The sequence below is a fragment of the Petaurus breviceps genome, unplaced genomic scaffold, assembly GCF_028583685.1.
Source record: "Petaurus breviceps papuanus isolate PSGF00001 unplaced genomic scaffold, PetGlider_PUasm1.0 183, whole genome shotgun sequence".
NCBI lineage: Eukaryota > Metazoa > Chordata > Mammalia > Diprotodontia > Petauridae > Petaurus > Petaurus breviceps.
The window spans coordinates 16,930,514-17,002,303 of NW_027185791.1; the positions used below are offsets into that span (position 1 = coordinate 16,930,514).

General features: G+C 43.6%; 1 protein-coding gene and 1 long non-coding RNA gene across 2 annotated transcripts; one reads left to right on the forward strand and one right to left on the reverse strand.

Moving 5' to 3' along the window:
• Nucleotides 1-19,204: 19,204 nt before the first annotated feature.
• On the reverse strand, nt 19,205-42,302 carry NOL6 (nucleolar protein 6). The gene is made up of 26 exons (XM_069087949.1): nt 42,189-42,302; nt 39,507-39,716; nt 37,908-38,024; nt 37,193-37,372; nt 35,592-35,760; nt 35,301-35,435; nt 34,792-34,955; nt 34,392-34,512; nt 33,409-33,467; nt 33,142-33,243; nt 32,813-32,928; nt 32,510-32,687; nt 28,902-29,024; nt 28,535-28,683; nt 27,206-27,281; nt 26,657-26,797; nt 26,425-26,542; nt 26,143-26,297; nt 25,725-25,888; nt 25,223-25,375; nt 24,836-24,933; nt 23,169-23,293; nt 22,906-22,995; nt 21,261-21,455; nt 19,900-20,001; nt 19,205-19,625 (listed from the first exon to the last, which is right to left on the reverse strand). Exons 2-26 carry the CDS (start codon nt 39,699-39,701, stop codon nt 19,476-19,478), a joined length of 3,375 nt encoding a protein of 1,124 aa, XP_068944050.1. The 5' UTR covers nt 39,702-39,716; nt 42,189-42,302; the 3' UTR covers nt 19,205-19,475.
• Nucleotides 42,303-42,531: 229 nt separating this feature from the next.
• On the forward strand, nt 42,532-52,405 carry LOC138161126 (uncharacterized). Its single transcript, XR_011168279.1, has 2 exons — nt 42,532-45,779; nt 51,498-52,405. It is a non-coding gene; the product is annotated as an uncharacterized lncRNA (long non-coding RNA).
• The last annotated feature ends 19,385 nt before the right edge of the window (nt 52,406-71,790 follow it).

Below are 71,790 nucleotides of genomic sequence, written 5' to 3' on the forward strand. Positions count from 1 at the left end.
TGAAATGCACGCCGCGCTCCGAGCTGCATCCAATCAGAGCTGCAGCAGTGAGCGCGTCATCCTGTTCTTCCCTAGTGATTTGCTTGCTGGTACATTTTTTTGTTCACATTTACCTGTTTATTAAAATTGCTGTCAATGTTCATTAAAATAAGCCCTCCCCTGAAAATAAGCCCTCTGGTGTTTTTCTGTCCAAAAAAATAATAAGACAATGTCTTATTATCAGGGAAACATGGTATGTGTAGTGTTGTATGATACCAACAGTTTATCTTTTAATACCATAATAATTCCGACTTCTTCTTTGGTACAGAGGACTGACAAATTTTACACAGATTTTCCAGATCGAGGGGGCACTGCAGCCCTAACCCCTGTGATGTGGAAGGGATAACTGTAACTGGGAAATATTTAACAAAATCAATTAAAAATGCTATAAACGTAGATAACACAAAGTTTTAAAACTAAGTCAAAATGCAGTCTGTAGGGAGCCTTATGTATGGATTAGTGACTCCTGTTTCTATTTGAGTTTGACAACACTGCTCTGGGTGATTTGTGTGAAAACACGAATCAAGGATTGCACAAGGGTTCTGATTTCTATGGGGAGAAAGTCCCCGTGGATAAGATCATAGGTCTGTTTAAGCTCCCAAGCAAGTATGTTCCATGTGACTGTATCTAGGTGTGCTGAGCCATATGGTACACACTGTACATATCCACATGTACTCCCCACCCACCCCAGCTCCATCCAGGGGCCAGCATCCTAATTGGCAAGTACACCCTGAATTGGGCCTCTTTTCGGTGAGTTTTCACCCTGTTCCTTGGGAGCTGACTGGCTACTCCTTTAGAGCAGGTATTCTTAACTTGAGGTTAATTTTCTTTTTAAAAATATGCATTTTGTTGTTGTTGTTTTGGAGGGGGGAAGGAAAGGCAATTGGGGTTAAGTGACTTGCCCAAGGTCACACAACTAGTGTGTCTGGTGTTAGATTTGAGCTCAGGTCCTCCTGACTCCAGGGTCAGTGCTCCATTCACTGCGCCATCTAGCTGCCCCAAGAATATGTATTTTGATAACTGTATTTCAGTATAATTGGTTTCCTTTGTAAGCCTGTGTATTTTATTTGTTTACTTAAACACATCATTCTAAGAAGGGGTCCATGGGCTTCATCAGACCACCAAAGGAGTCCATGACATGTACAAAAAGTAAAAAACCCCAGTTTTAAAGGATTAGAGAACCTTTGCTTGGAATCAGGGTCATTGATCTTAGTCAGATTTAGAATTGTCAATTAAAAAAGGAAAGGGTAGCCCTGGGGCCTTTTAAGGAAAAAGGGCTCACCCAACCACCCACAGCAACTGACACACAATTTCACAAATGAGAAACTGAGCCACAGCATGGGTCCCAGATGAGTCACAGAACTCAGTCATAATGGTGATCCAGGAATACAGTTACCCCATATGCCCCTGGGATCAAAGGGCAAGAAAAGAAAAGCTTGTGTTCCCACCGCCCAAGAACCCTCATTAGAGACCCTGGCAGTGATTTGAAGGAACTTACAGGGTCAGATAGAGTTGTGTCCAAAGTCTAGGCTGAGGGAGGGAATGTCTGCTTCCAAGGGTGGCTAGGAAGCAGGACTGAAAGTTCATAGGTAAAGTTAACTGGGCGTGATGCCCGAGTGATCATTGGGAGGTCAGAGCCAATGGAAATACAAAAACATGCGGGCAAACACAATCATACATACAGATATGGAATGGCATAGACAAACTCAGACACATTCAAACTGACACCTAGTCATACAGGCTTACAGATGAACCCATCAAAAACAAACAAAAACAACCACCAAAAAGGAAAAAGAAAGCCCTTGCTCACACACATTACTTTTTCTTTAAGACCCAAATCCCTGGAGACAAACCAGTTCTCCCCCTCCCTCCACACTTCCTACCCATACCCCACCAAGGGTTGTCATCATGAATCACAGAGAAGTTACCAGCACCGCCCACATCTTATTGACGGTCTGAGCTGGTGACTCAAAATTAGGGAATGCCAGTTAGGACAGAATCTTCAACATAGAATTATAGACACACAGAGCTTAGCATCATAAAATGAAAAAAGTATGGAACCAAGAAACAAGGAAACAGTACTTTTAAATTGAATGGGACCCTAGAGGTCAAGTGGGTCAAGGACACCTACATTTTCTTGATCCTTTGCCTTTAGGTGGTCAGAAATCCATATGTGTGAATTTTATATACATTTTAGATAGTTATAATTATATACAGCTATAGTTATAATTACTAACTGATCCAAGTCTGCCAACAGATACAATATCTTATTTGTGTTTATTTCTGTTTCAGGTTTTTTTTAAGTGTTCTTAAAAATATCAGATCTTACATCCCAGTGTCAAATGGGCTATGTTTGTTATAGTGGCTGGGGGTTGGACACTCAGACTCTAGCTCAACACACTCCCCGCGAACCCCACTGATGATTTTACAAGTAAGGAAAATAAAGTGTCAAGAAGAGAAGTGACCCCCCCCCCAACTGATCTCTGGTAGACCTGGGGCTAAAATAAAAATAATAATATAAAACGAATTCCCCAGAATTCTCTACCACTGTGTTCTCCTAGCACCTGCCTGCTCCCAGAGCCAGGATTCTAGGAGCTCATAAAAGTAGAGGGAGAGAGAGGCAGCTGGGTGATGCAGTGGTCAGAAGGATCTGAGTTTAAATAGGACCTTGGACACTTACTAACTGTGTGACCCTGGCCAAGTCACTTAACCCCAATTGCCTCCAAAAAAAAAGGAAAAAAGATGAGAGAAAGGCTGGGGATCCTATGCTATGTGGAAGTAAATGACCTCTTATCCTAAGCCTGGGAGTCTGTTGCTCTTGAGGGGATTCAACAGTCTTTTCCTCTGCCAAAATTTCCTTCCCCTGATAGCTTATCCCTCACTCCTCACTCCCTCTCATCCATGTCTGCTCTTCCATGGCTGGTTGTTGTCCTTCATTCTCAAAGAGGCCCAAAGTGACATTACTACCCTAGAGTTCAATGTCAATGTGTCCGACTGTGGCTGATCAGACCAATACGAGCCCAGAATGTTTTACCACAGGTCGGGCACAAATAGTACAGGTGAACATTTGGGGTGGATTCTCCAAATTTGCACATGTCCCATTTCCTTTGAGCTACTTCAGCTCTGCTCACAGAGCACAGCACCTTCTCTGATGTGGGCATGCCAAGCTGAGCGGTCCTGTGCCAGTGTCTCCCATGTCACACAATCAATTCCAAAGTTCTTGAGAGAGACCTTGAGAGTGTCCTTGTACCACTTCTTCTGACCACCACGTGAATGCTTGCCCTGTGTGAGTTCTCCACAAAATTGGGCATTTCATATCTGAAAGATGCTTTATAGGTCACAGAATCTGACCCTCTTATTTTACAGATGAGGAAACTGAGACCCAGGGGGACACTGTGTTTTGTTCCATGTGACACAGTAGTTAAGGGGCAGAGCCAGGGCTGGGATGAAGCTAAGTCCTAGCCCAGTGTTTTTTCCATCATACCATGCTGCCTCGATTCCCAATGTTACTTCTCTCTCCTCTGCAATGATCTAGGGATGGGAAACTTGCAACCTTGAGATCACATGTGGCCTTCTAGGTCCTCAACTTTGACCTTTTGACGAAGTCCAAGTTTTACAGAACAAATCCTTTTATTAAGGGGATTTATTCTGTGCAGTTTGGATTCAATCAAAGGAGTACACTTGAGGACCTAGAGGGCTGCATGTGACCTTGAGGCCACAGGTTTCCTGTCCCTGGGTCAAATCCCATATCCCCTCAGAATGCCTTCATTGTTTGCACTTTCAAACAGACACAAACTCTCAGTAGGGAAACTCAGGAACTGGGCAGGACAGTGTTTAGAGATAGGTGCCACACTAGCTATGGCCAAAAGTAGGCTTGGAGAGGGTAGGAAAGGTCAAGGGTTGTCCCAACCTGGACAAAGAGGAAAACTGATTCTAGCCTCTCTTCCTCTTCCCCTTCCCCTGACAGAGATTTTGCCTGAATGTTGCACTATGTTAGAAGAGGGCAATGTTGAGAGGAATAGCTTTCTTCCCAGGATACATATGGTGTGATCACACACACCAAATGTCTTTATACTCATGTACACATACAAGTACACACGTATACATGCATATATGTATACATATATGTGCCAACACCAGACCCAAATGTACATGCTAAGCATACAAACATGTTCTGTACTCAATCCAACTGAATTCATTTCACCAAGCATCTCTTAAACTTGGACTATGAACTAGGCAGTGGAGGAAATACAGAGACAAAAATGAAACCATCCCTGCTCTCGAGCTCACATTTTACTGGGGGGATAAGCTGTGGGATTCACATGTACAGACATACACACATGTACACACAATCTAGGGCTCCCAAATGCCTGTAGGATAAAATATAAACTTTTCTTTGTAATTTAAAGCCCTTCACAAATTGGCTTATTCACTCATCCCCATATATGATATTTCCTCTCCCACTTTTGTCCTTTTTTGTACAGGCTGTCCCCAATACCTGGAATATATCCCTCCTCATTTCTACCTCTAGGCGTCTCTAGCTTCCTTCAAGGCTCAGCTCCAATGTCACCTCCTGTAAGAGACCTTTCCTAATCTCCTCATCCCTCCATGGACAATGCCCTCATATCCTGAAATTACTTTCTATCTACTTTGTATGTATTTTGTATTTTTTATCTATTTGTGTTCATATCATTAACCCCCTCCCCACGCAAAATGTAGCTTCTTGAGAGGAGCAATTCTTTCTTTTGTTCTTTCTTTTTCTTCCTTCCTTTTTCTCTTTTTCTTTCCATCCCCTCTTTCTTTCTCTTCCTTCATTTTTTCCTTCTTTCCTTTCTTTTTCTTCTTGTATTTCTTTCTTCATTTTTCTTCCTTCTTTTTTCTCTCTCTTCATTTTTTCTTCATTTTTTTCTTCCTTAACTTCTCTCTTTTTCTTTGTTTCCTTTTTTCTTCTTTCCCTTCCTTCCTCTTCCTTCATTTTCCCCTTCCTTTCTTCTTCTTTCTCTTTCTCTCTCTCTCCCTCCCTCCCTTTCTTTTTTTCCTCCTTTCTTTCTGGCTCAGCATCTCGAGCACCTAGCACGGTGCCTGTCACAGACTAGGAGTGAATAAATGTTTATTAAAAGTTGAAGAAGTGAATGGAAAGTTTTAGAGTTTCTACTCAACAACTAGGGGAGCCTAAAACCCAAACTGGAGGGAATGGGGTAGATCCAAGGTAAGGAGGAGTTGGAGAGAAAAATGCTGGAATAGGATTCGGAAGGAGGAAAAGAGGTTTTAAAGCAGGTTTTCATTGGATGGCCAGGGTTATGGGTTGTCTTCAAGAAGGGGGATGGTTGACATAAACATCTGTCAATTCTCGACAGAAAAGAGATGCTTTGATTCTTATATTTGCCATCTCATTTTTCAGTCAACTCTCTATTCTCCAAATTGCCCTCTCCTTTGACTCCCCTTGCCCCTAGAGATCAGCTTCTTCCCATGTTATCACCACCCAGGCACTGGAATCTCTCCTCCTTACAAACGCTCTTACAAACGCATGTGCCCAAAGTCAGAGATCAGCTTCTCCTTCCTTGATTTTCACTCAGACCAAGAAAACAGGTCTCTGCTGTCAGTCAAGGATTCTCTAGGGATGAAATATGACTAGGGTTGCCCCACAGGCACATGAACAAGAGTATAGCCCAGACATTTTCAAGATGGGTGTATTTGATCCCAGGATATGCTGATCTTGAAAGGGCACAGAGAAAAGATCAGAGATTTAATTCTGAAAAGTTAATCTAGATGATCTAGTCTAACTCCCTTATTTTACAGACAGAAAAACTGAAGAGGAGTAAGGTCTCTTGCCAGAAGTAACCCTGCTGTGAAGCGACAGCCAAGATGTGAACCTGGGCCCTTTTAACTTTTAAGTCCAGCATTCTCTCCATTATACCATACTGGGTCTCAGGTCCCGGTTCTTTAGGACAATCTCTGGTGTTCCCTTTGTCCCCTTGTCAAATATGAGGAAGCTGAGGTCAACTGTTCACCCAGAACTAGAATCTAAGTCTCTGTACTCCCATGTCAGGAGACAAAGGGGAGACGTTTTATAGCAGTTAGGGACCAGGTGGTTTCCTAGCTAGGAGCTGGGATCTCGGGGACAGCCAGAGCCTGGGGTGATCAGAGTCATAGAGGAAAGCAGTTTAGATGACAGGTCCCTTCTACCACCACCAGTCTCACCTCCAGGGTTGGGCAATAGACCTCTGCTGGGTGTGTGGTGTAAACTGAGGATAGAGGACCTGCCCCCCCCACACCCACTGTGGGTGGCTCTGACTGACGCAGGCATCATGGGGGGGGGGGTAGTCAGAAGGGTTCTTAGTGAAGGGAGTGGCTGAGCAAGTTCCAGCCTGCCTAGACAAAAGCAGGTCTTTTGGGGAAATAGAACTTAAAATGGTGGTGGCAGCAGGGAAGTGGGGATGTGGACCTAACTGGTCTAAGGGAAAAGGGGAAAATGGGACCTTAATCATTCAGGAAGTAATGAGTATTGGAGGAAGGGTTTTGTTTTTTGTTTTTCCAAGGAGGTGAGATTTTAACTTCAAAATAATTAACATTTCATTTGGAATTTGAGAAAACTCCCATTTTTTAAAATCCAGGAAATCATAAACCAAGATCATAAAAGGATTTATGGATCCCCATGTCAATAATAGACTAAGAGAAAAAAAAAAAGAAGCAGTATTCAACTGACCTGAATAGATTTTGCCAGGTCTTCCTTGTGCACGTAAGAGGGCCTTGAATATAGAGGGCCTAAATGTTCATTTAACATTCTTCTTAGCTTTAGTAATTTAGTTATAACTATACAGAGGACCACTTTATTCTTGCATCTTCTCAATGGTTTCTTCTTTAGAGTTGACCTTTCCTACAACAAGTCAAGATTTGGCTCTATGCTCAAGAATCTTTGTGTGATCTTTGCCCTGTTTTAGCATAATGACAACTATTTCCTCGGTTGGATCAATGCCCATGTGGACAATAGTGCCATTAGCTATTTCACTCTGCAGGTTGTCAATGGAGAGGATGTATTTCTTTCTGTAAACCTGGGCTGCTTTACCAATTTCCTCAACTTTATAGTTTTCCTAAACTATCCAGATCTCATCCTCCGGGATGGGCAGGTAGCAGACACGGTGTTTCTGCCTCACCTCTGTGAAAAATAGGGAAGATATGATCCTTCCACAAATTTTGGTCCTTGCTTAGATAGGAGCTCACAAGGGAGTTGAATTTCACTTTGACAAGAGGTCACCCAAGCCAGTTCTAGTGAGGGATTTGGGGTTGGGAGATAGGGGATTTGGGCAATGCTTGGTAAACAAAGAGCTCAGGCCCAGAGAATCTGGAGAAAGAAATTACAAGAGAGCTTAGATGATGCTGGTAGTGAATGACAGGAGTCCTGCGGGAACCACAGGGCAAACCAATATGTAGCATGGCAAGAATCTTGGCTAGTAAGCAAGGAGACCTGGATTCCAGTTCCAATTCCACTACTGACTAGGCAATCAGGGTAGATAACACTCTCCAGGCCTCAGTTTCTTCAGCTATAAAATGGACATGATAATATCTACTCCAGCTACTGCACCAGAATGTTTATGTTGTCGTTTTGTCCATGGTTGTGGTTTTTGCCATCATAAGGAACTGTCAGTGAAGAAACTCCCTGTACCAAAACAGACTTATGGTCTCAGAAAGTGGTGTGAGGCATTGGGAGATTAAAGGATTTTCCCAGGATCACGCTGTCAGTATGTGTCAGAAGTAGTATCAGCAGGTTATGAGAATCAAATAAGATCATGTCTGTGAAAACATTTTGGGAATAATAAAGCACAATTCTGAAAATCAGCAGTGTAAGGATTATTAGGCAGGGCATGGTAATAATAGCTAATATTTATATAGCCCTTACCATGTTCCAGGCACTGTGCTAAGTGCTCCACAATCATTATTCCATCTGATCCTCACAACCATGGGAGGTGGGTGCTTTCATTAGCCCCATTTTACAGATGAGGAAACTGAGGCAAACGGCAGTTACACAGCACACTCTATCCACTGTGCCACCCAGCTGCCTCTGAGGATGTGTTTGTGATGGGACCCTGAGGGGAAAATAATGCCTGGACAAAGGGGTGCGGAACCTTTGGCCTGAGGTCACTGTGGCCTGTGGGTCTTCCAGTACAGTCCTTTGACTTGAATCCAAACTTCACAGAACAAATCCTCTTTAAATTAAGGTCTTAGTCTGTCCTTTCCCATGCCCCATCTCTCTCAGTCTATGTTGGCTGAAAACCCCTCCTTCCCATTCACGTCTGGAATAACCAGAAGCAAAACCAAACCAAACCATCATAATCCAACATTAGTAAGAAACAACAATAACAGCTAAAAAGTATGTAACACTTTAAGGTTTGCAAAGCACTTTTTCACATACATTATTATCTCATTCGATCTTTAACATTTATGATTATGAAGGCCTCTCTTTGTATCTCTAGTGTAACACAGTGCCTGGCATATAGTAGGTGCTTAATAAATGTTTAATTGATTGAAATATTAGCCAATCCTTCCAGACGTGCTGTGGTGGAAGGGACTCCATTTTTGGAGCCAGAGAATTTATGTTTATGTGCTGGTTCTGCTACATAACCAATCACTTCCCCTTTCTAGGATCCAGTCTCCTCAGTAAAAGTGAAAATGTCACATTCATTGAGTGGGGAATGTTTAAGCAAGTTGTGGCACATGCACATAATGGAATATTACCAATTTGGGCTACTTGTCTGCTCTCACAGCTTATATAAGATGGGAGTCACCAACTCTCTTTTGGTGAAATGAAAGACCCATCAGGTTTTATGATTTACCCTGCCTCTGTGCTCTGAACTAGCCCATGAACTGTCACATGGTCTGCTTATACAACCTGAGGACCCCTGAATCCTGCCATCTGACCATTGCTGCACTCTTAGAACTTCCAGGCCCTTCTAACCATCTTGCAGCTAAACTTCTATTATGCATTGTCTTCCTTAATAAAAGAGACTGCGCTGCTTTAGATCAGACACTGCTTCACTTTTTTCTTTTTGAATCTCCATCACTTAGAACAATGCTTAGTGCAACTGGGAAATAAGATATACAGGCACTGGGGTATAGAAATCCATCTTGACCTACCAGAAAGTTAGAGGGGGGATGGGGGAGGATATAAGACGGAGCAGATTGGGGGAAGGAGTATGCAGTAGGCTCACTATTTTAGGGTGGGGGTGTAGGGGAAAGATGGGGAGAAAATTTGTAACTCAAAATCTTGTGGAAATGAATGTTGAAAACGAAAAATAAACAAGAGCAATGCTTAGCACTGTATTTATTTAGCTAAATAAATACTTTTTAATTCATTCAATAAATGCTCTAAGATACGGTGAATACAGAAAAGCATGGGAAGACAGGAACTGATGCAAAAGGAAGTAAGCAGAACCAAAAAAAATACATAACCACTACAACAATGTATATAAAAAAAAAACCCCACCACCACCAACAAGGAAACACACTAAACTGAACACTATGAAATTTATAATAAGCAAGCTTGGTTCCAAAGGGAAATCAGTTCTGTGGAGTTTGGACTCAGTCAAATCTTTCCTTTCTGTGCAGAATAGCGTGGAATGATGGACATGGAACATTGATTAGACTACTATATCAAGAATTGGTTTACTTATTGATTACTTGTTCAGTTTTGCCAAATTACTTCTTATCTGTTTACATATAGGTAAACATAAATGACAGAGAAAAGATTAATTAAAATCTTCAAAGAAAAGGAAAATCTAAAATAAAATAGTTTGACTAAATGATCTCTAAGTTCCCCTTAAATCTTATCATTTTATCTCTTCCTGTTATTGTTTGTCTGTTCTTCTTGGAAGAGGCCCATGGCATCAGGAAGATGATGCCATGACTTACAAGTGAGCTGGATTGGAGGGAAGGGAGGGCTGTGTAAACTAGCCAGCCTCACTTTGTCCTCTGGCAAGATACACATCAGGATGACAGGAGATGGCCCCCATCATTTTATCTAGTTAAACGCCGTTTGCCCTTTATTTTAGAAAAGGAGCAATGACATCATAGGGTGATGTCTTGACTCTTGTATGCCTTTGGATTTAAGTGAGACAAAAATACACAAAGTCCTCAGACTCATTCTTTCTTCCAGAGTTATTGAAGTCCAGGGGCAAGACAAAGGTCAGGACGACTGGCAATGGCCTGGGATATAGTGGATGACCTTGGAGTCTTCAGTGTCTGAATAAGCCCTCCACAACAGCTGCTTCAGCTGCCTTCATGACTGCTGGAACAAATTGTTCTCATCCACCCATTCCACTGGGAGGAAGTCTTCACATGCTTGGGGCAGACACCCCAACTCACCAATAGGTATGAGGCCCATAGGTTACCATTAACCCTGTTTTGTCCATCCGCTAATATGATTTTACAGGGGTGTGGCTGCCATAGTTTCTTGGGGCCACAGGTGAGAATTAGGTAAAGGTGGGCCCCAAAGGTGGCTGAGCAGCTCTGAAAAGACTCAACAAGCCCTTACACCAGAGGTGCTGGTCCTCCTGAAACATCCCCTACAGCCCATCTGGTCAAATACCTTCAGGTTCAAAGCCTGTTCTGTTGTTCCTGAATATACTTTCTGTTTAACCTGAATTCACAGAACTCCTCCATGCACCCAGATGCAGGAGAAAGAGGAAGAGAAGACAAGATGAGATTCCTGTCCTTGGGGACCAGCAGTCTCTGGCACACTGAGAAGACTCTCTGCCAAACCCACTGAGTCCTGCACTAGGTAGCTACATGGGAGGTTGGCAGCCTTTCTTTATGGAATTCTTTGTGGCCTGGGCTGGATGGAAAGGCCACCCACTACTACTACTACTACTACTACTACTACTACTACTACTACTACTACTACTACCTTTTTTTTTTAAGCAATCGGGGTTAAGTAACTTGCTCAAGGTTACACGGCCAGTTATTTCTGGGTGTGGTGCTGAGTGTCTGAGCCCGGGATTTGATCTCCGGGTCGTCCCAACACTGGAGCCGGTGCTCTTACTCGCTGAGCCACCTGGCCACCCCTAAGCAATTGGGGTTAAGTAACTTGCTCAAGGTTACACGGCCAGGTGTTTCTGGGTGGGTGCTAAGTGTCTGAGCCCGGGATTCGATCTCCAGGTCTTCTCAACACTGGAGCCGGTGCTCTTACTTGCTGTGCTACCTGGCCGCCCCTACTACTACTACTACTACTACCAGTACTGTACTGACATCAGGGTTGTCCAGGGCTATCAGATCAGCGATGATCAACAATGGTCAATGATGATCAACTCATCAAAAATAACAATGTGATCTATCTTAGGGTCACTTATGATCTAGCAAGGGCATTAACCCTCTGGGAGAGTTGTCTACCAGAGTGAAGCCATCAATGACTTTCTCATAATTAAAAGCTGTCTTATTGAGATCAAGGAGAGTGTTCTCAGGGGCAGCCAGGTGGTGCAGTGAATAGAGCACCAGCCCTGGAGTCAGGAAGACCTAAGTTCAAGTTCTGCCTCAGACAGTCAATACACTTACCTGCTGTGTGACCTTGGGCAAGTTGCTTAACCCCAATTGCCTTGCCTTCCTCCCTCCAAAAGAAAAAGGAGAGTGTTCTCAGTCTGTAAAAACCTCTGCCGTTACAAACAAAACGTTGCACTTTCGAGATGATTGACTTAAAGCTGACATGCTCTTTGATCCAATGATGCGGACCTCCTTGCTGTACCACAAACAAGATATTCCACCTCTTGGCTCTGGTCTCCAGCTATTCCCCATTCTTGGAACGCTCTTCTTCCTCATACCTGCTTCTTGGCTGCCTTGACTTCACAGCCTCAACTAAAATCCCATCGTTTACAGGAAACCTTTCTTAATTAATCAAGCCCTTAATTCCGATGCCTTCCCTCTGTTATTTCCTGTTCATCTTGCTTGACTGTAAGTATTCATTTGTTTGTCTCCCCGATTAGATTGCTAGCTCTTTGAGGGCAGGAACTGGCTTTTCCTCTCTTGTATCTCCGGTGCTCAGCACATAGTAGGTGCTTAACAAATATTTTTTGACTGGCAATTTATCAACACCGCTTCCTTGTTTGGCCACTGTAGCTTCCAGACTATGGAGAAGAAAGAAATTCATGGAACTATTCGAGAAGAACCAGGTTGCTAAAGAAGAGTCTGCTTAATATCCCTTAAACCATCTAGATTTGATGACTCTTAATAGAATTGAAATTATTTTGGGGGAAAAAAGACAAAGGTGTCCCTGTTTTCTAAGGACAAAGCTAGAAATCTTTATAGTCAAATGCTACTTCGGTCAAGGGGTGAGGACCATCCAACCTATGTGTAATATTGCCTAGACTCCATTATAGGTTCTCAAAGTGGGCATTACCTTTTTGGAGGGGGGATGGGAGTGGGAATGATGGGGTGGGGGTATGGTAGTAGCCTTGGGTGCAGTTATGGGGCATTGACTAAAAATAAGGGGGCAATGGAAGCATAAGGAAAGAAGAAAATTTCATCTATTGTGTAACAAAGTTAAAGTCATAGTGATTACATTATTTTCCAAATAAACATACAAAATTCAAGTTATAACTGATTAGTGGTCAAGTCTGCTGAAAGGTCTTAACAAGCAAGTGTTGGTAGGTAAGCTTGTCGAACACTGGGAAGTGCAGCATGCTTGGGCAGGCATGTGTGCATGTAATGACTTGTTTACAATACAAAACTATATGGTTATATGATGTAATATTGCATCATCAAAATTTCAATGCAGGAAATACCCACAAATTTACAATAAATTATTAAATTTAAGATGCATCATTTAAAAATATATATATATTTTATATTTTTTGGAAACGACACAAATTTAAAAAAAAAAATTGTTAAAGAGTTGAAGAAAGTAGATTTCCAGTGAGGCACTGAGTAACTATTTTTTTAAGGGAGCGGCAGGCCAAATAAGTTTGGGAACCTTTAGGAGAGAGGGCAGCCTGTTCCTCAGAAATCCTGGGCCTAGTGGCACATCTAATGGTCTCCAACTCCCTAATCCTTCAGGGAGGAGGAAGATGCACCAAAGTAACAAGGACCTGGGAAATTGCAGCCTAGAGCCAGGTAAGGGAGTGGGGACAGTCAGCCAGCAGGGACCTGTGGAGAATGGTGAGGCACGGACTCAGTGGCCCACAGGATTGTCATTGCTCCCTTGTTCTGCTCATGGCCCTGCTATATCATCCTCTCACTTTTAAAATAAGGCCTGTCCCCTTTTTCCATTTATGCCTCTCTTCCATAATCTTGTCCATAATTCTTCATTGGTTATAATAAGCCACAGACTCTTTACACTATTTACACTTTCCATTGCCCTTTGGGTAGCCTGGGCTTTTGATTCTTCAAAGATCATGGTATAACCCATATAGCAAAACTCTCAGAAAATCTCAAAAGAACAATGCGCTTATTTCAGAAATGGCAGGCGGAGGTAGAATTTATCCATTTCCAAAGAGGGCTGATGTTCCAGGTACTTGGATTCATGGGAGAGAAGATGTGGAGTGACAGGAAAACAAGCTTGATGCTAAGAAATGTCCTTGGGGATATACACCAGCTGGATACCAACAGCTTGGGATGGAGAAGCGGTCGTGGGTCTCCGATCTCACAGAAAACAGTCTGGCTAGGGAAGCTAGACTCCCATAAAATAGAATTTGAGAGCATGTTCTAGATGGTGTGGTTCTGATTCTAGGTGTCACAGAGCTCAGATCACCTGGTCCTGGGAGGCCAGGTAGAGGATGGGTAGTGAGAGAGGGAGTTCTGCATGGAAGGAGTGATGTGAGTAAAGCCGCAGAAGGATCGATGGGCAGTGTGGAGACCGGCCTGGCTAGACTGGACAATGTTGTTCAGTCGTATCAGACTCTTCTTGGCCCTGTGGATGACAGCACGCCAACACTGGCCGGCAAAGATACTGAACTGGTTTGCCATTCCCTTCTCCAACTCATTTGACAGATGAGGAAACTGAGGCAAGTAGGCTAAGTAACTCTCTCAGGATCACACAGTAAGTGTCTGAGGCTGGATTTGAACTCAGGTTTTCCTGGCTTCAGGCCGAACTCTCTATCCACTGAACCACTTAGCTGCTCCCGCCCGGAGGGGACCATTTGGGGAATAGTGGGGGATAAGGCTGGCAAAGTAGGTTTAAGCCAGATCATTGAAGGCCTTGAATGTCATCCTGAGGAGTCTAGGCTTTATCATAGCAATGGAAAACTACTGAAAGCTTGTTATTGCTGAACAGGGAAACATGATCATAGCTGTACTTTAGAAAGATGGATCTGACAGTAGTGTGCAGGAAAGACTGAAGAGACAGAGACTGGCATAATGAAGACTCTGTAGAAGGAAGTTGCAATAGTCCAGTGAAAGATCATCAGAGCTTGAGATGAGGTGATGACAGTAGGAATGGAAAGATAATAAGTGAATACAGTAATTGTTGAGTCAATATTAAGAAATCATGCAGCCCACTTAAAGTAAATACCTATAGATTGGGAAATGACTAAATGAATGTAATGGAACAATACTGTGTCGTTAAAAAAAAAAAGAAATAATGAATATGCTGAATACAGAAAAGCATGGGAAGACTTATATAAACTGATGAAAAATGAAGCAGAACCAAGAAAACAAAAGGAGAGAGAGAGAGAGAGAGAGAGAGAGAGAGAGAGAGAGAGAGAGAGAGAGAGAGAGAAATGATCCTTCCAGAAAAGGATTAGTCACTTGGTTCCTGCTCAAACAATGGGAGAGGCCAGACTGAAGGGAGCCCTTGTTCAGAAAGGGTTTCCTATGGCCCTGGGGATGGTCAAATTGAGGATCAGAGTAACTGCTTATACCAAGAAGGGAAGGGACTGTAGGGTAGACTGGAGAAGGAAAACCCAGAAGTCAAGGAAGAGACCTCTGGAAAAAAGTGGTTTCTGAGGCAAGGTAATTCTTTTGAGTAGGGCGCAATTAAGAATTTGTCTCGCTAGTTCTACGAAGCCCCTAAAATCGAGTCTGGTCTTGAGCTTTCCTTATGCCAGAAGGAAAGGAGTTTTTTTACTTCAGAATGTCTGGCCTGAGAGGGTGTGTCTCTGAGGGAAGGATGGGGGAAAAGGGGTCTTCCCTGATGCTCAAGCTCAAAGCTCTGCATATCAGAAAATGGGGGTACGGTGGCAGCAAGCACTGGAAAAGCAGTGGTGGCACACAAGGTCACCCCAAATCTGGGTCTTCATTTCCCCCCCATACACACACACACACACACACACACACTCATGGATGGCTGAGGGTGTGGTCTCTGCATTCAAACAAGGCCAGATTTCCAAAATGGTCCCTGGAAAAGGCCAAGATAATGAACAGTCACGCTCTTCTAGGAATGAGTCTCCCCTGCTCAGGCTAGCTGCTAATTACAGGGCAGGTGGCAGAGGCTCTCTGCTGCCCTCGGGCTTCTTGGGCAGAGGACAGGATGTAGCAGGAGTGACTGCAAGAAGTTGGAAGAACTGTCTCCATGAGAGCCACGAAACTCAAGACCGGGGCAATGACTGAGGCTGGGGAATCTGTTCCCTGGGGAGACCCCATGAGTCTGAGGCAGTTAGGGAGAATGGAAAGGGACAAGATTTCTGTCAGCCTCTCCTGCTTCTGTATCTCAATCTGTACTGAACTCTGAGTCCTTGGCCTGTAGGTGCGTAGTCTGGAGACTGGACTGGACTCACCCAATTGCAAAGATAACTTAAACACATAAAGCCTTAAGGTTCAACCCTTTTCTCGCTTAATGCAATGAGTCAGGTAGTGAACATATTATTACCTCTTTTATAGATTATAGGACACGAGGCTCAGAAAAACTAAGTGACTTGTCCACGGTCACACACAGAGCTGGGTCTGAACCCAGACCTTCTGATTCTGCAGCCAGCGCTTTCCACTCTCCCTCCAGCACCGTGGAAGGCAGGTTTCAGGGGTTTTTTTGCCTGTTCTGATTTCGTCTGTATGGGGAGTGCCCAGTCAGGAAACTCCCTCCCCCTGATGCACCTTGCTCTGCCACTTCTCTCAGCGATCTGTCAAGGGTCAGTTATGTGTCACCCAGCTCTCTAACCACTACCCTGTGGGCTGGGTGATCCAGGAAAGCTTCACAGAGGAAGTGAAGTGTGAGCTGAATTCCCACCAGCTGCACAAAGCGGCAAGTCATGCGATCATAAGTCAGTCTGCAGCTCTAAGGGCCTCCAGAGGCTGTGTGGTTCAAACCCCACATCTTACAGATGAGGAAACTTAGTTCCAGAGCAAGGGAAGGGCCCCCTCTATGCCAGGTGCTTTAGAAACAGCATCTAATGTGACCCTCACAACCTGGGAGGTGGGTACTGTTACAATTCCTATTTTATAGTTAAGGAACCCGAGGTTAAGTGATGTGCCCAGGGTCACACAGTTAGTGTCTGCAGACTGATTTGAACTCAAATCTTCCTGACCTGAAGCCCAGAGCTCTATCCATACACCTACCCAAAGAGGTTTGGTGATCTGCAGAAAGACACACAGGTAGCAGGTAAGCTTCTGAGCTAGGACTTGGAGCCAACTGCTGTGTCAGCAAGCTTTCCACTGCACAAGTTTGGGGAGGGGGGTGCTCCCAACCAGTAACATGGCCTAGAAACAGGCCTTGACTCAAACCGTCCTGTGCCTCCTCGACCGGCCTCAGCCACAAGACAGCTGGGGGCCTGGGAGGTCCTCGGGCCTCCTCTTTCTACCCCCAGCCTCAGCCTGGGTCCGGATAACAATACTGCCACCCTCACCCGGTCTGTCCCAAACACACAGACAAGAGGTGCAGGGGGCGATCTTCTCCAAATGTGGGGCTCCAGTGCCTGCTAACAAGAAGGGTTCTTAGGGGCGGCTAGGTGGCGCAGTGGACAGAGCCCTGAAGTCGGGAAGATCCTTAACACTCACTAGCCATGTGACCTTGGGCAAGTCACAGAGCCCCAATTGCCCTGCTTTCCTCCCTGCAAAAAATAATTTTTTTTTTTAAAGAAGGGTTCTTGCTTGGGTCAGGAAACTTGGGTAGGTTCTAGTCACAATTCTGCCCCCCCCCCCCCCGCAATAGCTAGGGAACTCTTGCTTTTTCCAAGCCTTGGTGAAGTAGGAAGAATCACCCACTGTTATCTCAGACCCTCCCATCCTCAAGGGCTAAGGGGAGAAAATGTGGTAGGCACAGAAATGTCTCAGTTCTGATGAGGCCTGCCCACTTCTGGTTCTGCCTCTCGTACCTCAGTTGCTTTGGGAGATGGGAGGGGCTCCCTGGCCACTTGGACTCCTCTTGGAAGTGGCCCTATCCCTCAGATGCTAAGTCTCCCCATCTCTTAGGCTGCTCCGGACCTAGATTAAGCCCTGACTCACAGAACAGGTATGGACCACTGGGGTGGGGAGGGGGCCCTGAGAAGCAAGGGTCTTGCTCAATGCCCCAGGCTAAGGCCCAAAAAGTTTTAAACAGCAGCCCCATGAAAAAGGAAGTTCTCAAGTATAACTAATCCCACCCATTCCGACAAGCCTCTCCTCCTTCCCTCTTGCCTCTCCCAAACACAGGCAGAGACAGACCTGAAGAACAGAAGCCTGATGAAACTTTCCTAAGAGCTTGAGGCCAGACCCAGGAACGACTTCTGCCAATAGACCATTTGCTAGTGAAGTGGGAGAGGCCTTAAGCACTGGGGGGATCTGCCATCCATGGGGTGGGGGAGGGCCAATCGCCTCAGAGGCAGGGGAATGACCATGGATGTTTCTTCTTAGTGACTCGGGAGCTCCAAAACTGTGCTCACCCCTCTGATGCAGGGCCCAAGAGGCCTGTGAAAATTACTGTGGTTTTGAGACAAGCAGACTGCCACATTGGTCCTCCACTCCTAGATCTGATGGTCCACACCCTCCTCCAGGTCAGATGTCTACCTCAAAAATACAGCCCTCACCACCCCGTGGAATGGAGTCTTCTCCTAAGAGGTATAGACGATCCTAAAGAAGCCAGAAGAGTTCCTGTGCCCCCAAATATTGAAAACAGCACTTTGTGTAATGGTCAAGAATTGGGAGACAAAGGTAGGCGCCAACTGACTGGGGAATGACTAAAACAACACAGGTTACACCAATGTAAATGGAAAGAAAGAAAAGATAAAAGTGAAAGCCTCAGAATTGTGTCAAGCGTGACCAAGCTTGGCCTTGTCAAAAATGATAAGGAAATGCCCCTCCTTTCTTTGGGGGTGGGGAGGGAATATGGTCTGCACAGTGTATATACACTGTCAAGACTTGCCCATGTGCTGGCCGTTTTTCCTTTTCTAATCTTTGTTACAAGGCACGGTCCCCAGAGCTGGGGGAGGGGAGGGAAGCTCGAGCTATCAAGTCTCAATCCCCCAAAGTGTCGGTGGGTTCCCCAAGGGTGAGGTCCCGTGTCTCACTCTACCCTCCCTCAGCCCATTAGCTCTGGAGCATCCCATCCTCACACCAGTTGGCAAACGACGTGGCCTCGGAGACATCAGGCCTCTGTCCTCTGCATCTCAGGGCTGGACAGGACCACCGGCAGTTAGCTAGGTCATATGCGCATCCCAAGGTTCAAAACCCGAAGGGACTGGAAACGTGTCTGACTCCCAGCCCTAAGGAGGTATCCAAAGACTGGGGAAAGATCCAGGGCTCTCTAATGAACGTTAAGGCTGGGGCAGTCAATGAGGCTAGACCCAAAAGAGTAAGATCTCTGGTCTGTGACAACCCAGAAAGACAGAAGACATTGGCCTCACTGCTCAAACTCTAAGCCACGGGACTCTGGTCTCCTGAGCCATGTTCCTCTGGTGGAAATAACTTCAGGAGGGGGGGCTCAAGCCCTGAAAAGAAATTCAGGGTGGGAACAAAAATCAAGATGAGAGATTTCGTGCTGGAAGGGACCTTGGACCTTAGCCCAACAGCATCACTTTACAGTCAAAGGAAACCAAGGCCCTGCGAAGTTACAAAGTTACGGCGCTTGCCCAAGGTAACACAGGTAGTGTCAGAAGCAGAATTTGAACCCGGATCTTCTGACTCCAATACCATAGCACCTCCTATGGTCCATCTGTAACAGCTGGAACAGAAGCTTAGGTTTCATCTTTTTTATGTCATGGACCCCATGGGCAGTCTGGTCAAGCCTATGGACTCTTCTTCTTAGACGGTTTTAAAATGCATTACACAGAACACAGAATTTTAAAGGAAATGAGTAATACTGAAATAATTATGAAAATGTTTTTTTAAAAAAGGAACAAACAATTCATTTCATGGTCCCCAGATTAAGAACTGCTACTCTTGCCCCTTCCCCAGATCCTTGGGTTTCAGGAGGGCAAACGCAGAAGCAGGCTGTCAGGAAACAGCCGCAGCTTGTAATGGGGAGAGAGTGCTGGCCGGTCATGGTTCCAGAGACGTCTGCCTCCACCTTCCCCCATCCTCTGGGGCTACAGTCCAGCTGGAATCTGAGGTCACACTGTCCACTTCTCACTCCGGGCTTCCACAGTTTGTACAAGACCTTTGCCCAGGATGGCAAAATCCTCCAAAATGGCCTCCACGTTGGGCACTGTCATGAGATCTCCACCCTGTGACACCACCATCCTCCCTTGCACACTGGTGGCCTATAGGGTAGAGAAGAGGGAAAGGGACAGAACAAAGGCAAACCCAGGATTAAAGGGTGAACGTAGGAACCAAGCCTGGAGAAGGGGATGGGCAGAAGGGGGAGCCATCACTGCAGAAAGCTGGGAAATTATCCATGGTGAAAGATGATCCCAGGACAGAAGGCAACATTCTATTCTCCCTTTATCTTTCAGGGGCCACTCCTCCCAGCAGTACAAGCGCCTACAGACTCATGCATACCCAGATACTGAGGTACACCTTTCCCCATCCCCTCACCTTGAAGGGTTGTGGCTGGAAGCCATCAGGCCTCCATAAGACACCAATCACTTCTCCACCATGCTGATCATAAAAAAACAGTGCCAAGTCTCCAAAGGCCTTCTGGGGAAAGAGGGCAACACGTCAGACTGCATCAGAAGCCGGGCCCCAATCACCTCCCTAGACTTGCATCCACAGCCCTCAGGCTGGGACGAACACTCACTTGAATGCCTTCTTCCCAAACTTTTCACACTAAAGCTCTTTTAACTTCCTTGTATGATTTCAACAACATTGGAACCCTCTTCAAATGCAGCTCAAAATCCATTGGAAACACGGGATACTTAAAAAAGATCTGTCATTTTGGCAGCACAGGGAGCTACTGGCATAAGAAGTAACTCTCCACAGAGACTGACAGCTGTCAGTGAAGGAAGAGATAAGTCCTAGAGTTGCCTGAAGGAGAGAAGACGGGCGATGACGGCAGAGACGTTCTCCTGACTCCAAGCCCAGCACCCTTCTATACCATGACACTGCTGATTCTTTTCACCACCTCTACTGCTTATTTCTAGGAGCGCCTAACTGATGCAGTGGATAGATTGTCAGGTCTGGAGTCAGGAAGATGAGAGTTCTAATCTGGCCTCAGACTCTTACTAGCTGTGTTTCACAGGTAATAAGTAGACATCTGAATAGGATCAGTCTCTTCATTTGAGAAGGGAAACTGAAGTCTAAAGAAGGAAAGTAACAGGGAGTTGTTGGTAAAGCCAGGATTCAAACCCGGGTTTCCTGACTGTCAATCTAGGGTCCTTTCTTGCACAGTCCTTCTGCTGAAAAGGGTGAGGCTGGAAGAAGGGGACAAAGCCACAGCCCAAGTGGGGATGACTGGCGACTCCTTCAATTAGAGCCTCAGAAATGCCTGACCCAGTCACAGGGAAAGGGCTGGAGTAGATGGTGCCTGAGCTTCCTCCCAACCCTCTGACCCTGTGAAGGAGAAGGCAAAGTCTTCCCTACTGCCCTCACCCCTGAACCCACAAGCCTCACCCTCTCCCACTTTTCTCTTCTCCCTTCAATACCTCAAATTCTTCTCTCAAAACTTCCTGTGAGCATGCCAAGAGCATCTGTTGGCCCTGCCTTTCCCCATGGGATAGAGAAATCTGCTCTTAGGGGAATGACAAAGGGAGGGGACAAAGAAAAAGGAGTAAAGGGATGTAGAGAGAGAAGCAGAAAAGAGGAGAGATGAGGGAGAGAAGGAATGAGGGGAAATCAGGAATGATGAAGACCTCAGCACAAAGAGGGAGGTCTTGGAGTCAGCTGCTACCCTGGGATTGCGGAGGCCAGAGCAGAGGTCAAGTCCAACCTAGGAGAGGAGTGAGGGGTGAGGAACTTACTCTGAGCTGACTGAGGTAGAGGCTCGGGGGGTCATAGGAGAGTACGGGCAGCTGGGAGGAGGGGCCAGCCTTCTGAAGGAGGCCTCTGCTGAAGGAGGCGGCCGGTAGGTCCACGGCCTCTCGGTGCCGGGGGATATGCCGGGGATTCAGGTGGATCAGCACATCACAGACATCCAGGGCTGGCCGGAATACCATCTGGAAGGCAGTTGTGGGCAAGGGTAAGTAGAGATGCCCCTCCCCGCTAATCCCATTCCAGGACAGTGCCATCACACACCTAGACAACACAGGAGACCCTAGGAAACAGGCAAGGCGAGTATGATCCCCATTTGGCCAAGGGGGAAACCGAGGCCCCAAGCCGTGAACTGATTCTTCTGAGGTCCCCTAACAGCTGGCTGAGTCAGGAATGACAGCATCTTAGATCACAGAATCGGATGGTCAGGACTGGCTGGATCTAGCCTAGTCCTTTTCATTTTACTTATTGGTGAAGAAAACAGACAGCAACAGAGCCAGAATGAGAACCCAGGCTCCTTTGAAAAACAACAAACATTTCTGTGTAGAGGGCCAAGGGCAGGGTCAGGATACTAGGACTCCAGGTTCATCACAACTATCTGGGTCGAAGTTTCCTCCACTATAAAATAAGGGTTTGGGGGTGGCCAGGTGGCTCAGCGAGTAAGAGCACCGGCTCCAGTGTCGGGATGACCCAGAGATCGAATCCCGGGCTCAGACACTCAGCACCACACCCAGAAATAACTGGCTGTGTGACCTTGGGCAAGTTACTTAACCCCAATTGCTTTAAAAAAAAGAAGGAGGGTTTGGCCTGACCCCTAAGTTTCCAGGTCCCCCCCCACCTCATCTTTTCATCCCTCACACCGTTCTACAGAACCACCCATCAGACTGGCCACGATAACAGAAGGGACAAGACAACAAATGTCAGTGGGCTCTGTGCAGAAACAGGCACACGAGGGCACAGCCGGTGCATCTGGGAACTGGTCCAGTCATTCTGGAGGGCACTCTGGAAGGACATTTGCCAAACTGTGCATGCCCTCTGACCCAGTTCTACGACTACTAGGCCTATCCCTACCCCAAAGAAGGCGAAGACAGAGGGAAAGGATATGCACGTACAAATGTACTTATAGTGCCTCTTTTCACAGTAGCCAGAAATTGGAAACTAAGAAAGCCTTCTCCTGGGGAACAGCTAAACAAACTATGGCATGTGGATATAATGGAATACATCACGCTCTAAGAAGCAGTGAAATGGACAGTTTCAGACAAAACTGGTTTATGAATGTGCAGAGGCGTGAGCAGAGCCACAACAAATCAGGCAGAGATAACGTCATAGAGAAAAACAACTGGAAAACTCTGGAATGCCGATCAACATGATGATAAACAAAGAGTCCAGAAGAATGAAGATGAAAATGCCACCTACTGCCTGACAGGTAATGAACTTAAAGTGCAGAGACATACGCTGCTGGATGTGGCTAAAGGGGGGATCTGTTTTCTTAGACTAAATAGATGTATATTAAAAGACTTGGTTTTTTAGCTCAATTGGGGGGCGGGGGAAGGTAGTGAGAGAGACAGACTGGTTTTTTAAATGCTTTAAATAAAAAGGAACCTCACACCAATCTCTTCACCACAGCTATCTCACCCTGATATCTCCAGACTCAGAAGGATCCATCAAGTGCTTCTCTAGGATTGGCAAGGCTTTAGCTGCCAGGTTCACAAGGTGATGCAGGATCTGGAGGAAAAGATATGTCAGGCCCAGAGATGCCCCACTCCACCTCCTACCACCAAACAGCCAATAACTGGCAGATATCCACCTCCCCCTTTCCCTTCCTTGACAGTAGAGAGTAGCAAATTTGGCCAAAAGTACAGGTCTGCCTGGAGACTGTGGGATTGAGGGCTATTTACCTGAGCTGAGGGTTTGTCCTTCGTCCACAAGGAGTGGTTTCGGTCTTGGGGTGTGGCAATGACCATGACAGGAAGGCGGATTCGAGATTCTAGGAAGTGGCTATGAATCTCTGCTTGGTCCTCAGCTGGGGATAGAGGACTTGGCTGTCAGAATCTCTACTACCCAACCCAACCCGGCTCCAGATGCCTTGCTGCCCTCACCATAATTTTATAAATGTACATATGTATTTATGTATGTGTGTATGTACATGTGTGTATATATACACGTGTATATATGTAAACACACACGCATACAAGTCTAAACTTAGCAACCATATAAAACAAGCATTTCCATACACACTGCAGAAAAGAATATACTTGAAATTGCGAGTCCCTTATGTAAAGCTTGCTTTTAAGTATCTAATAAAACGAAAATGTAACTTTCAAAGCTGTATGGACTATCTGTTATTCTCTAATACAATGTTCATCTCATCAAAACTAGACTTATCAGAAGCCTAGCTGTGTGGGGGGCAGGTATATGGAGAGATAACCAGGGAAGAGCTATTTCCCTTTTCAGACACAGACACAGACATTTCCGTCTTCCCCACTACCCCTAAAAGAATGGCACTCGGGTGGGAAGTTCAGCAGAGTCCTCACGGCAGACCCAGAGTCCTGCCTCTAGGTCTAGGACTTCAACAGTCTCAGTCACTCAGGCTGATTTTCCTCCCTCTGTCCCAGACTATGTAAGGAAAAGGCCCTAAAGGTCCCCTGGAGCTAACCAATCTCCTCCTCCTCCCATTCCAGGTGATATCTGCCAGTACAGGTAGAGGCAACCCTATGCTCCCACATGTGCACACACACCTGGGGAATTAGGAAGCTGACACTAAGCCTGCCTCCCCCCTACCCTGCCCAACAATGGGGATTAGAAGCCCCTCCCCAATCCAGGGAGTTCTGGTTACTGCACAGCACACATCTCACCTCGCAGGTCTGGGCAAGCTGCCCAGCCAAGGTCATCTCACCCCTATCTTCCCACAACAGAGAGGGGCTGCCCTTTCCCCAGCACTCCCTTAGATCCAGCTTCTAGCCTAGTCATCCATCCTGCTCTAGGGCTTTCGGTGACCACCGCCCCCTCCATGACTACAGGATAAAATACAAACTTCTTAAGTTAAAATTCAAGGAGCCCCCACAATCTCACCCCAACCTATTTTTATCACCCACTCATGCTTTTCTTCCTGCCAAAAATCCGCTCTCCCTCTCTGCCTATGGAAACTGTCTTCCCTTACTTCAAGTAGAAACTCGAACTTGACTTCCCCCACAAAGCTTATCTTCACCACTCCAGCCCACAGCGAAGGCCTCCTTCCTTCAACAGCCCCAGAATTAAAGAAGCTGAGCCACCTGGTTTATCCTTGGGCCGTGCAGTCTTATTATTTTATTATTATTTCAGGCATCTTTTCATTCCTACTTGGACCATAACCTTCTGAAGAGCAGGAGAAGGGAGGAGGGAGAGTAAGCAGGACAAGCAAAAGCTTATTGATGCACGGATTGGAAGAGATTCCTTCTCAACTGCTTCCTACGGTCACTAGTAGAGAGAGCTTCACCTTCCAGGGCAATCCATCCAGCCAAAGCCAAAGCCCTTCTCCTCCACGAGCTTCTCACAAATAAGCCTGGAACAGCTCCCCTTTACTCACCTGTGAGTTTGCCATTGAGGTTGACAATAAGGGGATTATTTTTCCAATCAAAAGTGGACAGCAGGGATAAGAACCGGAGAAAGCCAACCTGGGGGGAGCTGAGGAAAAAGGAACTCTGAGAAAGAGCAGAGAACTGGGACAAGGTTTCCTCTAGCTCTGGCTGATACTTACAGCAGCCCCCAACCCCGGACAAACACCCACACAAATCAAAGGGGCCCAGACTCCTTAGGGAAGGATCCCCTGGTCTTGTCCTTCCTTACCTGACTTCCACCTCTATAGAGAATATGCTGACGTAGAAGAATGGGCTCAGGTTACACCCAATGAAGATGTTCCCAGTCCAAGGGATAGGGATACAGAAAAGGCTGGGATGGAAGGAAGGGAGCTCACCTGGGGGGAGTGAAAGGGGCAGGATGCAGGAAGAGAGAGGCAGCCAGCAGGTCCAAGCTCTCCTCCGTCAGTCCATCACTGAGAAGCTGGGCCCGAACCCAGCGCTTCGCCAGACGGGCCACACCAGAGAAAGCTGAGTGCTGCTGTTGGAGCCTAGGAAGAAGGGGGGGGGCTGGGGGGGGGGGGGTTGGGGCCTAGGGGGGGGGGGGGGGGGGGGAGTAGGGAAAGTAGGACTAAGTCCCTGGCAACTGGGTACTCAGCCTGGAAAAGGGAAATAGGAATAGGAACCAGTTGCCCAAACCAGGGGGAGGAGAGTGTAGATGACAGCCATAAGTCCAGGGATCCAGCCAAAGGCAGGGATGAGGGTGAAACAGCTATCAGGAAAGGGTTTGGGACTCAAGCATCCAGATTCCATTCCAGAGGGAAAGATGAGATTAGGTAGTTAAAGAAGGAAGATGACTCAAATTTGCAAACCCTCCCCTTACCCCTCCAAGTCCCTCACCCATGCAAGGCACTAGTGAGCTGGGGCCGCTGCCGGGTGTCCCGATCTAGGAGAAGTGAGGCAGGTGTATCCCTCAGCGTGATCATTCCTCCTGGGGTACAGGATTCCTTCAGGATTTGGGGTTCCCGATGGTATGCCACCCGGACTCGGAAAACATAACCGTCCTGAGGAATTGGGGAGAGAGATGCGGTGATGAGAGTCTTCCAACTTGGGCCCCAGTGCCCTCTGACATAGAATGTTAAAGCTGGGCCAACCCTCGTGTTAGAGGCTATCTGGTCTAGAGATGAAGAGTCAATGACTTATCCTAAGTTCACACAACCAAGGGCAGAGTCAGGACTAGAAACCACACCTCCAGCTCAGTGACCTTTCCCCTTCCAACCCCCCAAGACTCACACACTTGCTCTGACCACATCACTACCTTGTAGACATCAGTGTGGGAGGCCTTAGCTGAACACCGGAGGCCATGCTCCTGACTCAGCAGCTCTGCCAGGCGCAACTGGAAGGCAGCTCTAACTCGCTGTATGGCATCCGCATCCTGGGGCCACTGTCCACTGCCCTCGAGGTGACACACCACTTCAGAGAAGACCGAGAGGAGGGGCTGACAATCTGGTTGGAGCCTGAGAGTCCTCATTTCACCACCTGGCCCACCCCCAGACTACCTCACTTGGGGTACTCTGTGTCCCTACACCCCCAGGAGTACCATTGATGGGATCCACAAAGGCTGGGCACGGCTTGCTGGGCCGAGGCACCAGTGCCTCCCGCTTTTCCAGGTGATCGTGGAATGTGGAATCAAGCCATACAGGAACAGGGGAGAACACCTAGACAGAGAATGTATTGATCTGAGGGGATTTTTGTGTCAGGGCTGGCAGCCAGCAGGGCCAGGGATAAAGGAGAGTGGAAAAGGGGCCAGCCCCAGGCCCCAGGATACTCACTTCAGTATAGCGCAGGGCAGCATGAGCTCCCTGAACAGAGGTGACAGTCAGGGGCAGCCCTTTGAGGCCCCACAGCTGGCGGCTCAGCTGGTCATAGGCACGCACCACCATTGCCAGAGCCTCCTCACCCGTGCTGTGAGCCTGCCAGGGGAAACTACCATTAAACCAACCAGGCACCTGACACTTGTGCCACTGACCCGAGCAGCAGCATTGTGTCTCACTCTCTGACCATGTGCTCCCCAAGAGCACCAGCAGGCCTGCCTGGAGGCCCGAGCAGGGCCACTGCCGCCTGCCTCCCTCCGGGTCCCCAGCAGCTTGTCTGCAACTGTCCCAGTATCTTAGGGCCCCAGTGGAAGCTTTGGTGGTGTCACTGCACCATCTACAGGGCACCTTAGAAACTACACCTCTCCCAGGTGCCCATGGGCATCAGACATTCCCTTCTACAATGGAAAGCCACTTTTTTTTTAAAAAAGCAGGTCACATACTAACCAGACTGAGTACCATCCCCCAGGGCAGTGTTACACCCCCCCCACAATCCTAGGAGCTCACCTCTTTGGGGGCTCTGATCAGAGGGTCCAGGGAGCCCCCCACATAAGAGATGTAGGACTCGGGTATACCTGCATGGCTGGGAAGGAAAAAGAGACAGAAGATTGCCAGCAGCCCTATGCAGCTACCAAGCAAAGCAAATTCACTCTTGGGAGGCATTATTCTTCCTGTTACATCATTGTAGCACAGACCCATCATGTTGTTACCATACAAAACTCCCCAGGAGGTGGCCCCCCATCCATGCAGTTCCCCCAATATCTGCATCCCAAGAGTCTTCGAGAAGAGCTGAGGCCCTGAGATGTTACCTTGCCCCACGGTCACCCAGCCAGGATGCCAGCTGCAGAACTTGAACCCAGGTTTTCCATCTCTTAGAACAGAGACCTCTAACCACTCTATGCTTCATGTCTTACTAGAGTCCCCAAACTTTTAGTGAAATTTTTAGTTATTAGAGCTACTGAATTATTAATAGCTTAAATTATTTAAAGCTTAAAACCACACTAAGATTTTGGGGACACCCTGTATTACCATTTTTAGTTCACATTTCATGGATGGTACTTTTACAAGATGCCAAGAACTCTCCTGGTAATAAATCCACAGAGATGGGGACTGCAGATATTAATAGCCCCATTTTACAGATAAAGAAACTGCAGCTCTGTTCAGTGTCTCTGTAACAATACATCCAGAGGAGAGGGAGAGATGCCTCAGAGCCCAGTCACATAAAGATTACAGAATTCTAGAGGGAGAGAAGACTGAGGAGAGACTTGGCATACACAAGACGCTTAAAAATTCATCAAACTAAAGCCTAAGGCAGAGCGAGAGCTGCAGCCTCCTGTCTGCAGGGACATGGGGGAGAGTGGGCTTTGGGAGTGCCCCTCCACTAAGCTGAGCTCCTTGAGGACAGAACTAGAGAAGAGAAGGTGGATGTCTGTTAAGGACATGACAGAGGGGATTCCCAAATTAGAAGGAAGATGACAGATAAACCCTAAGGTCAGTTCTCTCCAACTCCTAAGTTTTACTGGTCAGAAAGACTATGGCTGGGGAAATGGATCGAAAGGAGGAAAAAAGGAGAGCTGACCCCACCCCCCAAGGCAGAGCAAGTCTCCTGGAGCGTGGGACCCACTCACCCTCACCCCCACCACAACCTGGGATTGAGGGGAGACAGGAGGAGCAGCTGGAGGTAAATGGCATTCTAGTCTTCCAAGCACTGGACTGAGTCGGGAGACCTGGTCTCTAGTTCTGGTAGCTGTATGAGTTTAAGCTAATCAACTAAAGACGCTGGATTAATTGATCTAAGACCCGTTCAAGCAGCAGCAGTCTTCAAAGGACACTCACAGTTTTAAGAGGTGAGTGATCACCTGATGGGGTAGGAGGCGTTTCTCAGCCATGGATTCAGCCTTCCAAAGAACAGCCTCCCGGATCGATCCATCCTGGAAACGCCTTAGCTCTGATCGTGAACCCCAGAACTGGCGGAAGTCAGCAGCCTGGAGCAGGGAAGGGGAAGAACAGAGAGAGAAGAGATCAGGGGAAATATCACCAAGTAGCGCTTTCTTTTCTTTGAAATGGGCTAAAAGAGTAAATCTCTATAAGCCTTAACTGGACAGGCTCCCTAATAAGATCAGAGTTCCCAAGGGCAGGATCCCCATCTCCCCCTTCCTCCTGCCCTTGTCCTCAGATTTCCCCAGGGCTCTGGGCTTCTCACCTCTGGAAGATCAGCTTCAGGTCCCATCTCTAGAACACTGACTAGTCCCTCAGGTCGGAGTAGTAATCCCAATGACAAGGCACCCCGGTCCTTGTGCTTTGGGGGCTTCTGGTTGATGTCCCACTGTAGTGAGGGGTATATAAAGAAGAGGAGAGAAGAAACACATGACTGGGCAGCTAGGTGGGGCAGTGAACAGAGCACTGGCCCTGGAATCAGGAGGACCTGAGTTCAAGTCGGGCCTCAGACACTTAACACAAAACTAGCCATGTGACCTTGGGCAAGTCACAACCCCAACTGCTCTTACCTTCCCTTCTTTTTGTCTTTACTAATTTGTTTACTTTTAGTTTACAAGATTCATTACCAGAATTCCTTCAGTTTCACATTTTCTCTCCCTCCCCCCTCGCCCCCCCATGGCGGCATACAATCAAGTATAGTATCTGCAAATACTTTCACATCAGGCATTAGTCAGGTTATAAAGAAGGATTGTATCAGATGGAATGAGGAATGGGAAAGAGGGGGGCGGCCAGGTAGCACAGCAAGTAAGAGCACCGGCCCCAGTGTCGGGATGATCTGGGATCGAATCTGGGCTCAGACACTTAGCACCCTCCCAGAAACACTTGGCCGTGTAACCTTGAGCAAGTTACTTAATCCCAATTGCTTTAAAAAAAAAAATTTTCTTTTTAATGGGAAAGAAGAAACAAAACCAAACAAGAAAACAAAAAAGGGCAGGTAGTTTGCTTCAATGTGGGTTCAATCTCAGTTCTTTCTCTGGATGTAAATATCTCTCTCCATCATGAGTCTTTTAGGTTTGACTTGTATCACTGCATTGCTGAGAAGAGTCCAGTCTATCAAAGTTGTTGGTCACACATATGTTGTGTCTGTAATTGTGTACAAATTTCCCCTGGCTCTACTCTTCTCACTCAGCATCAGTTTGTATAAGCCTATCCAGGTAAATATGAAGTCCATTTGCTCCTCGTTTCTTATAGCACAATAGTATTTCATAACATGCGTATACCACAACTTGTTCAGCCATTCTCCAATTGATGGGCACCCCCTTAATTTCCAATTCTTTGCTACCACAAAAAGAGCTGCTATAAATATTTTTGTACATATGGGGTCTTTTTCCCACTCCTCTGCTCTCTTTTGGATACAACCCTATAAGTGGTATTGCTGCGTCAAAGGGTATGAAATTACTGATAGCCCTTTGCTCTCCAGAAAGCCTGGATCAGTTCACAACTCCACCAGCAATGCATTAGTGTTCCAGTTTGCCCACATCCTCTACAGCATTTGTCATTTTCCTGTTCCCACCTCCCTCTTAATCTTGGTTACATTGGCTTTGTTTGTACAGAAGCCTAATCTATTCCATTGATCCACTGCTCTACTACTCAGCCAGTACCAAGTAGTTTTGAGGACTGCTGTTTTATAATACAATTAAAATCTGGTATGGCTAGTCCACCTTCCCTAGCATTTCTTTTCATTAATTCCCTTGATATTCTGGACCTTTTGTTTTTCCAAATGAATTTTATTACTGTTTTTTCTAGCTCTATAAGGTAGTTTTTTGGTAAACTGATTGGTATGGCACTAAATATGTAATTTAATTTAGGTAAAATTGTCATTTTTATTATATTAGCTCGACCCAGCCATGAGCAATTGATGTCTTTCCAATTAGTTAGATCTGACTTTATTCGTGTGAAAAGCATTTTGTAGTTGTGGTCATATAGGTCTTGGGTTTGTTTTGGCAGGTAGATTCCCAAATATTTTATATCTACAGTAACTTTAAATGGGATTTATCTTTCTCTTGCTGTTGAATTTCATTAGAAATATACAGGAATGCCAAGGATTTATGTGGGTTTATTTTATATCCTGCAACTTTGCCAAATTTATTTATTGTCTCCAGTAGTTTTTAACTTGATTCTCTAGGATTCTCTACATATATCATCATATCATCTGCAAAGAGTGATAGCTTGGTCTCTTCTTTGCCTAATTTGATTCTTTTGATTTCTTTTTCTTCTGTAATTGCTACTGCTAACAGTTCTAGTACCAGATTGAAAAAGAGGGGTGATAGTGGACATCCTTGTTTCACCCCTGATCTTCCTGGAAATGCTTCTAGCTTATCCCCTTTACATATAATACTTGCTGATGGCTTTAAATAGATGCTACCTATTATTTTAAGGAAGGCTCCATTTATTCCTATTCTTTCTAGTGTTTTTAATAGGAATGGATGTTGCATTTTGTCAAAAGCCTTTTCTGCATCTGTTGAGATAATCATGTGGTTTTTGCTAGTTTTCTTGTTGATATGATCAATTATACTGATGGTGTTCCTAATATTAAACCATCCTTGCATTCCTGAAATAAATCCTACCTGATCAAAGTGTATTATTCTTATGATAAGTTGCTGTAGTCTTTTTGCTAATATTTTATTTAAAATTTTTGCATCTATATTCATGAGGGAGATTGGTCTATAATTTTCTTTCTTTATCTCTTCCTGATTTAGGTATCAGTACCATATTTGTGTCATAAAAAGAATTTGGTAGGACTCCATCTTCACTAATTTTCCCAAATAGTTTGTAGAGTATTTGGAATCAATTGTTCTTTAAATGTTTGATAGAATTCACTAGTAAATCCATCTGGCCCTGGAGATTTTTTCCTAGGGAGTTCACTGATAACTTGTTCAATTTCTTTTTCTGAGATGGGGTTTTTTAAGTAATTTACTTCCTCTTCAGTTAATCTCGGCAACCTATATTTTTGTAAATATTCATTCATTTCACTAAGATTGTCAAATTTATGTGCATACAACTGGGCAAAATAATTCCTAATTATTGTTTTAATTTCTTCTTCATTGGTGGTAGGTTCACCCTTTTTCATTTTTGATACTCATAATTTGGTTTTCTTCTTTCTTTTTTTTTTATCATATTGACTAAGGGTCTATCAATTTTATTGGTTTTTTTCATAAAACCAGCTCTTAGTTTTATTTATTAGTTTAATGGTTTTCTTAATTTCAATTTTATTAATCTCTCCTTTGGTTTTCAGTATTTCTAATTTAGTATTTAATTGGGGATTTTCAATTTGTTTTTTTTCTAGCTTTTTCAATTGCATGCCCAATTCAATGACCCTTCTTTTCTCTAATTTATTCATGTATGTGCTCAGGGATATAAAACTTCCTCTAACAACTGCCTTTGCTGCATCCCACAAGTTTTGGTATGTTGTCTCATTATTGTCATTCTCTTGAATGAAGTTACTGATTGTTTCTATGATTTCTTGTTTGACCCACTCATTCTTTAGGATTAAATTATTTAGTTTCCAATTAGTTTTTAGTTTGTCTTTCCATGGTCCTTTATGGCATATGATTTTTATTGAATCATGATCTGAGAGGGATGCATTTATTATTTCTGCCTTTCTGCACTGAATTGTGAGGTTTTTATGTCCTAGTACATGGTTAATTTTTGCGTACCTTCCCTTCTCAAAACAAAACAAAACAAAAAAACACCATGACTTGGATCTCTATGGGTCAGACCCAGGCCACTGTTTTTCCAATGCTTTATCCAATATCATCCCATTCCTTCTCCAAGGGCCCTTGGGAAGCCTCTATAGGTCATTACACTGCTCACCTGGGGCACAGGGGCCCGAGAATGGGTCAACAAGGCCAGACGGGAGCCCAGGCCCCGTTCCAGGAGGGCAGTCAAGGTGGGAAGTATGGCAGCCACGTAGTCTCCTCCATGGTCCTGCAGTTCTGACCATAGCTTCAGCCTTTGGCAGGCAGAATGCAGACAGATCAGGGGATGTATACTGGGGAAGAGGAAGGGATCAAGAAAAAGAAGAGAAAGGACAAAGAAAAATCAGACTCGAAGGTGAACATGATCAGGTACATGACCCTGCTGGTCCCCCCCCCCCCCCCCCCCACGCTGTCTCACTGGACAACATGGTCGAAGGTTCGGATCATTGGTTTGGGTGTCATGAGTGTCATCTGGAACCCATCGACAGTCTTATCATCCAGCACAGCCATAGACAGCTGGGCTTCATGCTGCACCTGAGGGAAAAGAACAGAAGGGGAAGCTTGGGAGGACGGGCAAAGGGGCCGAAGCCAGCACTGCTTCGACGTCTATGTGCTTCCCCAGATCTGAAGCACCTGGAAGGGCACTGCAGACACAGAACTCGGCCCTGGGGAAAGTCTGGCATTTCCACCCTGTGACTGTGCATCCTCTAGTGTCCTCAACACAGAGTAGAAAAGAGATGCAGATACCTGCTGGTATGTAGGAACTGTGACATCAGCACAGAGATTAAGGTGACCTGAAGGATCCAAGAAGACCACGGAGAAAGCCTGATGGAAGTCAGCCACGGCTGGCTGGGGTAGAAGAAAGCAAAGAGATCAAGGAGAGAAAAGGGGGCCGAGCCAGGGGCCCTCAGTTCCACCACGCCTCCCCCAGACCCTTCTCCCTATACTCCAGCCGATCCCTCTTGTTCCAATCCCCAACATCACCCCACCCTTCCCATCAGGGCTCCCACTAACCAGAGATGGATCCGCACTACGACACAAGCTGATGCCATTGACCGTCAGGTCCGTGGTAGCTGGAGTTGGGAGTGACAGAGGAAGATGTGTAAAAGGTCACCCCTTCAGCAGTGAGGAGGAAGGCCATCTGTCCACTCCCTACCTCCTCCCAGCCCTGCCCTCCCCCTCTACCTCACTGAGCTACTAGAGACCTCAGTCACTACCCAGTCCAACCCTTCCCCCAAAGGAATCCCAACTCTGATACAGCAGACGGGTGGTCACCCAACCTTGCTTGTAGACCTCCAGCTAGAGGAAAACCATTACCTCTAGAGGCAGCCTGTTCTGTTTTTAGATAATTCTAATTAGTAAATTTTTCCTCACACAAAGCCTAGATTTGTCTATTGCAAAGTCTACTTCGTTGCTCCCTGATCTGTCCTCTGGAAGCAAACAGAAGTAGCCCAGTCCCCCTCCCACATGGCAGAAGGCCTTTCCAGTTCTTGACGACAGCATTGACATCTTCCTTGTCTTCCCAGCTAAACATCTGCTGTCCCTCCAATCACCCCTCACGCAGCACTGACTCAAGGCCCTTTGCTGCTCTTGCTGTTGTCCTCTGGACCCTGTCCATGCCTTCTAAGATGTGGTGCCTAGAGTACACAAATCTGCCAGGCAAGACCACAGGGGGCCTCTCACCTCCTCATTCCTGGAAGCTTTGCCTTCCAAACGCAGCCTGAGATTGAATTAACTTTTGTTGGCTGCCATATCACACTGTTGGCTCATGCTGAGCTTGTCACCAATTGGAAACCCCCAGATTTTCTTTCAGACAGATGCCAAATCTTTCCCCTTCTTGGACCTGTGAAGTCAATTCCTCTCTAGACCTCAGTCTACTTGCTTACAGAACAGGACTGATAATTAATACTCCAATGTAACACCCCATAGAATAGGTGGGGGAAATCTGCCCCAAGGCCCAGTTTCTTCATCCACTCTCATCTATCTCTCCATCTCACCTAGGAACTGTAGAACATTCCTCAGCACTTGGTAGCCACTCATAGACTTGCTGACTTTTCGAGCAGACACTAAGAAGGCCACCAGCATGGAAACAATGAAGCCACTGAAGCCTCCGGCGCCCTAGGGAAAAGTTTAAAGATGGAAAGATTGGCCTTGGACAAAAGAGCCCTTCAGTCCAGCCCAAATGACCCTAGGCAAGAGAAGGGCATACGAATGGCACCCCCTGGTACCACCACCCAGGACAATCCAGATTCAACACCCTCTACTCTGGGACCAAACCCTGGCACTGTCTACGTATCCAGGGCTATGGTGGCAGCGAATGGTTCCCAGGGAAAGACCTCGAGAGTAATGTTTCAGATGGACTAGAGAAAAATGGGGCACCCCATTCCCAGGCCAAACCTTGTCCAGATCCCGCTGCCGCAGCCAGACTTTAAGCAAAATAATGCCATCCCGAAGGCCAGGGGAGGAGGCAAGCAGGGCTGACAAAAGGTGAAGGTGAGATTCCATAACTTCATCACAGAGGAGCAAGGTGTTGTAATGAGGGGTGGGAGGATCCAGGATACCTGAGGTGGAGGTCAAGTCAGGGAGAGAACAGTAAATTAGAACCAGACTCCCTCATTCCCCTTTTCCCTTCAAAATCCTCTACCCCAGCAGGTGGCTAGATGGCGCAGTTAATAGAGCACTGGCCTGGAGTCAGGAGAACCTGAGTTCAAATCTAGCCTCATACACTTAACACAAAACTAGCTGTGTGACCTTGGGCAAGTCACTTAACTCCAATTGCCCTCAAAAAAGGCAAAAAAAAAAAAATCCTCCACCCCATCACACCCCCAGGCATCACACCTACTTCCAATCTTCCTCCCCCAGACGTGCCTTTTTTCTCCTAATGTCTCCCTTGCTCATGCCCTTACCCTCCTTTGGGGCAGTCTTGTCCCAGAACCAGGCGGTACGGACATTGTTCTTGGAGGGCAGTAGGCGGCACAGACGGAAGAAGCCTGGTGGTGGGCAGGGGTACAGACGCACAGTGACCAGCCGCTCGTCCTTTCCTGAGGAGAGGTAGGGGACACTGAGATCCTGGATCTCCTCTTGGCCGGGAGGCTGCCCAGGCATGGGGGCCACCCTCCTAGGAGAGTCCTGGACAGGGAGCCTAGGGACCCACCCTTCCAGGTGCACAGTCTCATCCCACTGCTCACAGCACAAACCTGCAGGACGGAGCAGCAGCAGGGGCTTCAGGTGACAACCGTTTACGTAAGAGAAACGAACCCTGCCAAAGAGGGGGTCCTGGGACAAGCGGTGGCCGAGATAGGCTGTGTAGAGGGCACGCTTTCTCAGGTAGCGCTGATTCAGCCCATCCTTGTCCTGCAGGATCTCCTGTAGATGACGGGGAGAGAGCAGTGTGTGACAGGCCAGGGCCTGAAGGGCCAGGCCCCAGTCACTCACTGGTTGTGTTACTTAGGTTTCTGCTTAAACCAAGTATGGGATGTAATGCCACACCCACTCAATCACACTAGAGGAAGACTGAAGCTCAGAGAGAATCAGTGATTTGCCCAAGGTCACAAAACGAATTTGTGGTAGAATCTAGACTGGAACTTGGGTCTCCTCATTCATAGCCCACCCTCATCTATTAGAATGAAGTGAATAACTTTTAATAGGTGAATATTTCTTTTTTTTTTTTTTTTTTTTTTGGCTTTTTTGGAGGGGGGAAGGCAGGGCAATTGGGGTTAAGTGACTTGTCCAAGGTCACACAGCCAGTAATTAGGTGAATCTTTCTAATAGTGGTTTCAATGTTCTGAATGTAGGCTTTAAGAGGGAGTCAAGATCTTTACAGAAATTATTACCTTTCCCAGATCTCTTTAATCTTAATGGCTCCCCTCCATTTTATCCTGTATCTATCTTAAGAATAATTCTTTAAAAAGCTCACATTTATAGTACAGCACTGATAATATGACAAGTACTCTGATAAGGTTGTACAAATATCATCTCATTTGACGCTCATGACAACTTCGTGAGGTAGATAATGGTATTATGCTCATTTTACAACTGAGGAAGCTAAGGCAAAAACAGGTGAAGTGACTTGTCCAAGATCACACAGCTAATTGTGTCTGAGGCCTGACTAGGCCCAAAGGCCCATGTTGTTTCCCCCATTAAACTGTAACCTCCTTAAGAGCAGAGCTTGTTTTTCAGATTTCTTTGCATTCCCAGAGCTTGGCACAGTGCCTGGCACAATGGAGGTGTTTAATAAATGCTGGGTGACTGACCACATCACATGCTGTTCTCTAATCCTTTTCACACACACTGACTGCCTCAGTTTAACCCTCACAAAAGCTGTGTGGTAGATAAAGGCATCTAGAAGTATATCCATTTCAGAAATGAGAAAATAAAGGGCTAGAAGTGAAATGATTCACTCAAAGTCCTGCATTAAGCATCTGGCAAAAGCTGGGACTGGACAGAATTCAGATAATTCTAAATTATTCTTAAGATAGATACAGGATAAAATGGAGGGAAGCCATTAAGATTAAAGAGATCTGGGAAAGGTAATAGTTTCTGTTAAGATCTTGACTCCCCCTTAAAGCCTACATTCAAAACACTGAAACCGCTGAGAAATATTCACCTACTTACAGACACACATTAGCTGCTCCCAATGTGGGGCACTTTCCACAAGGCTGATCTGGCTCTTCCTCCCCCAGGTCATTCCCACACGGGCTGGGCCAAGCTCAGGACTACCATTCTGCAGGTGGCACCTGGCTAAAAAGGAAATCAGGAGCATTCTAGGGCCCAGCCTGGGATTCTTCCCAAGCCTTACCTTTGGCATAGTCAACACCACATCCACATTGACCTCTGGTCGGACACACGTTCCGAGCAGGTAGCTGCCCACCACAGTGACCTGAGTGGGAGGCAGGAACTGGAAGCGACCTTTCACAGCATAAGGCTTCTGGATGAAGGGCACTCTTACACCTTTGGGCAGCCACGACTGGTCTGTCATCTGAGAAAGGAGAAAGGTTGGGAAGGAAGATCAGGGGAGAAAGAAAAAGAGAAGAGGGAGAGAAAGATGGAAAGAAAAAGAAAAAGTTCAAAACTGTGAGTGGGCACACACAAGAGACAGACAAAGGCAGAAGACTCTGAATATGGAAGGGAGCATTATACAAGATGGATTATACTTAGCCCCCAGGTTTCGAAAACCCTGATGCTACCATCCCATCTTCTCTAGCCCCTGGGGACCCTGTAGCTGAAACCCTGGCTACCAGCTCAAGAATACTACTATCTCCAGGCCTTTGACACTCTATTTCCTGAGCTGAGCTCCTAGGGAGGGAGAGGGCTCCTGGACACCACCCTCCCTGTCCCCACCAGTAGTGACTATATCTTTGTGACTCTGGGGACCCAGAAATTTAGACGTTCTAGTCATAATTTCAGTTCTTAAAGGGTTCTCTTCCTGTCCCCTTATTTGGAATCCTCCAATCCCCAAGTCCTACCCTAGATAATCCCATTCAACCGCTGTCTTCACACTGGTCCAAACTCACCTCAGTCACCTTGGTTGAAGGGATAGTAAGAAGTCGTTGCTTAATCTCATGCAGGAAGGTATCAATTCGCTGCTGCTTCTTCTCCTTCAGCTTCACCTCCTTCAAAAGCTCCTCCATCTAGAAGAAGTGGAATAACTAGGGAGGCCTTCAAAGCTCTCCTTATACATCAAAACCATAGCTTAAGTGGTCACAATGAGGCCACTGGCAATGAGACCTACTGGGTCCTCCCCCTCCCACGTTCTTCCAGCCTCAGGTCCCAGATCTTGGAGGGAAAGGGAATCCCAATTTTGACTCCCCCTCACACTTGTTCAGTTTCCTCTTACGTATGTCCCAACAAAGAGCTTCCTATTTCAGAATTTCAGTTTATCCACTGGGAACAACAAACACCCTTTATAAGTCTGGGAGTGAGGAGGGGATTTCTCTGAAACCTTGTTTTTTTGAACAGGAAAGCACTAAGGGTCTCAGCTCATCTAAGCATCCCAAAGGGGCCTGCAGACAACAGGATTACTGTGGTGGGTGAAAAAACTGAGATTATTACCCAAGGGAAAGAGAAGTATTCCCACTCCAGTGCCAACTATCTGGCACTCTGCCAAGTATGTCACGTGATAAAATACGCCTCCACTAATTTAGTGGCAAGAAGACAGGCCTAGGAGAAAGGACACTTGGGCTCATCTCTCATTCCTGCCACTAACTAGCAGGTCTCTTCACCTCTCTGAGCCCTAGATTCTTCTGTTAAGGGCAGGAGGTAATGGTCACTAAGATCTTTGTCAGCTCTAACATTCTATAATGAATATCAAGGCAGGGGAAGGAATTAAGTATTAACATGTCACTTACTACGTGACAGGCACTGCACTGATCGCTTCACAAATATTATTTCATTTGATCATAACAACAACCCTGCAAGGTAGGTGCTGTTATCACCGCCATCTTACAGCTGAGAAAGCTGATGTGCCCAGGGTCACAGAAAATGTCTCCCTGCCTCCGACCCCGGGGCTCCATCCACTGCTACCAAGCTGCCAAAAGTGTTTACAGCCTTTTACAATTTTCAAAGTACTTTAAAAGATCTCAGTAGAACATACACTCCTTGAAGGCAGCAACTGTTTCCTCCTCTTTTCTTTTTCTTTTTGGGTGTGAGGGGGCAGGAGGGTATTTGTTGTATCCCAAGCACCCAACAAAATGCCTGTGGATGCTAATCTGCAGGTGCTTTTGCAATGAGAAGATTTCATCACCACATTCCTGTGAAGTGGGCAGGGCAAGGGTTAATTTCATTTTGCAGCTGAAAAAACCAAGGTTTAGAAGTTGGGTGATGGTTTCAAAGGCAAACAGTGACTTAGTGGTGGGGCCAGGACTGGAACCCAAGTCTCAAGACTCCCAATAGGCTCTTACACCATACTGCTCTCTGCATCACAACTGAGAAAATGAAGCACTAAGAGATCATAAGAGATCACACTGGACTTTAGAGGGGGCTGGGGAATCTTCAATTCAGGAAGCCTCAGAGCCTGCAGAACCCAACTACTCAGCCTCACCCACCCATTTCCATCACTGCCTCCATTCCTACTGCCCCAGGCAGGGATCCCCCCCCCTCCCCAGGGTCCTGACCTGCATCCGGAGGAGGTTGGAGTGGAAGAGGTTTTCTGCCTCTTTCATCTGACTCAGCTCTTCATTTGTGGGCTCCTTGTACAGCTGGGCTTGGCTCAGCTCCACAGGCAGCAGGAGTCCCCCATCCTGAGCCCCTATCCGGCGCTTCTTGGAGGGAGGGGTATCCTTGTTTTCCTCTGACTCCATGTCTTCCATGATGGGTTCTATCACCTGTGTTCAGAGAAACAGGTGATCTCATACTCAGATCTGACCCTTGTATATGACCCTGCTCCCTCCTTTTAGATCTTCTGAGGCCCTGCTGTTTTACTGTATCATGTAGGTATGGACAAATTCATGTAGCATCAGCCCAACCTGAAAGAAGAATCAGCAACTGACACGGTATGATTTGCTTCTCCCCCTGCCCAAAGCTGTCTATCCTGGTGCCTGAAATTCCAAAAATGGCACTTCCTTCTTCCTACTGCTCTCTCCAGAGCCCTCTGAGAAAGTACACTTATTCAGATCTTGAGTTAATTGTTTTTCTCCTGAACAGGGAAGGACAGGGGGTAGAAGAGCTTTATACTTCTGAGGAAGAGACAAGTATGTACCAGAGGCAAGTTCCATAAAAACTGGCCTGTCCTGAATATATATTGCACAGGCAGGCCACTTTTCCATCCAATGGCTGGACAAAGTGCTCTTCTGTACCAGAATGTTTTTATTTGATGACTGACGTTACAAGAACCTTTGTATCTTAATCTTTACATCTCCTTCAGTTTCAACAAATCAGATTCTCACCCATAGCAGGGCGTAGCTATGTAACAGTTACTACATGTGACACATACACAGTGTCGTACACAAGTGGAACATTCACTGAATGACAGCATTTTACACAGAAGAATACAGAGATCCTGAGAAGTAGAATGACTTATTCAAGGTCAACAAACACCTTGCTGCAGAAATAGGATTTAAAGCTCAGGTCTTCTGTCTTCATATCTAATGCTCTTTCCCTGCTAGATGTGTATGTTGGAAGCGAGACGTCAGATTTCCCCTAGTATTTCAGGAGTACAAAACCCCTGGTATTTATATTTTCTGTCAGTCATGTCAGGAAAGATAGAGAGTGCTAAGAACCAATCTGCCCAAACACATTTTTCTCTCCTTTCCACCTGTTCAAAACTCTATCTCCTTTAAGACATATGCCACCATAACCACCAAACCAAAAGTGATTTGACTTACTACCTATAACCTATCAATCAATATTTACCAAACCCCACTATAAGCTCAATTATGCACTCAAAGCGTCAGGAAGATAGAGAAGGAAGGACAACTCATAGTCTGGGTAAGGAAAACAAAATGCAGCCGGAAAGATGATAATACCAGACAGGACATGGCATGAATCAAAGAGTAGTACAGACAGCAAGAACCCAGTTCATCGCAGATGACTGGGAGTCAAGAGACCCAGGCTCTGCTGATAATTAACTGTGTTTCATGATTACTTTGGCAAGTCATTTCATCTTTCTAAGTATGTTTCCTCGTCTGTAAAATAAAAGCATCGGGCGACATTATAAAGGAATCTTGGAATCAGAATGGACTTCAGAGGTCATAACCTAAACATGAACCTTCACTTCAACACATCAGATGGCTGGGCACCCAGCCTTTGCTCCATGGAAGAACGCGCCACTTCTTGAGACACTTTGGAATAGTATAATTGGGAAGTTTTTCCTCGTTCCTGGAGTACAATTCTGTTTCTGTGATAATGCCCACGGCTCCTAGCTGTAGAACAAGTCCTAGCTTATACGTGAAATGATTTTAAATACTTGAAGACGGCGATTAATATTCCCCAAAGTCTTTTCTTCTCCATGCTGAACACTCCCGCTCGCTCCAACATACTCTCCTACCGCACGATCTCAGGGCCCTTGGATGTGACCCCTGCCGAGAGGGACGATCTCTCCTCAGGAGGCGGTATCCGTGCCTTCCGCCTTCCCAACCATGCGCACCTCTTAACCTGGCCCAGGCCCGCCCGTGAACCTCAGATCTTTTTTCAAGTGAACCAGCCCCTAGAATTGTCCTGATGAATCTGACCTTCCACTCCCACGGCCCGACGCCAGCATCCAGGCCCCCCCGTCCTCGATCCCGGGCTGACCACACAGCCCACTTATTCCGGGCCCCGTCCCCAGCCCACACCTCGCCATCTGCACAACAGGGAAAAGCCCCAAGAACCTGGTCAGAAATCCTCAGACTTTCTCCCTTCAGCTCAGGCCTCGTCCCCGCACAGCAGCGTGGGGGGGCCGGGGTGAAGACGCGGACTCCTTCAGACGTCAGAGGCGACCACTGAGGGCCCCGGACGCCGGGGCAGTTGGAGCCTCCCTCCAGTTTTGGGGGGGAGGAAGGAGGGGCAATTGGAGTTAACTGACTCGCCCCAGGTCACCCGGCCAAGTTTTCGGGAGTGTGTTAAGTGTCTGAGGCGCGTCACCTAGCCGCCCCTCCCCCTTCCCCGACCCGGCAGCCCCTCCCCCGGGGCTTTCGCACCAAAGGCCCGGGGCTCGGCAAACACCAGCCGATCGGCCCGCGGAGGTCCCGCCTCCAGGCTTCAGAGGGCGAGGGCAGGGCCCGGGCTGTCTCCCCGAAATCCCTCCCTCTGCAGGGTTAACGCATATCGCTTCCTCCCCAACCCGGGGCCTCTCCGGGCGGGAGGCCTGCCTTCCTCACCTCGGGCTCCTCGGGAGCCCCGCTGCCCGGCGCTCCTTCGGGTGCCGGCCCCGTAACTCCAGGCTCTAAGCCCAGCAGCGCGGCCGCTCCCCACGTGGGCGGAAGTTCCGAACGAGTGCCTTCCCACCCCGACGAGCGCCCGCCCCGCGCCCACCTCCATTGGTTGATCGCTAGAGCGTTCCTCTGCCATTGGTCCCGACACTCCCTGCGCACCTCCCCTCTTCCTGGAAGGTCAAAGGGCCCGGGGCGGGGCTTCGTGCTGCGGCGTTTCACGACAGTGAACCGGAAGTCCGTCAAAGGAAGCGCTTGAGGGCGATTCCTCTCGCCGAGGTGGTTTAAGCTGTGCGGGAGAAGAGCCCGAGGCTGACCTTTTGCAACTAAGGACTTGTTCCAGCCGTGCCTGCGTCCGCCCGGGTCTAGGCCGTCGGTCTTCTGGTTACAGCCCGTGGAAGGAGCTTCATCCGGCTTCTCTCGCCCTGTCGCCTTTTTGCCTCCTCACCGTTCGCCTAGACCTCGGGGGTGGGGGTGGGGAGAAGACCCTCCGACCCGGAGCCGCAGGGAGCCTGCGGGCCCGAGGCATCCTGCAGAAGCATGTTCTCTTCGGGCCGAGAGCCAGCCCCGGCGTATGTCGGCATGTGGAGGCGGACTGACCCCGGACCACTTGGGCCGGAAGGGGAGAAGCGTGGGGCGGGGCTGCCTCCTTGGGAAGCGCCTTTGTTGCTGGCCTTGAACCCCCATCCGAGTCCAGGAAGAACCCTAAAGACCGAGTTCGCTTCCCAGCCTCGAGGCCACGGGCCCAGTCTGCCCCGCGCCGGTTCCTCTGCGGTCTGTCTTCCCACTCCATCAACCAGTCACCAAAATTCCAATCAGTTGTGTTTTATTATTTTTTAGCCTCTTAAAAATGTTTTTGAATTGCGAATTTTCTTCCGCCCATGGAAAAGGCAAGAAATGGGGTGTCAGTTACACGTGTGCAGTCAGCACATTTCCATATTAGCGATGTCGCAAAAATAAAAACAAAGCCAACAAGTGGCCTTCCGTCTGCCCTCGGACGCTGTCGGGTCTCCCCGAAGTGGCGGCGTTTTCCATCTTGAGCCCTTCAGAACTGTCTTAAGTCATTTTATTGATGAGAATAGCTGAGGCGATTCTCGATGGGCCATCAGACAATCTTGCTGTTCCTGTGCAGACGTCCTGTTTCTGCTGCCTTCGCTTTGCCCGAGTTCTTATCAGTCTTCCCAGGGTTTTCTGAAACCATCTTGCTGGTCGTTTCACAATAGTATTCCATCACAATCATATACCAAACTTTTCAGCCCAACTGAGAGGCATCGTCTAGGTTCCCGGTTTTTTGCCATCACAAAAAGAGGAGCTACAAACATTTTTGTACATCGGTCCTTTTCCTTTGATCTCTTTGGGATACAAGCAGTGGTATTGCTGGGTAGAAGGACATGCACAGTTTTATCATCATTTGGGCATAGTTCCAGATTGTTCTCCAGAATGTTGGATCAGTTCACAACTCCACCAACAATGCCTTAGTGGCACACTATTTCTACATCTCTGAGGTGTCATTTTCCTTTATGTCATATTAGCCAATATCCTAGGTGTGAGGTGGTACCCCAGAGTTGTTCATTTTCATTTCTCTAATCAACAGTGATTTCGATAATTTTTTCATGTGACCAGAGACAGCTTTGATTTCTTCTGAAAACTGCCTGTTCATATCTTTTGACCATTTATCAATTGAGGAATGACTCATAGTTTTAAACATTTTGACTCAGTTCACTATATATTTGAGATGAGGGCTTTATCAGAGAAATTGGCTGTAAAAAATTTCCCCCCAGTTTCCTGCTTTCTGACTAATCTTGGCTTTATTGGTTTTGTTTGTACAAAAACTTTAATATGATCAAATTTATCCATTTGACTTCCCTTACACCTTATCTTGGTATGTCATTAAATGTTGGTCTGTACCATTGTTGTTTAATTATTTCAGACCTGCCCATCACTTTAGATTTTTTTGACTGAGATGCTGGAGTGATTTGCCTTTTTTTTCCTCCAGCTCATTTTACGGATGAGAAAATTGAGACAAACTGGGTTAAGCAACTTGCCCATGGTCACACTGCTACTAAGTGTCTGAAGCCAGATTTGAACTCTGGTCTTCCCAACTGTAGATCCTCCACTCTTATCCACTGTGCCACCTAGCTCCCTGTTCTGTACCTAGTGTCTGCCAACCTGCTTTCTGGTTTTCCCAGCAATTTTTGTTATATAGTGAATTCTTGTCCCAAAAGCTTGTATCTTTGGGTTTATCAAACAGCAGATTACTGTGGTCATTTACTACTGTGTATTGTATACCTAATTTATTCTACTGATCCACCACTGTTTCTTAGCCCTTACTAGATAAGTTTCTAAGTACCACTTTATAATACTGTTTGAAATCTGGTACTACTAGACTGCCTTCACATTTTTTTTCTCATTGATTCCCATCATACTCTTGACTTTTCATTTGCAATGAATTGCTACTCTTTTTTTTTTTATCTATAAAAATAATTTTTGGTAGTTTGATTGGTGTGGCACTGAAAAAGTAAATTAATTTAGGCAGAATTGTTATTTTTATTATATTGGTTTGCACTATCCGTGAACAATTAGTATTTCTGCAGTTTTTTAAAATCTGTATTTGCGTGAAAAGTGTTTTGTAATTGTGTTCCCATTGTTTCTGGGTTTGTCTTCACAGGTAGACTCCCAAATATTTTATACTGTCTACAGTTATTTTCAGTGGAATTTCTCTTTCTATCTCTTCCTGCAGGACTTTATTAGTAATATATAGAAATGCTGATGCTTTTTGTGGGTTTATTTTATATCCTGCAACTTTGCTAAAGTTGTTAATTGTTTCAACTAGTTTTTTAGTTGGTTCTCTAGAATTCTTTTAAGTATATCATCATATAAACTACAAAGAATGATAATTTTGTTCCCTCATCTCCTATTACAATTATTTCAATTTCTTTTTTCTTGTCCCATAGCTATAGCTAGAATGTCTATCACAATATTTAATAACATTGCTGATAACTTACATCCTTGTTTCACACCTTATCTTACTGGGAAAGGGTTCTAGTGCATCAGCGTTACAGATGATGCTTCCTGATGATTTTAGAGAGATGTTACTTATCATTCATCCCCAAGCTTTCTAATGTTTTTAATAGGAATGGAAGTTATATATTGTCAAGTGTTGGTTTTTTTTTGCATCTGTTGAGATAATCATGATTTGTGATGTTTTTGTTATTAATATGGTCAGTTATGCTGATAATTTTCCTAATATTGAACCAGTCCTTCATTCCTGGTATAAATCTGGTCACAGTGATAGATTGTGATAGATTTGTGATAGATTGCTGTAATGGCTTGTTAGTATTTTATTTAAAATTTTTGCATCGATGTTCATTAGAGAAATTGATGTATAGTTTTTCTCTATTTTAATTCTTCCTGGTTTAGGTATCAGCTCTATACTTGCCACATAAAAGGAATTTCATGGGATTCCTTCTTAAATAGTTTATATAATACTGGAATTGTTGTTGTTTGTCTTTCATTCTTGAAGAGGATTGATACTTGGAAGTGACTTGGATTTAAGTGAGACATAACTGTGCAAAGTCGCCAGCCTCACTCTCTTCTCTGGAGGCATCTGGGTCCCACAGTAGCAAGATATAGATCAGGACAAATTATATAATATTGGAATAGTTAATATAGTACTGATTGTTCTTTAAATGTTTGGTAGAATTCACTTGTAAATTCTTCTGGTCCTGGGGATTTTTTCTTTGCGACTTGTTTAATTTCTTTTTCTAAGATAGGGTTAAGTATTAGATTTCCTTTTCTGTTAATGTGAGCCATTTACATTTTTGTAAATATTCTTCTACTTCACTTAGTGTAATGCTGTGCACAAGCAGCTTTCCAGAAGAATGCTACCATGAACAGCTTTTAAGATTCTGATTACACAATATAGTGAACACTCTATTCCATAACAAATTCAAAGCAAAACATTTACAGAAAATCAAGGTATAGCATTCACAATATTACAACTTATCACAAAAGTCACAATATAGTATTCACAACAGCTATCATTAAAATGGCCACATAGTTTTCACCAAAGTAGTCACAATATTTAAAACAAAGAACAATCATTTCAAAGTACAATAGTCAAAGTCTTCCACTCATGGGGCAACTAAGTTAACTCAGTCACTTATCAATCAATTACTAAGTATCATTAATACACAAACCCTCCACCCCTTAGGTCACTAGTAAACTACAATTTCATCATTACTCAGTACCCAGGGAGAGGTCTTTTCATCTTGACTTGGGTCCTGTTCTCAGATTCTCTGGGTCCCCTTCCTTGGTCCCAGATTCTACCTGGATTCACCAGACTGTCACCTGGGCTCACTGGCAGACAGCTCCCAGTTCCTTGTCCAGCTCTTTGGGTAGGTCCTGCTCCACACTGAAGTTCACAGGGTCCAGTCCATCTCAAATCCTCAATTTCTGCTCCAAGGAATTCAAAGCTCAAGCCCCAAACAAAGTCTCAGCATTCCAGTCATGCTTCCGCAGTCTTCTGCTTCCTCAGTCTTCTGGGCTCCTGCTCAGAAGAAACTCCACCACCACAAGTTCTCAGGAAATTCCGGCTCAGTTCTCGATTCTCTCTTCTGTAGCTGCTCTGTCACCAGATGCTGTTCCTAAGAAGTTCTCACTGTGCCTCTCTGGGGCTTTTCTTATATACACAGTATTACCTACTTCCTTCAGCCAACCCCTTCCTGTTACATCAGTAACAGGAGACAGGAGTTCATACCTTCTGTTATCAAGAGGCTTGATCAGTTACTAAGTGCTAAGTACCTGTTACCTTTGCCAACACAAAGAGATCTTCAAATTCAAATTACATTACCATTACACTTAGATTATCAGATTTTTTTGGCATATAATTGAGAAAAATAGATTCTAATAATTTTTAAAATTTCATCTTCATTGCATTTACCCTTTAAAACTTTTTAAAATTTATTTTTGTTATATTTTAAGTTCTGAACTGTCTCCCTCCTTCCCACCCCACACTAGAAAAGGCTGCCATTTGACACAGAGATATATGTATGTATGTATGTGTCTAGATAGAGATACAGATAGATGTAAAACCATAGTATGAATACTTCTATTTATCAGTTCTGGAGGCAGATGTCATCTTCCTTCATAGATCCTTTGTAGTTCATGCAGATATTTATAATGCCCAGAATAACTTAGTTGTTCACAGTTTGTTGCTGTTACCTTATACAATGTTCTTTTGGTTCTGCTAATTTCACTGTTCGTTATTTCACGGAAATGTTTCCATATTTTTCTAAAATCAACCTGCTCATCATTTTGTACAGCACCATAGTATTCCTCGCCCTTTTCATTTTTGATGCTGGTAATTTGGTTTTCTTTTTTTTTTTTAATCAAATTAACCAGTGTGTTTTTTTTTAATCTATTCTTTATTTTCAGTTTTATTAATCTCTTCTTTAAGTTTCAGGATTTCCCTTTTGGTGTTTAATTGGAGATTTTTAATTTGTTCTTTTTCAGTTTTTTAAATTGCATGCTCAGTTCATTAGTTTACTCTTTCTCTATGTTACTGATGTAAGGAAACATTTAGAGACATAAATTTTCCTCTAAATACAGCTTTTATGGGGCAGCTAGATGGTGCAGTGAGTAGAGCACCGGTCCTGGATTCAGGAGATCCTGAGTTCAAATCTGGCTTCAGACACTTAACACTTACTAGCTGTGTGACCTTGGCCAAGTCACTTAAGCCCAATTGCCCTGCCTTCTTCCCTTCAAAAAAAAAAAAAGCAGTAAATATAGCTTTCATTCTATCCCCCAAATTTTGATAAATTGTCTCATTATTGTTATTCTCTTTAATGAAATTATTATTTCCATGATTTATTTTTTGACCTAATCCAGGGTTGGGGAACCTGGGGCCTCAAAGCCATATGTGGCCATCTAGGTCCTCAAGTACAGTGCTTTGACTGAATCCAAACTTCACAGAACAAATCTTTAATAAAAGGATTTATTCAGACAAAACTTGGATTCAGTCAAAAGACTGTACCCAAGGACCTAAAAGGGCCACATGTGACCTCTAGGCCCAGGTTCCCCACCCCTGATCCTAGTCATTCTATGATACTAGATTATTTAGTTTTCATTTAATTTTTAATCTTTCATGACCCTTTATTGAATGTAATTTTTATTGCTTTGTGGTCTGAAAAAGATGCATGTCATATTTCTACTTTTCTGCATTTGTAAGGTTTTTATTCCCTAATACATGATCAGTTTTTGTGAAAGTACCTTGTACAGCTGAGAAAAAAAAATATACTCCTTTCTATTCTCATTCAGTTTTCTCCATAAATCTGTAATAATAATAAATCTTTTCTAAAAAATAGTTTCTTTATTTCCTTTTCAGTAGTTGTGAATTCTTTTTCAGTTTTGATTGAAACAATTTTGTTTTCCCTTTTTTTCAGATTAGCTATTCTGTTTATTAGTTTTTTTCTTTAAAAAATATTAGTTTTATTTGTCAATTTAGTGGGAATTTTTTGCTTTCAATTTTGTTAATCCTTTAATTTTTAGAATTTCTACTTTATTACTTAGTTGGGAATTTTTGATTTGTTAATATTCAGATTTTTTAGTTGTATACTCATTTAGAGACATAAATTTTCTCCTAAAGAACTACTTTAAGGGTGGCTAGGTGGTACAGTGGTACACCAGCCCTGGAGTCAGGAGGACCTGAGTTCAAATCCAGCCTCAGCCACTTAACACAAAAACTAACCGTGTGACCTTGGGCAAGTCATTTAACCCCAACTGCCCTTCAAAAAAAAAACCCGACTAGCATATGTATCTCTTAAGTTTTGCTATGTTGTCTCATTTTTGTTATTTTCTTTGATGACATTTTCTTTTATTTCTATTATTTGTTCTTTGATCCTTCTGTCCTTTAAAATTTTGTTATTTAGTCTTCAATCACTTTTCAATCCTTTCTTCTGGGACCCTTTATTGAATATAATTATTGCATCACAATCTGTAAATGATGTATTTAATACTCTGCTTTTTTGCAATTTTTGGTGAGGTCTTTATGCCTCACCCAATTTTGGGTCAAAAGCCACATGTGCAGTTGAGGATTACATAAATTCCTTTCTATTTCCAGTCAGCAATTGCTAGGGCTATATCATCTCCAATTTTTCTAAAATTCTGTTCAGGTCCTTCTTTCTTGTTTATCTTTGAGGTTTAGGTTTCTCCATTTCTGAATTTGATGTATCCAGCCCCTTCTCCTTCACTACTTTCCTCCAATTCAGTGACCCTTTTCTTAAATACCCAGATGGTTTGCTTGTTATGGAATCACTTCCAGTCTCCCCAGGGTCCTAGCCATTTTTTTGTTCGATTTTATTTGGATAGAGAACTACTTTTTCCTTTCACTGAAGTGTGTTTGGCAGATCTGGCCTCCTGTCCAACCTTCAGTTCACCACCTTAACCAAACATGGTTATCCTGGCCCTAGCTGTCCTTCTTCCCTTGGGGTCTGGTCAGTGGATGAGGGAGTCAGCCACTCATCTTTTCTACCAGTTTAATCAACACCTTTTTGCTATTATGTTATGGTTCACATTGCTATGGGGTTCCTTGCCCTTGAGGCCTGATTTTAGATCCTCTGTGCTTTATTATTAGTCTGATGAAGATAATGAGCTATTGGAATGCTTTATGATTATATAATTATTCAGTGCCCCTTGTGAATTATTTGCATCTTATGCATTTTATATAATGGATGAAATAAAGACTATATCATGCCCAATATCCTTATTATACATTGAATGTCTATGTTGGATTTGAGGAGTTTGTTACCTGTATTGGAGAAAACAGGCATAATACCTAAGCTTTACTTTAGAGATTTCCCCAGTGTAATTCTGAGGTGGAGACATGAATGAGTTAAGTAAAAGCATTCACTATTTACTAAGCACTCTGTTTACTATACAAATGTGAGACCATTTCTTCCCTCAAGTTATTTCTATTCTAAGCTACTATTTGTGATTGGTGCTTTGAGAAAGAAGGTTGTCATGATCTTCTAGAAGAAAAGACAACAACCAGCTGTGCAGACCAGTTCCAACAGCTGCCTCCCTCCCTCCTTCCTTCTGTTCCTTCCTTCCCCTTTCCCTCCCTCCTTCCTTCCTTACCTCTTTCTCTCCCTCTCTCTTCCCTCATCTTCTGTCCACATAGAGAATCACACTCTTACTTGGGGGTGCTCTTCCCAAAGGAATATAAATTTTGATCCTGAAACCTCCCAAGCTATCTTGGAGTTTATGGGCTAGATTTATTTTCTTAAGGGCCATGCCTTAAACTCAAATCACTCTGGCTCTCATTGACTGGCCAACAACAGGTCCCAGTCCAAGCCTCATTGGCTCATTCTTTAGGACTGGATAGCTTACACTTATATAAAGAGCAGTAGTTTATATTTTGGCCAGAAACATTGAGGGTCTTCCCCTCTGTAATGGTAAGGAGATTTGAAGATCTTCCCTGCCCCTTAATGGGCCTCAAGTAGAACCAACAGGAGGGGTTTGATTAGGGGGAGGCTTGTTTTTCAGGAAGTCCCACACCTTTTGTTACTGTCTGTAATTAGGCAGTGGGTCACAAAAGTTCTGATGTCCTCTGACCCTGAAGAAGGGTATATATACTCTGAGGTGAGGTTTTGCTTTGGGGCTCACTTATGGGAAGAGTTGTGTGATTTGGCCAGGTGAGACTCTGAGTAGCCATTGAGCCCCTTCCTTTGAAAACCCATATGTTGGTGCTTCTCTTTCTGGTAACTAACTATGTATATATGTAATGGTCAGACAGCTAGAAGCCATGTCTGTTGGTCTATTGAATTGTGATATTTTCTGTCTGTATTTTTTGTCTACTTATAATTTCTGTTTGTATTTTCTGACTTTTTCCCCGAAACTAAGTGAATGATATAAATATATATGTTTACTTAAAGATTGTTGACCCCTTTAAAGTTGCTTTCCTTTAGTAAAGCAGATCAAAGAACCTGTGCTAGCAGCTATCCTGGTTATGCTAGTGTGCTTGCTGTTACACCCTTCCAGATTGATTTTTTTTTTTTACTTTACTAAAAGAGGCCATTCTTTGCCTAATTTCTTCTTACCTAGCCTTACTCACTGGGTTGCCTCAGACAAACTGAAACCTGGGAAAGACCTTGATTTAAAAAGGCCAAGGTCTTGCACTGCATCCGGGGCCATCTCCAGGCATCCTGATCTATAACTTGCCACTGGATGCAGATGACTCCAGAGGAGACGGTGGGGCAGGTGACTTTGCCCAGACTTAAATCCAGTTCATCCGCATGTCACGGCATCATACCCCTGACATCATGGTCTTCTTGGAGAATGAAGGACAAACAGCAACGGCTCTCTTTGAGGACAGAGGACAAGCAACAATGTAATCTGGGAAGCCGCAAGTCGGGAAGATGGCGAGCAGAGTAAGACAAAGTCCCTTACCGTGTACTTTCCTGCAACAGTGAGAGCAGCGGAGCTGTCTCTATCTTAGGCGCGTTCCCTATTAGACGCAACATGTTGCTGGGTCTTCTCTTCATTCTTATTCATTTTTACATTGCCTAAACTTCATCCTTTATGTCTCCATGGGGAGCACCATCCCTTAGAACAAGCAGTTACTTTAAAAAGTAAAAAAAGAAGAAAAGAAAAAAATACCTGAAACCACATGGTTTTGAGAAAGACCTGACAGGATGTGCAGTGTTCTACACCATGAACCTCACTACCCCATAGTTATAAAGGAGTAGGAGACAAGATGGGGTGTTTTTTCATACCTTTTCTTTGAGATAGTATTGCAACATTTGTTTTCCTTTTTTAAGGAATAAATTCACATCACCAAACTTTTTTGTATAAATTAATTTTCCTCCTGTGTATCTTCCCCATCCCAGAAAGCTATCCCATACAATGAAATAAAATGTAAAATATGAAATTGATTTGAATGATTTTCAGGATTTTACAGGTAATGTAGAATCAAGCAATGTTCTAATCCCTGCAATTATGCAAAAGCCTTAAAAAACAGTTAACACTATTGCCATCAGGCCTAAAGCTGAAAGAGGCTTCAGTTTAATGAAATAAAAAAAAAATACAATTTGTATGAGGGTGAGAAATAGTGTGAGTAGATCACATGTCAGATTTAATAACAATAAACTCATTGAGAAAAAAGGTGATTGGGATTTGATTCCATTTGTCAAATCATGGTTGAATTGCAACTGAAGGTTGACACAATGAATAAAAGAGCACAAATCAACTAAACCATTCTTTGAGTATGCATTGGCTGTATGGAATTAATAACAAAGAGTATTGTGCATTTTATTATTATTTGTCAGCTGTATATCACACATTCTTTATGCCTATATGATGTATAATAAACACATAAATTGTGTACACACACACACTTTTTCAGTGAGCCTACTTTTAAAATATTTACAAGTACAACACTGCCAGGAAGTAATGTCAGTATGACCAATGACTACAGGAAGCTCTATCAATGGATGAGTAGTTTGAGCCTTGGGTGTTAATCAAGTCCCAACTGACTTTTAGGAAAAAAACAGGCTAACATATTGTGGGAGATAGGGAGGGAACATGGTAGATACTTGTCCTTTTATGCCTAGTTAAGGTATTTGAGCTAAAACGAGGTAGGGTAGTTTCAACTCTACACTTCAAAAAGAAAAATTCCACAGTCATTAAAACAAGGGTACAAAGTTTAGGTTAGAGTTTTTATTCACTTAAATATAACATTAGTAAAATTAAATATCTGAAGAATTATTTCCTAAAACCACTTAATGTGGTCAAGGGTAGAAAAAGAGATATTGTTCTTAATTCATTAAATAAGATCAGTCCTGATCTTAAGTTTGGTTACTACCTTAGTCCTTTTTCCTGGAGATCAGGGTTCCTCCCTGAATTTTAACTTAGTTTCTCTTTAAAAAACTAGTTAGGCCTTTCATACAAATGAAACAAAAGCATTTCAAAGCCAAGGCATTGGCCTTGATAATTTAAAAACTGATGAGGTTTTTATTCATCTGAATGGAAAAGGGACTTTAGATTAGGGCACTAATATAATCTATTTTATTATTTTATAAAACAACTGAGGCCTATGTGAATATGATTGTAAAATCTATTCAGTGAATACTTAATGTTTCACCTCCCCCATAATTGTGAGCACTCTTAACATTTCCATTATCCTATACTTTTCCAGTATTTAATAAATTTGGATTATTGATCCATTTGGACTTTATTGTGTACAGTGTGATCAGAATTAAACCTATTTTTCCCATAATGCTACCCAATTTTCTTTTCCTTTTGTTTTTAGCTTTTACAGATACTTTTTACTTCAAAGATATAGTGAGAACAAACATTTCCTCCTATACCTCTGGGGAGCAATCTGCTTTACATTATGGCATTAGTTTCCCCAATCTGAAATTGAGTTTAAATTCCTACATAGAATCAGGCCCATCAAGTTCAAATCCAAAACCCAGTTGGCCTGGCTTCCCTGGACTTTTGCATCTCAAGGAGTAGCTGCTGGGCTGACTGTGAAATCCACCCTAGATTCCTGAATCCCTAAACCCCCATGTCCCAAGCTCCAGGGTCAGATTACAGACTCCATTCCCTGCACATAGAGCAGAAAAGTATAGACTACCAAAACTCCCAGGTCTGTGTCTTGGGGTCACAGCCTAAAGAGTGGAAGGAAGTGACCTTTAGACCCACCCACTTACCAAATTGTGTAAATGAAGCAGTCCTTTACCCTCAGACATCAACGTAAAAAAAAAAAGTCCAATTGTTATTCAGTTTTCCTGATAGATTTTGCTTCACAATGAATTTCTTCTCTAGTATTTTATGATCTTAGATTTATTATTTTGTTTTTCATGTTCATTTGCTGATGTTCTAGTATCATACATGTTGATACATTTGTCTGTTAACTATGAATGGTTTTGCTGCATATATGCGTGCAATGAGAAAAGATCAAAAGGAGCTCAAGTCTTTGAAATGCACAGTATGTACTGTCTGAAGCCAAACCATGTTGGTACTTGGTGGATATGTTTCTAGGTATGCATAATGGACAGCCCTGCCCTTCACTTCAGAGCAAGCACAGGTATTATGTGACTGTTTCCTGTTGGCTTACTGCATAGTATGTAATTTAATTATGTAATTGAATCAATGTGTTAAGCAGTGCTTTACAGAGTTCCATGTTTATTCAGTGAACCAGTGATAAATATTTGCTGTGAATGGCACCCTAAAATGATTACCTGGGACACTGAATTGTATTTCAAAGTGTTTATTTTTATGCTTGTGATACCTATTTTCAGATTTCAAGCATACTGCAATCATGGCCTCAAGGGACTGAAAAATTTCTGACATCAATGAGGAATATAGAGCTGCTTAGACTTTGCCTTGCATCGGCATTGCCCCCAAGATCAAGAAGCAGGAGATGAGTTGTCTGAGGCTGAAACCAGAGATTTCTCAGTGTTTCTCCTTCAGTCCCTCCAGAAAATTTTGCCCTGAGCTAAACCCTGGTGGAATTTGTGGGATTAAGAAGCAGGAAAAGAAAAGGAAGGGACCAAGGAGAAACAGGTTGTCAGGGCAAGAAAAGCAAGGTGGAATTCAGGGGGCTGACAGGTGCTGAGAGCCATAGCTCTTGGGTTTAGGAGCCCACCAAGCCACAGAGATCATATTCAAGGCTTGAAGCAGCTCAGATACTACTTGTGTCGATCTGGTCTAAAACCATCTGGTATTTATTGGTGAGAATGACTTTGAAAGTTTCAGTAATGCTCTTTGCTGTACAACACCCCTGCCCTCATCTATTTGTTCTAACCTCTATCTTCACCCATCGTCCAAGCTGGATAAGGGGTGATAGCTAGTTTTAGCCTTCTGACTTCCATTGTTTATCTCTATAAAGGTAAAATAGATTGGCCTGTGATAATCACAGAGGGGTCTCTCTCTTATTTATTGCTGGCAAAATTCTTGCCAGAGTCCTCCTTAATAGGCTGATCCTACACCTGGAAGATGGTCAGCTACCTGAGAGCCAGTGTGGCTTCAGAAAGGGTTGAGAACAGTCAATATGGTGTTTGCTGCCCAACTAGTTCAGGAGAAATGCCAGGAGCAGAACAGAGATCTGTACACAACTTTTGTAGATCTGACCAAGGCCTTTGATACTGTCAGTCATCAGGGCTTATGGAAAATTTTGTCAAAATGTGGTTGCCCTGAGAAGTTCATCAGCACTGTATGTCAGTTGCACAATGGCATGCTTGCCAGGTTCTGGATAATGGACAATGCCCTCGTGCTTTCCCAGTCACCATTGGCATGAAACAAGGCTGTGTGCTCACTCCCATGCTTTTTAGCGTGATGTTTTCAGCCATGTTGGCAAATACTTTCAATCAAGGTCAGCTACTGCACCGATGGCAAATTCTTCAATTTGAAAAGGCTACAAGCCAAGACCAAAGTGGAGGGAATGTTGGTACGTGACTTTCTGTTTGCAGATGATTGTGTACTCTGAAGCTTAGATGCAACCAAGTTTAGATCGATTCTTTGCTGCTTGTGCTAATTTTGGCCTAAGAATACCAAGAAAACACAGGTGCTCTATCAGCCACCACCATGCCCTCCATACACGGAACCATGGGTTTCAGCAAATAGAGAAGTTCTGAATGCTGTGTTCACTTACCTTGGTAGTGTACTGTCCAGGGATGCACACATTGATAATGAGGTTGATGCAAGCATTGCCACAGCTCGCTCAGTGTTTGGGAGGCTCAGAAGGAAAGTGCGGGAGAGAAGAGGTATTAGACTGACTACCAGACTGAAGGTCTACAGGGCCATTGTGCTGACCTCATTGTTGTGTGCCTGTGAAACCTGGACAGTCTACCAGCACCAGGCCAGGAAACTGAATTGCTTCCATTTGAATTGTCTTAGGAATATTCTGAAGATCACCTGGCAGGATGAAGTATCAAACACTGAGGTCCTTACTTGAATTAAACTGCCAAGCATTCAGACTCTGCTTCAGAGAGTGCAGCTCCAATGGGCTGGCCACGTTGTTAGAATGTAAAACCTATGTTTGCCAAAAAGACTGTTTTATGGAGAACTGACACAGGGCAAGCGATAACAAGGACACTCTCGAGGTCTGTCTCAAGAACTTCGGAGTTGATTGTGTGACATGGGACACTGGCACAGGACTGCCCAGCATAGCATGCCCACATCAGAGAAGGTGCCGGTGCCCTATGAGCAAAGCAGAACTGAAACAGCTCAAAGGAAATGCTGGATGTACAAATCTGGAGAATCCACCCCAAATGTTCCCACGAACTGTTTGTGCCTGACCTGTGGTAGAGCATCCCGAGCTTGTATGGGTCTGATCAGCCCCAGTCGGACACAGTGAAACCGGACTTAGCAGAGCGATGTCGCTTTGGTCCTCTTCAGAACAAAGGACAGCCGCCAACAACCAGCCTCCTGCCTTCTTACACAGCTACGTCTTGTTAATAGTAACTTTTCAGGGGCGGCAGGTGGCTCAGCGAGTAAGAGCACCGGCTCCAGTGTCGGGATGACCTGGAGATCAAATCCCGTGCTCAGACACTTAGCACCCACCCAGAAACACCTGGCCGTGTAACCTTGAGCAAGTTACTTAAACCTGATTGCTTAAAAAAAAAAAAATAGTAACTTCTTGGGGTTTATGGTGTTTCTGGGAACTGCACAAAATGTAGCTATTTTATTTGTGTCTGCTGTATTTTGTTTGAATGCATTTGAGAGATTGTGTATGGAAAAAGCAATCCTGTGTTTGGGAAACTGGCCAATAAATCCAGACCTTATCAGCCTTTGTAGAATGCTTTAGCTTGCTCATCTGATGCAGTTCCCCACTTGAAAGAGTTTGAGGATCCTGGGGGTGTCTAGGTGGCACAGTGAATAGAGCACTGGCCCTGGAGTCAGGAGGACCTGAGTTCAAATCCAGCCTCAGACACTTAACACAAAACTAGCTGTGTGACCTTGGGCAAGTCACAAAATCAACTGCCCTCCAAAAAGCAAAAAAAAAAAAAGTTTGGGGATTCTGCACTTGGGAGAATCCTGAAATGCCCCAGAGATTTTGGAGCATACATAAACATTCTAGAACTAGTTCCAGTATGCTAACCAAGTGGCGAATGAGCCTTTTTATTGGTTGCAAAATTGAAACTGGGGATACCTTAAAAAGGCCTCAGTTGGCCTCAGCCTCCTCTCTTGGTTTCAGATGTCTTCTCTTGGTTTGACTCCTTTCACTGGCAGCATCTGTTGAGACAGTGCTTCAAGGGCACTTTTCCCTTCAAGGCTAACATGTAGCCTCATAAATACTAGCACACTACCTAATGAGCCTTGCAATCCACTAGTGTGTGATGACATTCCCTTTGACAATCATTGCATTAGGTTCTATTCCAGATTCTGTGATCTACTGGTGTATTTTTAAATTATTCATCCTGCACCAGAACATTTTTTATTTTTTTGCCTTGATGTTTGTTCTTTCACTTCAAGTAAAGGAGATTAATCTGGAATCTATGACCCTATGAGCTATAAGTCTCAAAAGGTCAGGAGAGCAAGTCACTTGAGGTCCAGGAGTCTGGGAGTTAAGTCCATGCTGGGTTTGGCAACCAATCCAGGTTCAATGCCCCAAGGATCAAGGAGCAACTTATATAATGGAATATTAAGGAACAGAAAGGAATGATGAACATGATAAATACACAGAAGGTCAGTCAGTGGACAAAACACTGAATTCCAAGTCAGGAAGAATTGAGTTCAAATCCAGCCTCAATTACTTAGCAGCTATGTGACCCTAGGCAAATCACCTAACTTTTGCCTGCCTCATTTTTCTCATTTGCAAAATGGGTATAATAATAGGACTCACCTCCCAGGGCTGTTGTGAGGATAAAGTGAGATATTTGTAAAGCATTTGTGAACCATAAACCTCATAAATTCCAGCTAATAATAAAAGATCAACATGTTATAGTGCAAAGTGAATTAAGCAGAGCCAAGAAAACAATATACACAATGACTGCAACAATGTAAATGAGCACCACAAGACAATAAAAAATAAATATTGCAACGTTAGAAAGGACAGACTTGTCCTGAAAGAAGAAACATGAGAAAACATCTACCTGAGCCTCCTCCACCCAAATTCTTTGCCGAGATATGTATGTGATGGGAAAAGAGGAAGTTTCAAGAGTGTTAGAGCACTTCATGTACTGTCAGGTTTGTTTGTTTGTTTTAGTGTATAGACTGATTTTGTATTTTTTTTTTCCTCCTTGTTCTTTCATTTTAAAACAATTGTTTGTTATATGTAATTGATCTCTGGGAGAGCTGGGTAAGGGTTACAGAAGGAAATTTAGACTTAAACAAAGATAATAATAAAATTTATTTTTAAAAATTAAAAATAAGAGGAATGTAAATTAAGACAATGCTGAAGTTTTACCTCTCACCCCACAAATTGATAAAGATGACTAAAAAAGAATAGTATTCAGTGTTAGAGTAGAAAGACAGGAACAGTAACACATCATTTTCATTCTTGCTAGCAAGAAAGGGGCTATATTTTTGTGTACATTTAGATCAGTTCCCACCCACCTTTTAAATCTCTTTGGGAGTCCTTCATACTTTATTTTTCTTTCTCTGGAATCCTTGAGAAAAATTACTAGACAAGATAAGCATTATTCTGGTTTGACGGCATGTCACCAACTTGTTGTTTCTTTAATTTTATGTAAATCTCATATATGGAAATGAACTTCATTTGTCCTAAAAATTGGTTTCTTGTGTGCATTATACCAATGCAACACCTGATAACTTTTCTTTTAAAAAAAATCTGTAGCGGGGCGGCTAGGTGGCACAGCAAGTAAAGCACCGGCCCGGGAGTCAAGAGGACCTGAGTTTGGTTCTGGCCTCAGACACTTAACACCCACACAAAAAAACTAGCCATGTAACGTTGGGCAAGTTACTTAACCCCAATTGCCCTCCAAAAGGCAAAAATAAAAAAAAATAAATCTGTAGGTTTGGAGATCCTAAAATCCTAACTTTCTACTTCACTAGATTTTCCAATAGTTGCTATTGAGACCATTACCACTATAGATTACCATCATCTTTTCTGTATCTGTAACATTATCATTTCATTTATTTCTGTTCTCCATTCCTGAATATGTATGTACATGCATATGTATGTGTATACATATTGTACACGTGGAATATTTATACACATAATTTTTTAAACATAGGATTTATTGGGGCAGCTAGGTGGTACAGTGAGTAAAGCACCAGCCCCAGAGTCAGGAGAACCCGAGTTCGGTTCTGGCCTCAGACACTTAACACCCACACAAAATAACTAGCCGCATAACTTTGGGCAAGTCACTTAACCCCAATTGCCCTCCAAAAAGCAAAAAATAAATAAATAAATAAATAAAAGATAGGATTTATTTTAACAGGACCAGTCTATGTGTATGTGTGTGTGTATATATATATATATAAAATCTATGTATATATATGTAATATATAATTTATTTTTAAAAGCAATTTTGAGTGTAAACAAAATGGCAAAAATGTCCATGTCTTTTGATCTAGATATACTGCTCCTACTCTAATGAGGTCACTGACAGAAAAAAAGTTTCCATATAAATCAAAATATTTATAGCAACATTTTATGTGATAACAAAAACTGGGGAAAATGTAGACTACCATTGACTGGACAGTCACTAAACAAATTGTGGCACACGAATGAAATATTATTTTGTTGTAGGAATCAACAGTGAATACAGGGAAATCTAAAAGAATCAACTTTAATGTAAAGTGAATTAAGCAGAGCTGAGAAAACAATATACACAATAATTGCAACAAAGTAAATGGAAAGAATCACAAAATAATCTAAACCACATATTGTGAACGCACAGACACACTTACCGCCAAAGAACAGCAATGAGAAGATACCTCTCCCTGCTCCTTTGCAGAGGCTGTGGATCCATAGATGTGGAATATTGCATCAAACATAAACTTATTTGCATGTGTTGATGGGTTTTACTGAATTTTTTCTCTTTTTGGAAATTTTAATTCTTTGTTAGAGTGGCACTCTGGGAGGAGAATAAGAGAAAGGATGGAGGGGAAAATCTAGATGCTATAAAAACAAAATATATCAATGAAACCTATCATTTTTTTTTTAAAGGAAATGCTCAAAAACCCTCTTTTCCATTAAAGATATGTGTAGGATTACATTCAGCTTTACAGGCTATTATTCTTGGTTGTAAGCATGAATGTGCTAGAGCCAGCTCATACACACTCCCAGGGGCTGATTGTGAAATTTTCAGTGTGAGCATTTACACCTCAGAAATCGGCAAATGCTTCAAATCAAGGCTGTATTTGTTGTTGTTGTTTTTGATTGTTTAGACCAGGCCCACACAACATACAGCCTGCCAAAGGATTCTGGGCAGCTGTCATGTAACCTGTGGAAACCAATCATCATCAGTCTCTAGTCTAACCTGTCCACTACCTGAAGAAGTTTAGCCTATTTTAATTTTGGCCTCTATCTACTGCCAAGTTGGGCAGGTCTGATCTAAACTTAAGAAAATAATGGAGAAAATATCACTAAGGCAGATTAAACTTAAAAGTGTGTTGTGTATGATATCACTACTAGGTCTGTATTCAGAAGAAATTTTTTTTTAATGGAAAAGGATCTATATGTACAAACATTTATAATAGCTTTTTTGGAGTGACAAAGAATTGGAAATTGAGAGGATGCCCACCAATAGTGGAATGGCTGAGCAAATTCTGGTATGTGATTGGGATGGAATACTATTGGGCTATAAGAAATGATGAGTAGGGGGCGGCCAGGTAGCACAGCGAGTAAGAGCACTGGCTCCACTATCGGGATGACCTGGAGATCAAATCCAGGGCTCAGACACTTAGCACCCACCCAGAAACACTTGGCCGTGTAACCTTGAGCAAGTTACTTAACCCCAATTGCTTAAAAAAAAAAAAAAGAAATGATGAGTAGACTGATTTCAGAAAAAAACTGAGGCGACTTATATGAACTAAAGCAAAACAAAATGAGCAGAACCAAGAGAACACCGTACACAGTAATAGTAATATTACATGATGATCAACTATGAATGACTTTATTCTCAGTAATACAATGACAATTCTGAAGTACTTATAATGAAAAATGCTTGTCTACCTCCAGATAAAGACTTGATGGAGTCTGAATGCAAATTGAAGTACACTTTAAAAATCAACAACAAAGCTTTCTTTTTCTTGTCTGTTTTTTCTTTCACAACATGACTAATATGGAAATATGTTTTGCATGACTACACGTGTATAATTTATATCAAATTGCTTGCCTTCTTAAGGAAGGGGGAGGGGAGAAGAGGGAAATAATTTGGAACTCAAAATTTTAAAAACATGTTAAAATTGCTTTTATATGTAATTGGGAAAATATATATATATATATTTTTTAAAGTGTGTTATGTACACATTTCTCCCTCCCCCCACATTTACCAGAAAATCCTTGGTTGTAAGCCTATAGTTTTTGCCTTTTAGAATTTTGTATCCCAAGAATTCTTCTTGCTTAAAGCAAAAACTGCCAGGTCCGGTGTAATCTATGGCTCCTGGGCACTTGAAATATTTTTGGCTGCTTACAGTATTTTTTTCCTCTGACCTGGAAGATCTGGATTTTGTCTATGACATTCCTAGGAATTTACCTTTTGGGATTCCTTTCAGGAAGTAGAATCTTTCTATCTTTACTTTGTCCTGTGGTTCTAGTATATCTGGGTAATTTTCATCTATGATTTCTTAAAATATGGTGTCCAAACTATTTTTCAAAGTCATGATTTCCAGAGAATCTAATGATTCTTAAATTCTTTCTCCTTGACATGTTTACCAGATCAGCTGTTTTTGATACCAGATCTTACATTTTTCTCAATATTTTGATCTTGTTCTATGTTTTTTTACCCTATGAACAAGTTTAATTTCGTTAAGGAAAAGACATTTCATCTTTTATAAAGACCTGAAAAAGTGAAAAGTTTGGTTTTTAGAGATGTTTTGCTGAGAAATCCCCCCAGCAGCAAGTTCTTGGGAGGACGCCCAGGAAGCACAACTAGAGGCATGGAGGATCAGGCTATTTTTCATTTTGATCTTGTGTTTTTGTCTCATTGAATCACTGACTTGATTGGTTTATTCTAATTTTTGAGGAATCTTTTACTTGGGTACTTAGCTACTTTCTGTTTCAAGGTACTTATTTTCCTTCAGAGAAATTTCCTCCAGAGTATTTAATTTTTTAAAAATTATCGGGGCAGTTAAGTAGTTCAGTGAACAGAGCACCAGCCCTGGAGTTATGAGTACTTGACCTCAAATCCAGCCTCAGACACAACACTTACTAGCCCTGTGACCCCAAGTCACTTAACCCCAATTGCCCTCCAAAAAGCAACAAAATAAAAAATAAAAATTATCTCTTGCTTCATTTCTTCCAGATATTTATGTAGCACTTATGGAAAATCTATTTTTTTCCTTTGTATCTCTGCTTATACCTGTAGAGCTACTCTTCCCTCCCAGGTTATATTTTTGGTTATCTCTGGATTTTACAGTAATTCTTTAGAGTGTTCAGTGCCTTTTCAATGTTTTACTCACAGTTCCTAGCCTTAGTTTTTTAATTAGAGCTTTATACCATTTCCACTCTGTTTTCTGCTGCCATTTTGGGTGGGCTAGTAGGCTATGCTTGGTCTCAACCTGGTTAATCCAGGTTCCTAAACTGTCCTAGGGTTGGGGTCTCCATTGTCTTTGAGGTTCAGAGTGCTAAATCTTCAGAGTTCTCTATGGTGTCCCAGTGAGGACAGAATGCTAGTGACTTCAGTGGCTCTGGAGTTGGGGTATCTCAGTATGGACATTGCTGGGTTATGTTGGTTGCCACCCTACATGGTGGTTTTGAAGGTCCATGTTTCTGACCACTTCTGGGATTTTTCAATGGAGCCATTCACTCCTACTGCTTCAGGATACAGAGTCTTTCAGGGCATGAGGGTCTCCAACCTGTTTTTATGGTTATCTAGGAGGCTGCCATATGATTTTCCTCTGCTGTCAGAAGCTTTTACAGTAGGCTCTTTTCTCTCTCTCTCTTTTTTGGAGGGTAATTGGGGTTAAGTGACTTGCCCAAGGTCACATGGCTAGTAAGTGTGTCAAGTGTCTGAGGATGAATTTCAATTCAGGTCCTCCTGACTCCAGGGCCAGTGCTCTATTCCCTGTGCCACCTACCCACCCCCAGTAGGCTCATTTCTTATTCCCCATTGGCTTCTAGCTGATTTCTTATGCAGTTTTGGGGTGGATAAAATCACTTACTGTGGTTTCTTATTGGATATTTTGATCATTATTTGGTCTGGTATTATTTTCAGTTTTGGGGGTATGTGTGTGTGTGTTTCTGGAGTAGGGGTGTAAGAGCTAGGTTGTCTACCTCTCACCAGGCAGCCATTCTAGTTGATACTCCTTAACAGGCTTTATTTAATCATAGAGAAAACACACAAATTTGTGGCCAAACTTATAAACAGAAATGACACCTTTCCTTCCTCACCAAGTAGTCTTACCTCCCCTGAGGTAAGAGGATCTACACAGAACTCTACAGTTATAGTAATACCCTATGGTTGGGAGCCTTCCTCAAGGAGAAAAGGTGGCTGGTGGGGTATGCAATTCATCCATCTCACTTCTGAGTCCAAGGCAAGAAGCATTTAGTGTCTTCTATGTGTCAGGCACTCATTGCCTTAAGTACTGAGGATACAAAGAAAGTTAAAAATAGCCCCTGCCCTTAAGGAGCTCTCAGTCTAACTTGGGAGAAAATATACAAGCAAATTTGTACAAACAAAATATATTCAGGATAGTCTCAATCTCAGAGGGAAGGCACTACCATGAAGGGGGACTGGTGACTGGCTCTTAAATTCAGTCAAACCATAATAACTACTATTGTTATCAAGAAAGACAATACTTGGGGTGGCCAGGTGGCTCAGCGAGTAAGAGCACTGGCTCCAGTGTCGGGATGACCTGGGAATCGAATCCAGGCTCAGACACTTAGCACCCACCCAGAAACACCTGACTGTGTAACCTTAAGCAAGTTACTTAACTCCAATTGCTTTAGAAAAAAAAAAAGACAATACTTTTCTCATTATTGGGAGAAGTGTAAATGCTCAGTCATTAAAAGAATGACTTGAGCCGCCAGGTCTCATTTCTACAGAGCAATCTGGATAGACAGGCTGAATGAAGTTAGAGAGCACAAAGAGGAGAGTGACCTTGAGATCATGCCACTTGGTGACTGGAAGAACCAGAGATGTTCAATCGGAATAAGAAAAACTAAGAAGGTAAAATAAGCATGATTTTCCAAGTATTTTTGAAGGTTAGTCATGTTGAAGAGGGATATGACTTGTTTTGCTTGGCACTACAGGAAAGAACTAGAGACTCCGGGTTCAAGTTTCAAAGAAGCAAATTTAGGCTTGATATGAAGGCAAAGGGCATAATTAGAGCTATATTAAAGTGGGATGGGCTGATTTGTGAGGGAGTGGGTCTCCCTGGGACGTGAAGAGTTCCTCCTCACTTGTAGTCTTTAAGAAGGCTGGATGACTACTTCCTGGGTATATGGTAGAATTCAGATATGAATTGGATTAGATAGAACCAGAGCTCCCTTCCAATGCTGAGACTCTGTGATTATGCCTCCATCTTTTATTTTGCCTTTGATCTCAGTAATGCTCTTTTAAAAAAAATTATATTTTACATACTGATTTTTTTTTAAAAAATTTCCTTTTGAAGTTATTTTAGCATCATTCAGTTTTTTTATAGCCTAAATTTGTTCTTGAGATTTTTTAGCTGCTTTGAGTTTTAAAATAAGTTCCTCATGTGATTTTTCTTGCCAGATTTAGTTCTTTCTTTTTTGGTCCAGGGCTGTAATTTCATCCGTGTAGGGAACTCCCAGTCAGGAAACTCTCTTTCCAATACAAATCAGCAACTATTTTCCAATTTATAGTCTTAGAGATTGCCTGGAATTATGGAAATGTGTCAGTTATTCATTTGACCATGTCTTTGTATTGTTTCTTTTTCTTTTTATATGTATTTTTCCTGGAACTTTTTCCTTTGCCACACTCTATTCCCCTCCCCCATATATCATTAACAATTTTTGTTTTTATATTTTTTTGTTCCTTATATTACCCATAGTTATTCCAAATATTCCTTTCCTTCCCAGAGTCATCACATATGACAAATAGTATTTCTTAACGAGAAAAAAAAATCAGCCCAACTTACTGACACATTGAAGAAGTCTGAAAATATGTGCAATGTATAACACCTGTGGACCTCTCACCTCCATGAAGGGGTGTCTATATCTACTATGTCTATCAACTATATCTACTATAGATCTACTCCACAACCTTTTTGAAAAATTTCTTTGGTTTTCTCATTATCTTTTTGTGAATTTAAATTTTATCACGTGATTGTCAAGTAATTTTGTTTCTTTTCTATTATTTTTTGAGGAGCTGTACCCATTTCAGTTTATTATCCTGTCATATTCTGGATGTCTCCACATTATTATCTCTTCAGAGTTGCATCCTATTTCTGTGATATAAGCAGGGCAATAATTATTCCCATTTTACAGAGCAAAATGAAACCTAGCATGGTTAAGTAGCTAGCCCAAGGTCACATGACAAAAAGTGGCAAAACAGGGACTAGAATTCATATTAACAACAAAATACATATTAAGGACCTACTAAGTACAGTACAGTTACTATACATATATTTTATGCATTTCTGAGTTTCTAAATTTTTTTTGTGTCATCTGTGGCTCCCGCAAAATTCCCTGCAAATTCCCATTTAATTTCTTATGCTGTCCCAAGATACCTTGATGAGGAAGGGATGACTGAACTTTGAAGGAAGCTAGGCATTCTAAAAGTGGAGGTGAAAAGAGGTGCATTCTAGACAGGTGGGAATATTTTACAAAGGCACAAACATAGGAAATGGAATGTAGAATATGGAGAATGGTGAACAGGTCAGTTTGGGACAGAAGGTGAGTGAAGGGAAGTAAAACGAAGTGAGACTGAAAACATGGTTGGAAGCTAGGGTTGAGGAAGGCATTAAAGAACAAGATGAGGATATTGGATTGAGTCATTAGTCAGCCAGTGAAGACTGAGTGTATTTACGAGGAGTGACAGTTCAGGTCTGTGTTTTAGGAATATCAGTTTGATATTTGAGAGGGGTGATCTGCAGAGAGATCAATGAGAAGGCTTTTACAATCATCTAGCTTAAAGGTGATGATGGCCTGAGCTAGTGGAGAGGCTGCATGAGTGGAGAGAAGTGGTCAGATGTAAGAAATATTGTGGAGGCAGAATCTACAAGAATTGGCTACTGACTGAAATAGGGGTTGAGAGAGAGGGAAGAGTCAAGAGTGAATCCAGATTAATGCCCCAAAGGATCTTGGTCCCATCTGCTAAGCAAATCTGATTGGTGTGATTAGATGCTCCCTTTCCCTGTTAATGATCAATGTCCCTAGACACTCTACTTTTTGCTGAGGATATTTTGCTTGGCATTACCATACTATGAACTGCACTGACTTCCTGAGGTCTCATCTAGAATCAGTGGGTTTATCCTCCAGAGCCAGATTTAGCATCCTTTAAAAAGTTTTGAGTGCAGGTTCAAATCAAAGTGACTAAACCAGAAGTGGGAATATTCTTTCATTTGTTTTTTCTAAAAATACATTTTCAGTGATATTTTTTGTTTTTACATCAATTAAATTTCCCCCTGCATCCCTCCCCTTTCCTAGGGAGTTTTGTTTAAATATTTTCTTTTATTTTTTAAGAAAAGCATGGAGATGGGGGAAAAAATCAGCAAAACAGATCAACACATGAGAAAATATCTGACAATATATGCTCCATGTCCTTGAACTCTTGACTTCTGCAAAGGCATGGGGGTGGGGTGGGAGGAATGAGGTTTTTTTTAATCATATCTCCTCTGGGGCCAAGCTTTGTTCTTTGTAATTTTGCAACATTGTTTTATTTAAATAAAATTTTATTGACATTGTTTTGTTTTTATGTTGCCTAAATTTCTTTTACAATCCTTCCCTCTTTCCCTTTACAGAGAGCCATCCCATATAACAAAAAACTTTTTTTAAGAAAAAAATCTGCAAAACTGATCAGTCTATCCGAAAATCTAAAAATACACGTGATGTTCCATCCACATGAAGTCCTCCCTGCAGAGGAGCTTGGGGAAGTGTTTTACATCTCTTTGGGGCTATGCTTATTCTTTGTCATTTTACAACATTTGCTTTCAGTTGTTTTGTGGCTGTGGTTCTTCCCACTTACATTGTTGCAGTCATGTGGATACAGTTTCCTAGGTTTTGCTTACTTCACTTTGTATTAATCCTTGTCTTTCCAGGTTTCTCAGTATTCATAATATGCATTGTTTCTTACAGCACAGTGCTATCTTATTGGGATGCGGCAGCATTTAAATAGTGCCTACTATGTTCCAGGCATTATGGTAGACATTTTTTAAAATTACAATTATCTCATTTGATCCTCAGAACAACACAGCAAAGTAGGTACTATTATTGTTTCCACTTTACAGGTGAAGAAACTGAGGAAGGGGTCAAGTGACCGATCCAGGGTCATAGTGTCTGAGGTTACATTTGAATTCGGGTATTTTTAATTCCAGACCCAAGGGCCTCTGCCACCAGCAGTAAGTAATACAATTAATTTATTCATTCATTCCACATCCCATGAGAGTTCACTTGGTTTCCAGTTTTTTGCTACCACACACACACACAAAAAAAGCTCTGAGGTATTTTGGTGTAGATGGAGGCTCTCTTTATCTAGGACATCCTTGAGTTGGATACCTAGTAGTAGAATCTCTGGGTAAAAGGATATCGTCCATTGGCTCTTTATCAAATCAAAGTATTGGTGCGGAAAAACGTGGACAAAAATGCCCAGCGCTTTGGAGAGGTGAGAGATTGCATGAGGCCAAGTGTTTTTGCCCTGACTGCCTGTAATGCGAATGTAAATTTTAAAGATCTTCCCTGCCCCTAGGCTAAAGTGCACCAGAAGCCTGGGGAGGGAGGCTTGTTTTTCAGAAGATACTTCTTGATTGGCCAGTGAGTCAATAAGGTTGTTACATTCTCTGAGCCAGGAGAAGGCTATATAAGCCCTGATGTGTAGCTTTGTTTTGGGACTCACTTTGAGAAGTGTTCTGTGATTTGATCTGAATTCTGGGAAGCCGTTGTTGAGAGTCCCCCGGCTTTGAAAAACCCAGAATGTGGAAACCCAGATGTTGACTGGGTATGGATGTAATGGTTGGACAGTTTGGAAATCTGTCTACTTGATGTTTCTGTCTTGATAATTATGCCTGTATACTTTGAGGTTCAGGGTGCTGACCTTTTCTCCTGAACAAGGTAAACGATATATGTCTGACTGATTAAAGTAAGCTTGTTAACCCATTTTGAGTTGCTTTCCTTTAACAAAGCAGATCCAAGAACCTGTGGTAGCTGCAAACCCTGAGGACGCTTGGGGTGCTTGCTGCTACACTGCCTCCTAAGAGAATGCTTCCTAATTTTCATATAGACTTCTGGCCTGAAACTTTTACTCCAGCTTCTGGCTGTTCTATTTTGGACCTTGGTGTTTAGAAGAAACTTTGATTCCTGCCCACGTTAAGTCTTTGGTTTATGCTCTCACTTGAATCCAGTTTTGGACCCTACTCTTCTTTCCTCCAGGGCAGTTAATGGCCTTTTGCTAGGGGCAGGACAATTCAATTTAATGAACATTTTATTAAGTGCACTAAATGCCAGGCACTGTCCTAGGTCCTGAGGATACAGAGACAAAAGAGGACAAAGTCTCGGAGGAATTTGCATCCTACTTTAGGGACACAATATGGGCACAAATAAACAAATGCAAAGTAACATCAAGGAGGAGATTGCTCATTGCTGGGTGTGGGAGTGTTAGGGGGGATTAGGACAGGCCTTGTGGAGGACACGCTGGGCTTGCTCTGAGCCTTGAATAAAACTAGGGGTTCCAAATGGTGGTTGAAGAGGAAATGAATCCCATACCCAAGGTCTACCTATACAAAGGTAGAAAGCATTTGTGTGGGGCTTGGGGGAGAGAGAGAGGGAATGACATTTTGAATCTGAAGCATTTCATTTCAAAGGCAGGTGGGAGCTAGATATCTTACCCAGGGCCTTAAATGCCATAGTGAGGATTTTGTATTTTATACTAAAGGCAACAGGGAACCATTAAAGACTTTTGGGTGCGTGTTTAGGGGGATGTGAGGTGGTAGGGTAAGGTCAAATAATGTTTCTCTAATTCTAACTTTCCTTCTCAAGTATGGGCCTTCCACGGCAGTAGTATGCATTCTTTGCCCTCATCTTGCTCTGATATACTGCTCCCCCTCTTGCTTTCTCTGTGGAACATAGGTAGAGCTGTGAGCTCAGCCACGGAGACCTCATTGTTGGATCTGAAAATGAAATGACCTGCCCAAGGTCACAGAATTTAAAGTATTAGAGTGGTGGGTGAGGGAAGCAGGGAACCAAGGAAGCCATCAGGAACTGAGTTGCAGCAAAGACTTTTAGGAGCCTGGGCCCCTTCTACTTGCCTTATCAGTGTTCTATTTTCTTTCCTATCAGTTAGGCTGATATTGAGGGGTTTGGAGGTATACAAAAAGGGAGGAGAGTAAGCTCATACTATTGGCTTCTATTTTTTCAGTAAAGTATAAGGCAAAGTTTATTGGAACATAAATTCCTATTCTTCCACCTTTTCTAGGGCCTTATCCCTTCCAAGTTCTATTATTTGTTCTTATTTGTTATTGAATTGTTTCAGTCATGTCTGACTCTTTGTGACCCCACTTGGGGTCTACTTGGCAAAGATACTAGAGTGGTTTACCATTTCCTTTTCCAGCTCATCTTCCAGATGAGGAAACTGAGGCCCAGCGTCACATAACTAGTAAGCAGGTAATGCCAGAGTTGAACCAGTCTTCCTGACTCCAGGTCCCACACTGTATCCACACACCACCTGGAAGCCCACACTTGTTCTTGATGGGATCTCTAATCATTCTGCTCCTCATTGCTCTCCCAAGCGTGGTCTCATTTTCCTCTTTTCCCAGTTAATCAATTCAACTACACATTGTCTTCTGCTCTTGAAACCTACTATTTTTTTTTTTTTTTGCCTTTTGGAGGGCAATTGGGGTTAAGTAACTTGCCCAAGGTCACAGAGCTAGTTTTTTTTTTGTGTGGGTGTTAAGTGTCTGAGGCCAGAACCGAACTCGGGCCCTCCTGACTCCAGGGCCAGCACTTCACTCACTGCGCCACCTAGCCACCTGAAACCCACTATTAATGTGATAGGATATTATGCTGTAAGAAATAATATGAGGGATTTAGAGAAACATGGGAAGACTTGGATGAAAGTATACAGTGAAATGAGCAGAATCAGGGAAACAATATACAAATAAACAATCTTGGCCCCAGAAAAGAGAAGAGAAAATATATTACTCTGCTTTCCTTGCAGTAGTTGATATATGGGTATAGAAGTGTTGCCCAGGCTGTTAGATGTAGTTGGTTTTGATTGTCTTTGTTACTAGGAAAGGATCATTAGGTGGGGAAAGTGAAGTACATATTGAAATGGTTAGGGTGTAAAAAAGAGAGAACATTAATTTTAGAGAACTTTACGTAGCTTCCCATTGCCTCTGAGATAAGAAATCAACCTTGACATTTAAAGTCCTTCACAATTTAGTTCTACATTTAAAAATGTTTTCCTTACCACAACCTTGTAAGACAGATAGTTGCAAGTAGTATTAAAGCATTATTCCTATTTAATGGTGAAAAAACTGAGGCTTATATCTAGCTAGGGGGAAATCAAGGGAAGTTCCATGGAATAAATACCAAATGAGCTAGGTTTTAAAAAAGAGTAGGATTTCAACAGATGGAAATTAGAATGTGGGGGGGTGGGAACCCAAGATGTCAGAGTAAAAGCAGGGACTTGCTTGAGCTCTCCCCCAAATCCCTGTAAAAAAAAAATGACTAAACAAATTTTAAGCTACAGAATCCACAAAATGATGGAGTGAAACAAATCTGTAGCCCAAGAGAACCTGGAAGGCCAACACAAAGGGTCTATCACACCGGACTGGCAGCAGAGAGCACAGAGAGAGGGTCAACGCAGGCCTCAGGGGACTGAATCACTGGCAGCTGTGGTTGTTTCCAGACTTTTCAGTCCACAAACACCAAAGACAGCATAGAAGGTCAGTAGAAAACTCTGTCAGACCTGGGTGAGAAAGCAGCATGTCCCAGTCTGGGGCAGCAGAGATGGCAGCAGCAGCAGCTGTTTCCAGAGCTCCCAGCCCACAGACTGTGTAGGGATCAAGTGGTTGATCAGAGGGAGATGGAGGGAATCTCTTTGCTGGAGCTGAGGCAAGATTCTCTTGCTTTGTCCTACTTAGGTTTGGGTCTCAGTCCTGGGTGGTAGTCCTGTGGTGAGGACTGCCTATGTGGCAGAGCTTGTGGCTGTGCTGGAAAGGGAGTCCTCCTCACAGTTTCAAGGCAAGAAAGAGTGCTTGTGATCACTTACAGACCAGAGTACAGGCCAAAAAAGGA

What these genes read in the sequence shown, in the direction of transcription:
- NOL6 (XM_069087949.1), bottom strand. Translation starts at nt 39,701, where the DNA reads ATGGAAGACATGGAGTCAGAGGAAAACAAGGATACCCCTCCCTCCAAG. An exon ending in CTGAAGCTGATCTTCCAGAG is followed by an intron (nt 28,684 to 28,901) that starts GTGAGAAGCCCA and finishes TCCCTGCTCCAG; the next exon opens with GCTGCTGACTTCCGCCAGTT. An exon ending in CTGAGTCTGGAGATATCAGG is followed by an intron (nt 21,456 to 22,905) that starts GTGAGATAGCTG and finishes ACTGCCTTCCAG; the next exon opens with ATGGTATTCCGGCCAGCCCT.